Below are 57,429 nucleotides of genomic sequence, written 5' to 3' on the forward strand. Positions count from 1 at the left end.
TAGGAATGGCGGGTGTTGAAGTCCAACATCCCTGGAGGGCCTAAGTTTGCCCATGCCTGTGTTAGGGCCTAACTGTCCCCTTTGGCATTGTTTCTATGGGATAACTGAACAGATCTAGCGCTGGGCGAGGGAGGGGGGAAGAATACAGTGAGGCCATGACTGCGCACGCGCAGAGAACAGCAGCCTCTTTAGGGCGCCCTCCCTTTTCCGTGACTCGGCGCCACTGTTCGATTCCCTCCACCAATAGCGGCGCCGGGAAGTCGTCACGTGCTCCTCGGTCATGTGAGCGCGGCTTCCATTTTGTGGTGATCTTTGCAAGGCTGCGGGCCAGTCGCGACTCAGCCGTCGGTGAGGAAGGGTCGAGCTTAAAGCTCTTTCCAGTCTCACCTTGCAGTTTCGGCGAAAGTCATCAAAAACGGAAGGTCGAAAGAGCAGGTTTGTGTAACTTTTATCATTAGCCGGGCTTTGAGAGAGATAATAGCGTTGGGTGAGGAAAGTTATGTATAGAAAGCGCGAGTAGAAGGAAGAGCTACGGGCTGTTTGAATTACGACGGGTAGAGGGGTTTTTCCCCTAATAGAAGCGCCGAAAGAAATCCCGTGTAAGGCCGCGCTGTGACGGTTGGGTGCGGCCATTTTATCCGCCGCCATTTTGTCCGCGGATGGTGTCGGTAGAAATTCAGGTTGGGGCGGCTACAGAGCGCGTGCGCGCTTCGACTAGTGCGGAGTCGCAGGGTGGGGTGGATGTGGCGCATTCCGATTGGTCCAGCGAGGGGCGGGGCCTGTGGCTTGTTTGGCGCGCTGCCTCTGCTGACGTCATACTGCGGCGGGAGGGGCGGGGCCGGGACTGCGGCAGAGGAGGCAGAGCCAGTGACCTACTTTTCTGGCGGCCATCTTGCCTGGCGCATTCACTTTTTCCAGGGACAGAGATCCATTAGGCGAGAGACATCCTCTTACGTCTCCGTGCCTTTTGCAGCTGGTGGTCCATCTGGAGTGGCATCATGAGTGGCTGTCGTGTATTTATCGGAAGGCTGAATCCTGCCGCCCGGGAGAAGGACGTGGAGAGGTTTTTCAAGGGATACGGACGTATTCGTGACATTGATCTGAAAAGAGGCTTTGGCTTTGTGGTAAGTGAATATGAAGGGCGTGGTTTCGCTGGACGTCTTCATAGGAGGTGGTTGGAATTCTTTGTTTGGTTTTATTTATTTATTTATTACTTGCGAAATTTCTGTCCCGCTTTTCCCGACCCTGAAGGGACTCAAGGTGACTTTACATGTTGATGCCATAAGAACAATGCAGAATTAAAATAGACACTAAAATATGATAATGAAATGCAATTAAAACAGTTAAGAGACATTTAAAGCCAAACAATCACAATCATATAATCCATGAGCATAATCTTGGCCTTTCCTTTGATCAATACACGTTAATCCATATCAGTTTATTCCCAGAAGGCTTGGTCACAGCCATATTTTTATTCTATTATGGAAGATCAAGAGGGAGGATTATTCTCTGAAAGCTTGATCCCAAACCAAAATTTTACTCTCAGAGAAGTCAGCCATAGCAGAACACTTGATGATCCAACCTGGACACAGAAATGCTGGACCACTCTTAACAACTACCTTGTCAAATGACACAGAAAAGCCATTGAAATCCACAGGCATATGAACAATTTCAACAGAAAGGAAGAAACCATGAAAAAGGAACAAAGTCTGGCTACCAGTATTAAAAAAACAAAACAAAAATCAGGACAGTAAATAAAGAACAACACTCAGAAGATGGGAATGTCAGACAAACAATCAGGTCCAGTTAACACCTCCTAACAAAGGATTCTCCCAGGCAGGAAGCAGCTAGGCTTTGAAGCTGCCAGGCTATTCAATGCTAATTAAGCTGGCCAGTAGCAACATTCACACTTGCCTTAGGCAGACAAGAGATCTGTCTCCCACCCTGGAAATTTCACAGATATATAAACCCCACATGCCTAGTTTCCAACACCTCACAACCTCTTGAGAATGCCTGCCATAGATGTGGGCGAAACGTCAGGAGAGTGCTTCTGGAGCATGGCCACACACCCTGGAAAACCCACAACAACTCGGTGATTCCGACCATATGAAAGTCTTCGACAACACATCATTAGTCTTTCCTGCCAAAGTGCTGCTGTCTCACCAAAGTACAGTTCCTAGGATTCCATAGCATTGAACCATGGCAGCTGAAGTGGTGCCAAACTGCATTAATTCTACGGTATCAAGGTATATCTACACTAATATATAAAGCAAAATATGAAACCTTCCTGATATAGACCTTTTCCATTTTTCCTCTTTACAGGAGTTTGAAGATCCAAGGGATGCTGATGATGCAGTCTATGAACTGGATGGAAAAGAACTCTGCAGTGAAAGGTAAATATTTGGTTATTTTCCCACTATATACTGTGTTTCTGCTGGCGGGTGTAATAAGTACAGCCAATCCCTGAGTTACAAACATCTGATTTATATCCGATCCATAGTAAAGAACGGGGGTAAGACAACAGGAAGTGAGAAGGGAAATTCACTGCTGAAAGAATTATCGGGGGAAAAGTATCTTAACTGGAGCTTTCCCATCAATCCTTGTTTCTACAACAAGACATATATTGCTGGAGTTACACTTAAAATGTATGTGTTCCGACTTGCATAGAACTTACAAATCTACAGAACCTATTTTGTTCATAATTTTGTGCCTGCTTGTTGTTTGCAACTTGGGAATTGCATGCAAAGTGATGGATTCCTCTTTTTCAGGGTTACAATTGAACATGCAAGAGCTCGCTCTAGAGGCGGAAGAGGCCGAGGAGGCCGTTACTCTGATCGTTTCAGTAGTCGCCGCCCACGCAATGACAGAAGGTATGCCTGTGCTTGCAGCCTGAATGTGCACTAGAGGAGTTAACCGATACTTGAGTTGCACTCGTACTGAGCCAAGTGTCTTATTCCCCTCAGAAATGCTCCACCTGTCAGGACGGAAAATCGCCTAATTGTAGAAAATTTGTCATCCAGAGTCAGCTGGCAGGTTTGTTAAACATCATTGTCTTTGACATTTCATTTAATGGGTATAATATGTTAAATGTTTTAACTAAAACTAATTTATATGTTTTAAATTTTAAATGTTTTTCAAAGTTTTCAATTATTAAATGTTTAAATACAATTTTTCAAATTAGAATTAATAGTATTTTAAATGTAATTTTACCTTGTTTTCAAAATCCATTTTAACCACTTTAAAAATCCATTTTATTTGCCAGCATATCTGTGTCGTTGGCCTTATGACGAGGAGTGCCTGTGGGTTATCCTAATCGTTCTGTCTTGGTCACTCTTGGTTGGGCCTGGTTGACTTATCCAGTCAGCTCCTCCAGTGTTTCAGTTGGCCACCTCTAGATCTGTGTTTGCTGGTCTAGACGTAATCGAAGCACTGCCTTAAAGTGCCGGGTTGCAGCGATCCCTGAGCGTTAACGAGATCTGAGTCCTAAGTTGAGAACTACCTCCTGTAAAGCTTCGAAATAAGAGATCGTGATCGAGAGAGAGTTGAAAGATACGCATTAGGTGGTCGTTGGAATCCTATCGCAGTGAAGTGGTCCTTGGTGGAACTTCACAAGAGTAGACAATGTCTGGAACCGCCAGTAGTCTGCTAATAGGGAGGGCTGTGCCGTTAAATACTTCCATCGGCTGGGTAGTATTCTTCAAACGGTTGGCGAAGAGCCAGTCGGGCATGTACCATGACGGTATCTTCGGTCGCTTAATGCAGTTTGATGCTTGGCTAGCCTAGGGAAATGTTAATGAAGGTAAAGTAAACTATATTTTTAATGACATATGGGGCACAAAATAACTGGTGTTATATAAATGTACTCTTCTTTTATCATAAAACTTTTCAGAATGCTTTTCTACAAATAAACTTCAAATGCAAGACAGTTATGTAAAATGTATAATAAACAACATGTTAAAATCTAACATTTGCGGAAAGCTATATGCTAGCATTTTGCTTTAAAGCTCTATGCTATTTTCATTTATTTCGTGCCCTGATATAAACTATCAAATACAGAATTATCTGCAAGTGTGGCATCTGCCACTTTATAATTCTTAACATCTTTTCTTGCAGTAGTAATTTTTAATATTCACAAATGCTGTTTGCTGCCTTATCTAACATGGTTTTTCTTGTGCTAGGATCTCAAAGACTTCATGAGACAAGCTGGGGAAGTAACCTTTGCGGATGCACACAGACCTAAATTAAATGAAGGGTAAGTTTGTTGGGAATAACAAATATGTTGTATTGTGAAGCTTGTTTGGGGAAGAGAGGAATTGCTGGAAAAGCATCCTGTTAAAGTGCCCAGAGCCTGCTATTGATAGAGTTTTTTGTGTATTTTCTATTGTTAGGGTGGTTGAGTTTGCCTCTTACAGTGATCTCAAGAATGCTATTGAAAAACTTTCTGGCAAAGAGATAAATGGAAGAAAAATCAAATTGATTGAAGGCAGCAAAAGACATAGGTAAGAATTACATTTCAACAATACTTGGCTTGAGTGCGAGATATATGCCTATGTATTGAAATAAATCTAAAATGCACAATTGCCTTTTTTAGTAGGTCCAGGAGCAGGTCTCGGTCCCGCAGCAGGAGCTCATCAAGGTCTCGCAGCCGATCTCGCTCCAGAAGCCGCAAGTCTTACACGCGGTCCCGCAGCAGGAGCCGTAGCAAGTCCCGTTCAGTTAGTAGATCTCCTGCTCCTGAAAAGAGCCAGAAACGTGCATCCTCGAGTCGATCAAAATCTCCGGCTTCTGTCGATCGCCAGAGGTCACGCTCAAGATCGCGATCGGTTGATAGCGGCAACTGAATTCAAAACAGTTAGCTGTTGGGGACTTTTAAAACCATACTTGCTAATAGTTGTGGTAAGTATGTGTGACTCCTGGGAAAGAGACTGAATGGGTGCGGGGAGGGGGAGGTTTAACAGCTTTGTATATGTGGACCACCGAAAGGTTACTGAACTAATTGTATTGTCTTTTTGATAATCTTTTTCCTGCTCACTTCATTGACTCAGAAGTGCATAGCTTTATGTATATTGCTAGAGCTCTTTAAGAGAAACTTGATATTTTTTTTGTACGCCTTTTAAAACACGCTCTCAGTATATTCTCGTAATTGCTATTTCGGGGTATAAAGTGTTGAACATTGGCATAGAGCTCTACACCAGCTGTAAATAAAGCTTTAATTCAGATTTTTAGTGCTTAAGAGATGTCTGCTTTCCTGCCTTGATCTTACTGGTCAAGATGGATAATAAAAAATACTCAAAAATTGTGTACATTTCTTTGAAGTTGTTTCTTCCAGTCTAGTTGCAAGTGTTGAGTGAGAATGTGAACCAGAACTCTTTTAAAATTGCTGTTCGCACCGCAGCAGTATGTGTTAAGATATGTTGGTCACCTAATATAACAAATCCTTGCTCCTTTTTACAATTAATGTTAAATAATGCTGGCTAAGTTCCATCAGTGATGTGTCAGTGTGTTAGCTAGAATAAGTAAGATTCTATGTATATGTTTAGACTTTGGGTGTCAGAGCAGTACTTCTAACAGGAGTGTGAAACGCAAATATAGATGTGCAGTTTTAGAGTTGCCTGGCTTTGGGTAAAATTGCACACTGAATTCCCAATTGTCAGTAATGTAGGAATTCTTTTTACTCAAAGGTTTATGGCCAATGAAGTTAATAAATGACTCATAGTTAAGACAAGGGAGAGACAACAGGAAGTGAGAAATCTATCCCAAGGAAGGGAAATTCACTCCTGAAAGAATTATCATGGGGAAAAGTGAAGCTTTCCTCGCCAATTTTTTTTTTTTTTGCAACAAATGATTTTTTTTCAAAATCCAGTTATCACAGGGAAAGAAAGTGAAGTGAAATCTTCTGAATGGGAGCACAGGTGCCAAAACACACCACAGGGGGTTTTACACATTTTTGGCTGAAGTTGCATTTAAAAATCTCCCTGTTCTGACTTGCATACAACTCCAACTTAAGAAGAGACTTGCAGATCTTATCTTGTTCATAATTTGGGGGCTGCTGTACATTATTTTCAAGGCTACTTGCAGTTGGTTTTAAATTTTGTCTAAGCACGCTGCACTTAATATGCATAGGATTGAGGGCTGCATTTATTTAAGACACAAGACAGTGCAATAAAGTCCAACCCCAATGTTGAGTGCAAAATGTCAAGCAGCGTTGTGGGACTTCCGCCCAGGATCTGATTGGTAGCAAGTTTACTCCACTGCTGGAAGGGGGTTTTGAAGAACTGATTCTGAACTGCTGATCTCCACAAGCATGTAGCAAGGAGAGTGCTGCTGCTGGATCGATTGATGGTAAACTGAGTTTTGTGTTTTCCGGGCTATATGGCCATGTTCCAGAAGCATTCTCTCCTGACATTTCGCCCACATGTATGGCGGGCATCCTCAGGTTGTAAGGTATATATATACCTCAACTTCAGGATGCCTGCCATATATGGGTAAAATGTCAGGAGAGAATGCTTCTGGAACATGGCCATACAGCCTGGAAAACAACCCTGTGATTCCGGCCATGAAAGCCTTGGACAACACTTTGGACTATTACCATCCGAAGAGGATATTTAGTAAAAACCCTTGGGTACTAATACCCCCTTTCAAAATTGAGCACCTTAAAATACTTTGAATAATGAAAACAAGCTTGCAATGATACATTGTGTTGATAAAATACTTTGCTCCACCGCAGAATTCATATTTAGAAGATAACAGCTGAAGTAATAGGAAAAGTAGAAAGGGTGGGCATTTTTTTTTTCCCTAATCAAAAATTGCATTCAGGGGGCTTGCCTGCAAATACCAATTTAATTTCACTTGTTGGCCTTCCAATTTATTTCTGGCTTAATTGCAATCCAAAAAGTGACTATTAGGCTCTCTGAGGTTTGTTCAGAGGTCTTTTTAGGAAATGGAAAGTGATTGTCTCAAAAATACTCTGCAAGGGGATTTAAACCCTGGTCTCCAGTGTTCACCGTCCACTACTACACCATATTGGCTCGTACACATGCACACACATTTTTATATGTGTATACATATATATCACAATATGAAATTTTAGAGTTTATATCGGTAATTCAAGCAAATTATCTTTTATGAGAACTGTAACTGGCAGAACATACTATGTTAACATTACCTGCCAGTCTTGTGGACCTACATGGGCAAAACTGCCAGACAAGCGCACGTGCTTTAGGAACCACAAGGGTGCAATCTTGACCAGAAAACAAGCAACCAGTGGTGGCCTTCCATATGAACGCAGATCACAGCTTCCAATTTGTCCCAGGTATTGAGCTGCCTTCTTTTTAAAAAATTTCACACAAACATGAGAATGCAAATAATTTCTGTAATGTTATGCACATTTGTGGCACAGCTAACAAAAGGGAATCATTTGAGTTTAACTTAGCAAAGTGATCCCACATGCTTATTGGGAGCAAACATTTTTTCAATTATAGTAGAACATAGAAAGTTACCACAAATTCTTCTCAAAAAGGTGTTAACCTTGGGGCTAAATTGGTGCATAGAATGAACATGTACAGAGAAAGCATGGATTTGTAATTTATGAAGTATTTATTCCCTCTCACAATTATGTGTATTTTATATAAAGATGTCTGTATTCATCAGGCCTCAAATATAGCAATAGCTTGGACTTCTGATGTTGAGGTGGAACATTTTTTCAAGCATCCTTTTACTTTCCTGATATTAGTTCGTTTCTAACTCTAAACAGAGTTTCTGATTGGCTGGCTTCAACTTCAGTATTGTCCTCAGTTCTGTCAAAAGCTCCAGAGTCCACTTTTGTTGAATCTGAAATGAAAACAGATATAGCCATGATCTTATTTGAGGTGGAGAATATACTGTGGGCTTCAACCAGAACTTTAAAGGAATTATTCAAGGTGTTGAGCTCTAGCTCCAAAGGAGGTTGTTTCTTGGATAAAGACGACAAAGACGACCCAGACTGATGTATGGATAAAGTAAGAGGATATTGGATGAACGGATTTTAAGCATATGTTTTATATTTTATAGTCTATTTAACTGTTTGTAATAGATTTTATATGCTGTTTGTTTTTAATGATGTGTCGGCATCGAATTGTTGCCAATTGTATGCCGCCCTGAGTTCCTTCGGGTGAGAAGGGCGGGATAGAAATATTGGAAATAAATAAAATAAATAAATTGGATAGCCAAAAAACCCTGAATTTAGATATAGTCTGAACTCTAGGTTCAGACTATAAAACCTATTGGAATTACTACTGTCCCAAAGACAAAAACAAAATCTAGATTTTGCAATTACCAGTACTCTTTCATTTGCTAGGATTATTGGAGTCTGCAGTTTAATATCTGGAACATCATAAAGTCCCTTACCAATGAAAAGCTTAAGCAGCTGAGGGGGAAAAGGAAAGGGCGTGAGGCTGTTAGAAATTGTGGGAGTTGAAGTCCAAAACACCTGGAGGGCCGAAGTTTGCCCATGCCTGTGCTAGACCTTAACATTGCATTATTACATAAAAGTCTGGAAAGTATGGAAAGGGATCAAACAAATATAACACACAAACAGAGAAGGAACACCCACAGTTTGGAAAGTACAGGTATACTTCCATTAACAAAGCCGATATGACCCAGAGCATGATTTCTTTAACAGAAAAATTGCTATCAGAAGTAGAAAAATGTAAAGAATAGTCATAGTTCTTACACTATGAAAACATGAGTTCACAATTTTCCCTAAACTGTTTATCCAAACTTAATACCGTGAACATCTTTGATAAAGCAACTGGATTGTATTTGGGTGGTCAAACGTATAGATCTATGCTTTTTAACATGATGGGTGAGACAAGCTTATCCACTTTGTCCTATTCTCTTTGCTGTTCATACATGCTCAGTAAAAGCCATGGAAATCCAATGAGTTACTTCGGATGAGTCACACACTCCCAGCCCCAGAAAAACCTGTGATAGGATCATCATAAGTTAAACATACCTTGAAGGCACACAACAAATCCTCCAGTAGATACTATAGCTGTACCTTTATTGGTAATATTGCCTATAGACAAGCCCATAGCCACGGGGGTGTGTATGTATGTTATGAATTCAACACCCCTCCCAGAATTTTTCAAGTTAAAAAAAACCTGGGACCCTCGTGTCAGGCTGCCTGAGATCCAGTTTAGGGTAATAATAATAATAATAATAATAATAATAATAATAATAATAATAATAATAATAATAATAATAATAATAATAAAAAAAAAAAAACTTTATTTATACCCCGCCACCATCTCCCCAATGGGGACTCGGGGCGGCTTACATGGGGCCATGCCCAGACACCATACAATATAACAAAATAAAACAGCAAATCATAACACAATATAACAGTGCAAAATCATCATATATATTACAACACAAATCAGAGAAAACAATGAAAACCAGGGCAGGCCACATGAACACTTAATTAAAAACTCGGGAGAGAGAGACATAGGAATAGGGGAACAGGGATATAAAATGGTGAAGCAGTCTAAAGGATAAAATCCAAGGGGAATAACCAGAGTGATATATTACATTTACGCCCCAAAGGCACATTGGAAAAGCCATGTTTTTAGATCTTTCTTAAAGGCTAACAAGGTGGGGGCTTGCCTGATCTCAGTGGGCAATGAATTCCACAGTCGGGGGGCCACAGCAGAAAAAGCCCTCTCCCTCGTTCCCACAAGACGGGCCTGGGACAAAGGCAGTGGCGAAAGGAAGGCCTCCCCGGATGAACGAAGGGAACGAGCAGGTTTATGGTAGGAGATACGGTCACTGAGGTAGGTGGGTCCCAAACCGTTTGGGGCTTTATAGATGATGGTCTGTACCTTGAATTGGGACCGGAAAGTGAACGGCAACCAGTGGAGCTCTTTAAACAGGGGAGTAGATCGTTCCCTGTAGCTCGCCCCTGTTATTAATCTGGCCGCCGAACGCTGAACCAATTGTAGTTTCCGGGCCGTCTTCAAGGGAAGCCCCATGTAGAGCGCATTACAGTAGTCCAGTCTAGAGGTAACTAAGGCATGCACCGCCGTGGTCAAGTCAGACTTCACAAGGTATGGTCGCAGTTGGTGCACAAGTTTGAGTTGTGCGAAAGCCCTCCCGGCCACCGCCGACACCTGAGCCTCAAGCGTCAACGCTGAATCCAGGAGGACCCCCAAACTGCGGACCTGTGATTTCAGGGGTAGTGCAACCCCGTCCAGCACAGGTTGCCACCCAATACCCCGATCAAACGCGCGACTGACCAGGAGGGCCTCTGTCTTGTCAGGATTGATCCTCAGCTTGTTCCTCCTCATCCAGTCCGCCACAGCGGCCAGGCACTGGTTCAGAATCCGAGGGGCTTCCTTGGAGTTAGATGGAAATTAGTAGTGGATTTGCGTGTCATCTGCGTAGAGACGGCAACACCCTCCAAAACTCCGGATGACCTCTCCCAACGGTTTCATGTAGATGTTAAATAGCATGGGGGATAAAATAGACCCTTGCGGGACCCCACAGGTCAATGGCCAGGGGTCCGAGCAGGTATCCCCCAGCTTCACCATCTGGGAACGACCCTCCAGGAAGGACCGGAGCCACTGCAGAACCGTGCCACCAAGCCCCATCCCGGCGAGCCTCCCCAGAAGGATACCATGGTCGATGGTATCGAAAGCCGCTGAGATGTCCAAGAGAACCAGCAGGGTCACACTCCCCCTGTCCAGCTCCCTGCGGAGGTCATCCACCAAGGCGACCGGAGCTGTCTCGGTACTGTACCCAGGCCTGAAGCCAGACTGAGAGTGGTCCAGAAAATCAGTGTCATCGAGGAACTCCTGGAGCTGCGTGGCAACCACTCGCTCCAGAACCTTGCCCAAAAACGGGAGGTTGGAGATTGGTCTGTAGTTGTTACAAACAGATGGATCAAGCAAGGGCTTTTTTAGTAGTGGTTTTACTACCGCCTGCTTAAAGTAGGATGGAACTGACCCCTGAACCAAAGAAGCATTTATTATGGTCACAAACCAGTCCAACAACCCATCTTTGGCCAGCTTAACCAGCCAAGAGGGACAAGGATCCAGAGCGCAGGTGGTCGCCCTCACAGACCCAAGAATCCCAAGAAAAGGGTAGGCCCTTTTCCTCTTGTTCTCTTCTGTCCCTCTGCCCTTCCCTGTTTCCTAGTTGCAGTGAGGTTGCGTTGCTGGGGCTTCATTCAGCGCAGTAATGTGTTTGCTTGTATGTGTGTGTGTGTGTATATATATGTGCCCGGCCACTCATTGCTGTGGCGTCGTCTGGTGGTGTTGGTGAGAAATTGTTGAGGTAGTGGTGGTATTGAATGTCTGTTGTATGGTTGTCTTTATATTTAGTATGCATTTGGTTGTTTGTGTACTGTGAAAGTGGTGAGGGTAGAGGGGGTCTATGTCCCTGTGTAGTATTGTATAGTATTTATACGTTGTCCATGTGTTGTGAATGCTTGGATTGTGTCCTGCTGCATAGTAGAAAGGGTTGGGCTGGATGGCCCTTAGGGGTCTCTCCAAACTCTTGGATTCTATGCTTCTGTTATTATTATTATTATTATTATTATCATCATCATAATCATCATCATCATTATTATGTAGAGGCTGGATGGCCATCTGTCAGGAGTGCTTGGATTGTGTCCTCCTGCATGGTAGAAGGAAGTTGATCTGGATGATCCTTAGGGATCACTCCAAACCTTAGGATTGTATGATGACGTTATTATTATTATTATTATTATTATTATTATTATTATTATTATTAGTAGTAGTAGTAGTAGTAGTAGTAGTAGTAGTAGTTGAGAGGCTGGGTGGCCATCTGTTGGGAGTGCTTAGATTGTGTCCTGCATGGCAGAATTGGGTTGGACTGGATGGCCTTTAGGGGTGTCTCCTAACTGACTGATGTTATAATTCGACGTGTATTATTATTGTGCAGATATTGGATGGCCATCTGTCAGGAGTGTTTGGATTGTGTCCTCCTGCATGATATAAGGAAGTTGAACTGGATGATCCCTAGGGGTGTCTCCTAACCTTATGATTGTATGATATTATTATTATTATTATTAAACTACAACTCCCATGACTGCACTGCATTGAGCCATAGAAGTTAAAGTAGTGTCAAAACGCATTAATTCTACAGTGTAGAATTACTCTTTTTCCTTAAGATATGTTTTCCTCTTCTTTCACATTGATTAGCCTTATGACTTTGGAGCTGCCATAATACTGGGGTGTTCTGCCTCTACACCCAGCATGGGTAAACTTTGGCCCTCCAGGTGTTTTGGACATCAACTCCCACAATTCCTAACAGCTTACCGGCTGTTAGGAATTGTGGGAGTTGAATTCCAAAGCACCTGGAGGGCCAAAGTTTGCCATGCCTGATCTACACTGTAGAATTAATGCAGTTTGACACCCCTTTAACTGCCATGGCTCATGCTACCGAATTCTGGGAGATGTAGATTGAAGAGGCACCAAGCATTGCTTGGCAAAGATGGATAAAGACCCTTTTGCAACCTCATGATTCCATATTCTTGAGCTATGGCAATTAAAGCAGTGCAAACCGCATTAAATTATATAGTGTATATGCACCCTCTGTCCTTCAAATTACTGTCAGGCAATGGGTATATGAAATATAAATTAATTTCATGTTTAGACTCCAAGAGATCTGTTTGTGTTCAGCCTGAACAATCCAATGCAGGGAAAAGGCAACTTTTAGAACAATGACTAGTTAATTAAAGCAAAGAGCAAATGGTGGTGCAGCTACTCTCTATGGAAGATGCGAATACATGATGGTGTTTATTTCTTTACAGTGATACACTTCATCTACTGCAACTTTGCATTTAAGAACAGCTATGTTTTTGCCCCTTCCTTCAAGTGATTCTAATTCAGTTCTCAGCCATGTCAACTTGCAGTTGTGTTCTAATATTCATGCAGATTGACTTTCAAAAGGCAAACAGAAGTTGTCATCTATATTCTAGCTACATAAAACTGTGCAAAATTCTATCCGAGCTGTAGGTCAAGAGATGATGCCATGTAAAAGGAGGGGGGAAAGTGGTTCTTACCATTTGGTTCTTTTGTATTTCCCCGGTTCCTGAAAATCACGACCAGGAGAAGACCCTCTCCAACCTGGAAAATCAAATACAGGCCAGGAAAGAAGAAAAGAGGCCCAATGACATCAGCTGGAAAGGCTATCCTGAGGATGGCCAGGCAGAGGGTGACGTTTTGGCAGCCTGTTTCCAGGCAGATTGTCCGCTTGCATCTATCAATGAAGGAAACACACACACACACATTCCTGTATTACATGGGGTTATAGGTATGGGAACCACTGGGTGACCCTGGGCTGGCCAAATATTCTCAGCCCCAGACAATCCTATGATAGGTTATCCTTAGAATCACCATCAGTCAGAAACAACTCGAAGGCATACAGCAATAAAGGTATACCAATTCAGCATGTGTAAGTGTTCAAATTGCCTCTCCATCTATAGTGGTTCCATGAATTTCACAGGGTGTTTCTCTTTCGAGGAATACTCAATGGTGGTTTTGCAGTTCTTCTTAAATGTAGCTCTTATCACGTGATATTTGTTGGTGGCCTCCCAACCAAGTACCAACTTGGATTGATCTCGCTTAGCTTAGATCAGATGGTGCATCAAAACACCTAAGTCTGATATGATTTTAGCAACTTTCACACATATAGGTCTAGGCTAAATGCATATACATCTTGTTGGACAGAATGCAGAGGATATTTCTTTGGGTCATCATTTAAACCCTCCCATTTCAAGTCACTATAGAGCCTGGGTGGGGTGCTCATCAGTGGGATGTGAGAAGGGGGCTACAGGTAGATATTGGTGGCCTTGGCATCCACGGAAGGGAAATAAGGGTGTGCTCTGTCTACTAAGCGCTGGGTATGTTTAGTTTGGAGAAAAAGAAAGCTGAGAGCAGACATGAGAGCCATGTTTAAATATTTGAAAGAAGGGGGCAAACTTGTTTTCTGCTTCTCTGGAAACTAGGACATGGAGCAATGGATTCAAATACAGTAGAGTCTCACTTATCCAAGCCTCTGGATAATCCAAGCCATTTTTGTAGTCAATGTTTTCAATATATCATGATATTTTGGTGCTAAATTCATAAATACAGTAATTACTACTTAGCATTACTGCATATTGAACTACTTTTTCTGTCAAATTAGTTGTATAACATGATGTTTTGGTACTTAATTTGTAAAATCATAATCTAATTTGATGTTTAATAGGCTTTTCCTTAATCTCTCCTTATTATCCAAGATATTCGCTTATCCAAGCTTCTGCCAGCCCGTTTAGCTTGGATAAGTGAGACTCTACTGTAGCAGGAAAAAATATTCCACCTAAACATTGGGAAGAACTTCCTGATGGTAATAGCTGTTTGGCAATGCAATATGCTGCCTTCTCTGGAGGCTTTTCAGTGGAGGCTAGATGGCCATCTGCGAGGCATATTTTGATTCCTGAATTGCAGCGAATTTGACGTCTGCAAGGACGTTGCCCAGGGGACACCCGGATATTTGATGTTTTACCATCCTGTGGGAGGCTTCTCTCATGTCCCCGCATAGGGAGCTGGAGCTGACAGGGGGAGAGCGGGTTGAGTTCCCTCTGTCAGCTCCAGCTCCCTATGCGGGGGACATTAGAGAAGCCTCCCACAGGATGGTAAAACATCAAACATCCAGGTGTCCCCTGGGCAACGTCCTTGCAGACGGCCAATTCTCTCACAGCAGAAGCAACTTGCAGTTTCTCAAATTGTTCCTGACATGAAAAAAAAGTGGTTGGATGTATGGCCCTTGGTCTCTTCCAATTCTATGATTATAAATGTATTAATAAACCAGTTCCCATCTGATCTTAGAAGCTAACCACTGCCAGCCCTTGTTAATATTTGGATAGAAGACTGCCACTGAATACTGGTTGCTGTAGTCTATATTTCAGATGAAGGAACTGGCAAAACCACCTTGAAGTATTCCTTGTCTAAGAAAACCATATGAAATCCATAGGGACAGGCAACATGAAAGCACATAAACCCACACGTACTGTTGTACATCTTTACTTCTTTCCCCTTTGCAGCTGAGACCACTCACTCTTTCTTTGCTGAGTCCTCCCATCTTGTAAGCTAGAGCGGTGACAGGCTCTCTTCCCTGGGACTTGGCAGCTGCTTGGCAGGTGAAGTGCTATGTTTCACCTATCTGATCCAGGATCTTGGCTAAAGAGTATTGGATTTTAAAGCTAATATCTTTTACTCCTCACAAGTTTTTGGGACTGAAGTCCTCAGTAGCCCAACTGGAAAAGAGGGCTTCTCTGGAAGACTATGGAAATCTATGCCAAATAGCAAAGGTTATTCTTTAAGGTCACACAAAGCTCTTTGTTCCCTTTGCAATAGTTTTCCTCTCCAGCTGTAGACTATGATTTAGACACAAGGAAAGAAAGATATGTATGACTGGGGGCAGAAGGCAAGCAGATCAACCACTTCAAGTCAGTTGTATTTCAGGAACAGAGACAGGCTTGAAGGCTCAAGGCTGTCTTTCTTTTTTCTCAATGGAAAGTCAAATTGGTACTGGGTTGCTGCAAGTTTTCCAGGCTGTGTGGCCATGTTTTAGAAGCATTCTCTCCTGACATTTCATCCATATCTATGGCAGGCATCCTCAGAGGTTGTGAGGTCAGTTGGAAACTAGGCAAATGGAGATTATATATCTGTTGAAGGTCCAGGGTGGGAGAAAGAACTCTTGTCTGTTGGAGGCAAGTGTGAATGTTGCAATTGACCACCTTGATTAGCATTGAGTGGCCTTTCACCTTCAAAGTCTGGCTGCTTCCTGCCTGAGAGAATCCTTTGTTGAAGGATATTAGCTGGCCCTGATTGTTTCTTGTCTGGATTTCCTGTTTTTGAATGTTGTTCTTTATTTACTGTCCTGATTTTAGAGTTTTTAAAATATTGGTAGCCAGATTTTGTTCATTTTCATCATTTCCTCCTTTCTGTTGAAATTGTCCACAGCCATGAAAGCCTTTGATAACAAATTGGTATTATTTGAGTGGAGGCCACAAGGGGGAGCTAGACAGAGAAGGATAGTCCATTTTATTTGGGGGAAGGGGTTAAACAATTTCCCCCTGTTTTCGTGTTATTCCCCCCACTCATGTCGCAGTTGTCAAAACAACCATCATTTATTATATGGGGGGGGGGGATAACCTGCAAAAATGAGAAGAGTGTTTTTCCTCCTTCAACTCCCCCCCCCATGGACTATCCTGCTCTGTCTAGGCCCCCCTTTGGAGCCCATAATGGAAGAGCACCATCAAATTTTATTCTCTGGTTCCTCCCCAGCCAAGCAGAACCACAGACATTGTGTGTTGGGAATGAGCTTAATTTGATAGCCTTCTTAATCCGAAAACTGCATTCAGACCACAATGTTATCTCTCTCTCTACTTACTTTCCCCTTCATGCTTTTTAATAAAATGTCCCTGCCTGATGAAGGAAAACGTGGTTTCTCAAGCTTTTTGTTCATTTCTGCTTATTATGATATAGGTTTTACCACTATAAAGGCTTGTTATTCCTTAGGGCTATTGGGACATTTAACCTTAGCAAAACTACAAAACCAGAATCTGTATTGACTTTTTGAAAAACCACAGCAGCAACGACAATAGAAACAGAGGTTTGCTTAGGAGAACTTACAGTTCGTTGAAGTTGAAGTATGCAGAAAGGATATAGCCCAAGGAAAAACCAAAAAAAGGCAATAAAACAGATGTCCCCACCAGGCGTGGAGATAAGATGACAAGAAAGATATTATCTCCAAGACTGATCACACTCAGAACAGTGATAGGAATGGTTAGTAGGAGCATGAGAAGCACACCTACCTGAAAACAGAAGAGAGAGAGGTTAAACGGCAAGAGATCAGTGAATAGATGCCATTGGGGACTAACTATTAAGATCTTGTAGGTCCTTGAATGATATCCCCCTTGCCTTGGGTCAATTGGTTTTCTAGACCAATGTTTCTTAAAATATGGCAAATGTGGTTGCCATAGCTTATATAAATGAGGCTGCTAATCTATATGGGGTGGGGAGAGAGGACTGAACTATGTAGGCCAAGGATGGGAAACGTATGTCCCTTCATATGTTACTGGACTGTAGCTCCTATCAGTTCTAACCAGCATAGTCAGTGGGAAGGAATTATGGGAGTTACAGTACAACAACATCTGTGAGAAGTGTATGCTCTTTATTCCTGATGAAGCTTTTTGGTCTAAATCCAATGAAGCTCTTCTTATGTTCTTCTTCTTCTTCTTCTTCTTCTTCTTCTTCTTCTTCTTCTTCTTCTTCTTCTTCTTCTTCTTCTTCTTCTTCTTCTTCTTCTCTCTCTCTCTCTCTCTCTCTCTCTCTCTCTATATATATATATATATATATGTATATATATAAAAGGATAAAAAATGTTTGGCCTAGGACAAAACAACAAAACTACACATCCCAGAAACACTAAACACATTTTTTAAAAGGGAGCAATAATGAACTGCAGCACAACCCCTCATCCATGCCTCTACGTTCATACAACAAAAAGAAAAGAAAAATAAAGTCCTAATTAAAGGGAAAGGAATAATTGCTTTTTATCCAATTGCTGCCAGTTACAAGGCTAAACTCTGCCCACTTGGTCTCCTAGCAACCTACTCAGCCCAGGGGACAGGCACAGTTAGGCCTCAGGCCTCTTCCACACTGGCTATAAAATACAGATTATCTGATTTTAACTGGATTATATGGCAGTGTAGACTCAAGGCCCTTCAACACAGCTATATTACCCATTTATAATCTTTTATTATCTGCTTTGAACTGGATTATCTTGAGTCCACACTGCCAGATAATTCACTTCAGTGTGCATTTTATACAGCTGTGTAGAAGGGGCCTCATATAATCCAGTTCTAAGCAGATAATATAAGATTATAAATATACAGTAGAGTCTCACTTATCCAACATAAACAGGCCGGCAGAATGCTGGATAAGTGAATATGTTGGATAATAAGAAGGGATTCAGGAAAAGCCGATTAAACATCAAATTAGGTAATGATTATATAAATTAAGCACCAAAAATCATGTTAAACAACAAATTTGACAGAAAAAGTAGTTTAATGCTCAGTAATGCTATGTTGTAATTACTGTATTTACAAATTTAGCACCAAAATATCACAATGAATTTAAAACATTGACTACAAAAACATTGACTACTAAAAGTCAGACTGCGTTGGATAATCCAGAACACTGGATAAGCGAATGTTGGATAAGTGAGATTCTACTGTAATATGAAATAATTACTGTGGTAATCCAGTCCAACCCAATTCTGCCATGGAGGACACAATCCAAGCACGCCCAACAGATGGCCACCCAGCCTCTCAATAATAAAAATAAAAATAATAATAATAATAATAATATCATACAATCATAAGGTTAGGAGACACCCCTAAGGATCATCCAGTTCAACTTCCTTCCACCATGCAGGACGACACAAACCAAGCACTCCTGACAGATGCCATCCAAGATCTGCACAGTAATAATACAAATTGAATAATAGAATCAGACAGTTAGGAGAGACCCCTAAAGGCCATCCAGTCCAACCCAACTCTGCAATTGGACGATACAATCCAAGCACTCCCAACAGATGGCCAGCCAGCCTCTCAGTAATAATAATAATAAGAAGAATAAGAATATCATACAATCCTAAGGTTAGCAGATACCCCTAAGGATCATCCAGTTCAACTTCCTTATATCATGCAGGAGGACACAATCCAACCACTCCTGACAGATGGCCATCCAATATCTGCACAATAATAATACACATCGAATCATAGCATCAGACAGTTAGGAGACACCCCAAAAGGCCATCCAGTCCAACCCAATTCTGCCATGCAGGACACAATCCAGGCACTCCCAACAGATGGTCACCCAGCCTCTCAATACTAATACTAATATTAACAACAACAACAACAACAACATCATACAATCCTAAGGTTTGGAGTGACCCCTGAGGATCATCCAGATCAACTTCCTTCTACCATGCAGGAGGACACAATCCAAGCACTCCTGAGACATGGCCTCCAGCCTCTACATAATAATGATGATGAAGATGATGATGATAATAATAATAACAGAAGCATAGAATCCAAGAATTTGGAGAGACCCCTAAGGGCCATCCAGCCCAACCCTTTCTACTATGCAGCAGGACACAATCCAAGCATTCACAACACATGGACAACATATAAATACTATACAATACTACACAGGAACATAGACCCCCTCTACCCTCACCATTTTCACAGTACACAAACAACCAAATGCATACTAAACATAAAGACAACCATACAACAGACATTCAATACCACCACTACCTCAACAAGTTCTCACCAACACCACCAGATGACGCCACAGCAACGCGTGGCCGGGCACAGCTAGTTATATATAGAATTAAACCCACCCTTTTCAACATATATATGAATAAATAATTCTGGTGTTACACTGCAATTAACTCTATATGGAGCTGATGAAGTTAAGAAGAGATTTTGTATCATGAAATGAGCTCCAGATGGCCACTTACTTTATTCAAGAGACGAGCATATTTTGGCTTCTTTTCATTCAAGATGATCCCAAGAGCACAAGCGATAAGGGTCATGAACAAGGAGAGAACAATGTCTTTGAAAGGCACTTTCCCTTCCAGATTATTATCATAGGAGCCCTTAGTGTAAAGGTATAGAAGAAGAGGCATCATGCCAAGGGCCAAAAGCGATGAGCATCCAGTCATCACAATGCTGGGACAAAGAAAGAGAAACGTCAGTGTACATGAGTTCATTATTACCTTTTTCTTAACATTGCTTTGTTTTACTTGTTTCTGACTCTTAAAACTATAGCACTGGTTGGGAATGAAGAATGGGAAATAATCAAAGCTAGCCTATTTTCAGTCATCCACCTCATTGCCTTTTCAAAGACATGGTCAACTTGGGGTAGTATATCTACACTGTGTAGTTATAGAAGTTTGATTCCATTTTAACTGTTCTATTGTAGAGAATGTTAGGATTAGTAGTTTAGGAAAGTACTTCAATTTCTCTGCTGGAGAGCTCTAATTTGCTTCCCTGGACCACAACACTGCAGCTCTTCAGCAGAGAAACCCAAGATAGAGCCACCATGGGTAAAGTGCTATAACTAAATTTATTTATTTATTTATTATTTAAACTTATATGCCGCCACTCCCCTAGGGCTCGGGGCGGCTTACAAAAAAGGCTAAAATCTAACAATTTAAAAACATCTTTAAAATATCTTTTAAAAAAATCTTAAAAACACTCCCCCAGGGCTCGGAGTGGCTTACAAAAACAGCTAAAATCTAAGCAATTTAAAAACAGCAATAGCGGAGATCAAAAGCCTGCCGAAACAGGTGTGTCTTACATGCCCTGCGGAAGACTGATAAGTCCCGCAGGGCACAAACTTCAGGCGGCAGAGTGTTCCAGAGTGACGGCGCCACTGATGTAAAAGCTCTACGTCTAGTTGCTGTTAGACGCAAGGTCTTAAAACTGGGAACTTCCAATAGATCTTGGTCCACCGAACGGAGGGATCTCTGGGGTTGGTAGGGGGTGAGGCGGTCCCTCAGGTACATTGGCCCTAGACCATGTAAGGCCACCATCACTTTGAAAGTGATCCGGTGCTCAATTGGTAACCAGTGCAGCTGTAGTAGGATTGGTGTTATATGACATCTCATTGGGACTCCTGCAAGAAGTCGAGCAGCTGCATTTTGTACAAGTTGGAGCTTCCGGATCACCGACAAAGGAAAACCAATGTAGAGGGTGTTACAGTAGTCCAGCCTTGAGATGACTGTGGCCTGGATCACTGTAGCTAGGTCATCCCTTGACAGATAGGGGGCCAGCCGTCTAGCCTGCCGCAGGTGAAAAAAGGCGGTTCTACTAATGGCGGAGACTTCTGGTTCAAATGAATAGACCCAAACCCTGAAAGGATAAGGATCTTCATCGTCCCACCTCCTGCAAGTCCTGAAATCAGGCCTCCATAGACATAGAGGGAGAGTTGTAAGTCACCACTGCGACAAGGTGGGAGGGAAGCTGGCTGGTGGATGCTTCCTCCCTGTGGGATGGGGTGAGGGGGAAGCTGGGCAATGCAGGGCAACAGCTTCCTTCGCCCCGCCCCTTCCTCGGGCCCTGTCGGATTTGCCATGATATGTGGTGAAACCCCGGTCTTAATGTGATGAGGTCCTTTGACTCTCTCTAGCTATGGTGATGCAATCTGTAATCCAACAATTTGAGAGAGGAGCTTCAGGATGTGGATGACTACCTTACTTTGTGATGACATTGAAAGACTAGGCACTACCACTACTACCATTTCTTCTCCTCCTCCTTCTTTTGCCATTGTAACCTCTGTGGGAAGAAAATTTCAGATCCTGGGAGTGGACATAGAGAAAAGAAGGGTCTTTCCAGAAAATCTCAAAACATAGGCAGATTCATATTGGAGAATGCAGACCTTCTGACAACTTCAGCCCATGTTATATACATAGTTAAAGCCAGCACTTCGAATTATGCCGCAATACTGACCAGCAGCCAGTGAAGCTGTTGCAACAAGTGAGTTGTGTACTCCCTGGGAATCAATGTCATGGTTAAAGTATCTCTGAAGTTGACTCCATAGCTGCTGTCACAATCTCCCTTACCTGAGGTTCATGTCTCCTTTGGATGCAAGAGTTAAAATATTGGAGAGAGTTCCACCTGGACAGCAGCCACAGATGAATACAGTAAGTGCTTCCATTGGAGCCAGCCGGAAGATTTTGCTCAGAGCAAATGCTGTCAGGGGCATTGTAGCGGAACCTTTGTGCTACGGTCCTTGTTTGAGCGCAGTGGAGGAATTTGGAGACGAACAACTGAAGGAATTCCAAGAAAGCAGTTTTATTTCGCTAATGGCCACTAGGGTTCCCCCTCGCACAAAGTAAGTGCTTCTCCAGGGAGAACAACCAGTGGCGGGCTGAGTAAATATTTATACACACTACAGGGTTCGGGTTATGCCCGCCCACAAGCAAATTCATTGGCTTAGAGTTGTGACGCTGCTTGACTTGGACCCAATCAGTGCTTACCAGCGGGCCGGCTGCACCCTTTCTGTGCCGTGCTCACAAATCATTCAGAGCGCCTGCGTACGCATGCGCTGTTTGTTTATCTTTAGCTTTCATTTCTTCAGAAACACATGATTTCCCAGAAGTCACATGTTTCTGTGAGTTTATGCACCCGGGTCGCTAGCTGTCGCCATCTCTGCCCATATATGGTATTTCCTGGGGTTCTTTAACCTCCCGCCTCACTCCCCCATTTTCTTTTTGCGAAGCGCATGTACAAAAGCTGAAGCAAAGCATTATGGTTCCATCCAATCCCGCTTGGCTTGGAGTATGGCTATCTTTTCTCCAGGTAAAGATTGTGTGACACACCTAGTACACATTTGCATCATTATTGGAGTGCAGCACATAACTATGAGAACAATGAACAATCCTAAAATCCCTACCAACAATATGTTCTTCAACCATTCTATTGAGGGTAACCAGCTAGTCACCCAGGAGAAGGGAGACCAACCTTCTATCTCCTGGACATTATTGTAAATTAACTTTTGTAATGACTCGATGTCATCTTCAATAGTACTATTCAAGTTATGAAATTTCACTACACAACGCCCTCTAACCATGGCGCATAAACCCCCCCTGGCCGCCAGTAGGTAGTCAAGGGCCAACTTATGCTGTAGGGCCATCTGGCTGATTTCTTCTACTTCAGACTGGATTTCCCGGAAAATTTTACCAGTGGCATTTATGGACTTTTCAAGGCGGCAAGTCAGGCCTAGAACACTTCTACGATTTGCTTGAGCTACAATCCCTGGGTAAGCACCCAGGGTCAACAAGCCTGTGATCAGGCCTCCTCCTACACGGGAGGCTTCTGAACCTGACAGGGCCTTGTTAATAATGACCTCATCCGAGAATTCTGGTCCTAGAGGGCCTGTTTGCACAATGTCCCGTTTCAGGCGCTGATGCCTTTTGTGTAAGACCTGAACTGGGAATGTCAAATAACCCACACCGACACACTGGTAGTTGCCGGGGTGATAATTTGTGGCCCATTTATCAAAGAAAAACCATAGATTTGGATCCCTAATTTGCCATAACGGACAGAGGCTTTTACCTAGGCTCAGTTGGGTTAATTGTTGCAGTATGTTCATATAAGATTTTAGGCCCTCAATAGAATCATTCACACTAAATGTAGGATAATCTGGATACATGCTAGCCCACTCGGTTGCGGTTAGATTTAATCGTGAGACATAAGATATATTAAATCGTCCATGTAGATAGAACCGGTCTCGACAGTGGGAGTAATTGCCTAATCGGGAAAAGAACGCCTGCCTAGTTCCCCAGTGTTTCCACTCAGAATTCCATATTCCCGATCCTCCACAACAGAAGCACAAACCCCTGGTGGAGGTATGGTATCTAAACCGTCGAAACCGAGTTTTATTTATTTTTTGCGGTATGCTAGAAAACACAGTAGGTGGACCCTCCTGAGCCTTGGACAATCCCTCCAACACAATCTGTGGTTCATCAATTAAATCGGGAAGAAATGAAAAATCTCCTATGGTGAGGGGGTGTTCATATATTAATGCTACCTCTTTCCCGTGCTGCTCAAACATATAATTGGCATGTTCTTTTATCCAATTCCCATGTGCTCTTTTTCCAAAAGAGAGAATAAAACTCAGCACAAATAATATACCAAACACAGTGCGCTTTCCTCCCCTCCTCATAACTTGTCTCCCACTTTTTCCTCTCAAAACGTCTAGCCACCATCTCCCGGAGAGCGCCTTTGTTGGGCCATGCTGCGACATACTTGACCACCGACGCTCCGTTGCACCCGAAGGGATCAGCTTCATGGCCTTGTTGACCCCTTAGGGAGTTGCCGGATGATCCTGAGTCTCAGGTCCTCACCAGGAACTCGCTCCGTCCGCCACTCCTCAGGTGCTAGTTTTACACGGGTGTAATGTATCCACGGCTTAATCTCCTTCACCTTCACTGCAGTGGGGGTAGACAGGAGCACAACATAGGGTCCTCGCCACTTGGGTCCCAATGGCTCAATCTTCCAATCCTTGACCAGAACCTCGTCACCTGGTGAAAAACAATGTAGAGGTGTGGTAGGGAATGGTGGGTTCAATTCAGAAATGTATTTTTCTAACTGCTGCATTTGTCTGCCCAAAGCCTGAACCTGGGCCAATGTCTGTTTCTCTCCTATGAGGTGTTGCTCAGCTCCTGTCTCTAAGGCTCCCTTCAAGTTCAAAGGGGGTCGTCCATAGAGTCTTTCAAAAGGGGAGAGTCCTGTCCGTTTGTGTGGTGTACATCTGATTCCTAATAATGCCATGGGCAAAACCACCGTCCACGGCAATCCTGTCTCTTGGCAAAGTTTCCCAAGCTGAGCCTTTAATGTCCTATTCATTCTTTCCACTTTTCCAGAAGATTGGGGTCTATATGCACAATGTAACTTCCATTTTATGCCCAAAATTCTACATAATCCTTGCACAGCCTGTTGAATATATGCGGGGCCATTATCTGATCCAATTTCTAAGGGTATGCCAAATCTGGGAATAACATCTTTCATTAGAGCTGTTGAAACCTCTACAGCCTTCTCAGTCCTTGTAGGGTAAGCCTCCACCCATCCTGTGTATGTGTCCACGAACACCAGTAAATATTTGTATCCTTTGTATGGGGGCATTTCTGTAAAGTCAGTGACTAAAGCTTCAAAGGGTACCCCACCCACATGTTGGACTCCTGGTGGCTTGAGGGGTCCTTCTCTGGGGTTATTTTTTATACATGTCCAGCATCTTCGGGCTGCTGCTGCCGTTAGGCTATGTAATCCATCGATATACAACTGTCGTCCTAGCAGATTTGCCAATGCCATTTTTCCTAAATGTGTGTTTTGGTGCATGTGTTGGACTAAGTGCCATGCCAAGTCCTTAGGGACGTAGACACGGGCGTCTGGCATCACTATGAGTTCTCCTGACCACTGACCCTTCTCCTTTAAGGCCCATTCTTCTTCCTCTGGTGTATATGTAATGTTATGTTCAGCTAATTCTACCTGTAGGGCCATTACCTGATGTTCAATATAGGGCAGCCTAGCTGCCTCTTTGGCTGCCAGATCAGCCTGCCTATTTCCTTGCACTACGGGATCGTCTCCACGTTGGTGCCCTTTACAATGCATCACAGCCACCTGCCTTGGCTTCCAAACCGCCTCCAGGAGATCCACAATCTCTCCAGCATGTTTCACGCACTTTCCTCCAGACGTGAGGAGCCCGCGCTCCTTGTACAGTGCTCCGTGTGCGTGGAGGGTGGTGAAGGCATATTTTGAGTCTGTGTAGACGTTAACCCGCTTTCCGCTTGACAATTCCAACGCTCGGGTCAGGGCAATCAATTCGGCCTTCTGGGCAGAAGTCCCCGGGGGCAGTGACCCTGCTTCCAGCGTCTCTCCCCCCCACCGGACAACCGCATAACCTGAGTGTCTTTGATTATTTTCCATAAAGGAGCTTCCATCTGTGAACAGAGTGTCGTCCACCTTAGTTAGTGGCACATCCTTCAAATCCGGTCGACTGGAGAATACCTCATCCATCACCTGGGCACACTGATGGATCGTGGTGTCTCCTGGAGTCGGGAGCAAGGTGGCCGGATTCAGAGTGGAGCAAGTCTCCAGGGTCACCAGTGGGTTGTCACACAACAATCCCTCATATTTCATTAACCTCTCACTTGTGAGCCAGCGCGGTCCCTTAATGTCTAACAGTGCCTTAACGCTATGGGGCACCTTAACTGTCAGTGGCTGTCCTAGGGTCAATTTATTCGCTTCTTTGATTAAATCTACTGATGCTGCCACAGCCCTCAGGCAAGGTGGCAATCCACGAGCCACTGTGTCCAATTGCTTTGACAAGTAGGCAATCGGCCTTTGCCATGAACCTAGTGGTTGGGTCAATACTCCAACCGCTGTTCCTTCCCGTTCTGCAGCGAACAGAGTGAATGGTTTTTCCAAATCGGGCAGTCCTAATGCTGGAGATGACATCAATGCTTCTTTTAATGCCTTAAATGCCTGTTGACATTCTTCTGTCCACTCAAATGGATCTTCTCTTCCACCTCTCGTAGCCTGGTACAGTGGCTTAGCCAACACAGCGTAGTTGGGGATCCACTGTCTGCAATATCCTGCTGATCCCAAAAATTCCCGCACCTGTCGCCGGGTACTGGGAGTGGGGATGGCACAAACAACTTCCTTTCTTTCAGCTCCTAACATCTTCTTTCCTTCGGTCAGATGGAACCCCAAATATTTCACTGTGGGACAGCACAACTGGGCCTTTTTCTTTGACACTTTGTAACCCTTTTCTTCCAATGTCTTGAGTAATCTCAAAGTCTGCTCTCTAGTGCCCCCTAGTGTCCGGCAAGCGATAAGCAGATCATCTACGTACTGAAGCCAAATTCCTTCTTCTTTAGGTATTACAAAATCCTGTAAGTCTTTGGCCAGGGCTTGACCAAAAATGGTCGGGCTGTCCCGGAACCCCTGAGGAAGGCGTGTCCAAACATACTGGGTCCTTTGCCCTGACTGCTGAGATTCCCACTGGAAAGCAAAGATCGGTTGGGATACAGGGGCCAATCGAATCCAAAAGAATGCATCCTTTAAATCCAATACAGTAAACCATTTGGCAAATGCTGGTACTAGACTCATCATGATGTATGGATTTGGCACTACCGGGGTTAGGGGAACGGTGACTTGATTTACAGCCCGCAAATCTTGAACTGGGCGATATTCTCCTTGTCCTCCTGGTTTCTTGACTGGGAGCAGGGGCGTGTTCCATGGGGAACTGCATGGTACCAATATCCCATGCTGCAGAAGTCGCTCTAGATGCTTTCTGATCCCCTGCACTGCCTCTCGACTAACGGGATACTGTGGCTTACATATGGGTCCCATTCCTCTTTTCACTTCCACCACCACCGGTGGAACATATTTAGCTAATCCTGGAGGATTATCTTCTGCCCACACTAAAGGAGTCTCATGCCATGGCCATTGTATTTCTTCAGTAAAAATCCTAACTTGAAACAGTCTCCATTCCTCTTCCATGGGAAATGATAGTTCCATTTGTCCATTCTTCATGAACTGGAGTTGTGCTTGTAATTTTGATAAAATGTCCCTTCCCAATAAAGGGACTGGGCAGTCTGGGAGATATAACATCTTATGCTTGACCTGATGTCCGGCCAGATTGCAGGTGCGTTCCTTAAGGAAGGGGCACTTCTGGGTCTTCCCAGACACTCCTATTACTTTCGTAGTTTCCCGAGTTGGTGGACTAATTTTTGTATTTACTACTGATTTTTCGGCACCTGTGTCCACTAAAAAGTCCAATTGTTGGTCCCCGATTTCAAGTGTGACCATCGGCTCCCCGGGGTCCAACAAAACAAGAGCCTGGCTTCCTCATTCCTCTCCTCCATCCAGATCTTCCCATTCTTCTTCCATCACAGCTGCTGCAGCTATCACCTCTCTTGCAGGAAAAGGTACGTAGTTCCCACGTCCTCTTCCCCTTCCTGGGTTTCTTCCTCTCTCAGGCCTTCCTCTTTCTCTCGGTCCTTCCTGACTTCCTTCTCTTCCTTCTGGGCATTCACCTTTCCAGTGTCCAAACTTCTTACATTTAGCACATTGGTCTCGACCTAACCTCCGAGGGGGCCCTCTTCTTCCTCCTTGTCCCCCTCTGGCATATCCTCCTCTTCCTCTCTGTCCACTTGCACTTTGTTCCATCATGGTAACTAATGCTTGGTATTCCTGCTTCTTCTTCCTGTCCTTCTTCTCTTCTTCTACCTGGTCCCTCGCCATATAAACTTGATCTGCGAGTGCCAACAATTCATTCATAGTCTTTCCTAGAAATCCTGGTTGCTTTTGAATCTTTCTCCGGATGTCAGGAGCCGCTTGACTGATAAAAGACTGTTGAATCGCCCTCCTACCGTTTTCATCCTCCAAATTATACGGGCTATACTTTCTATATGCTGCCTCCAGCCTTTCCAAAAAGGCTGTTGGTGACTCAGATTTTTCCTGTACCACTCCCTGAATTTTTACAATGTTGACGGGTCGCGGCGGGCCCCTCTTTACCGCTTCTACCAATATACGCTGGAATCCTTTCAGTCTCTGCAAATGTCCTTCTTCTGCGGTGTCCCATTGGGGATCTATTTCCACAGGAAACCTCTGTGCTCCCCACTCGGCTGCATCACCATCTTGTGGGGCACCAACCTGGGCTATGGCTACCCCATTATTCAACACTGCTCTTCTCTCTTCTGATGTGAACAACATATTCAACAATTGTCTGCAATCTTGCCAGGTGGGATTATGGGTTGCCATAATCCCTTCCAATAGCCTAGCCATAGCTTGGGGTTCTTCACTATAAGGTGGAGTATTATTTTTCCAATTCAAAATGTCACTACTACTGAAAGGTACTACCTGGTATGCTTGAACTATCTCATTCCTGTTGTTTATCACAGGCACCGTTCTCAAGGGCATCTGGAGGGCCGGTCCGGTCGGTGAATCACCAGGCCACACCGGAGCTCCATGTCTCCGAGTTTGTGCCGGAGAAGCATCACTGGGCATCCGTTGTGACTTCTTCTTTTCCTTTGTTTCCTCCTGATATTTTTCTAGGCTAGGGTAGTGTTTCTTGGCTGCTTCGGTTGACTCTGGAGAGTAGGGTGGGGGTCTCGTTCCTAGTGTAGGTGCACCGGGGGCTGTTCCCTGGGGTGAGGGGGGCGGTGGCAAGGGTGGCGGCAATAATTCCTGTTGTCTAGCCTGTACACTCAACTGTAAATCTGGGTAGTCCTCCTCATTGGATTGGAAAACTTTCTTCTTTTTCCCTTCCTTCTTCACCACCATACATTTGCCATTCCTGCACTGTCGAACCCAACCTGGATCTTCTCTAACTACCCGTTCCCACGTAGCAATATAGACCCACTGGTTCGGATGATTCACAGCACAATATTCTTCCACTGTTCGGATCAGTTTCAGATCCCACGTTCCTTCTACTTGCCAACCTAACCCAAACTCTGGCCATTCTCCCTGACACAAATTCCTCAGTCTATAATCTCTCAGGTCCCTTGGATTCCCTGCTACGGCTCTGATAGCAAAAGAGCCAAAATTATCTAAGATGCATTGTAAGGGAGTGGAGCTCTTTGAATTTTTCCCTCCCATCCTGCCTAATAGAGGGGACTGTCCTGGCCTGGGCACCCGGCCACTCACGGCATACGTCAGGAAACACAAGACAGAGCCCCTTTCTACCTCCCTGGGAACTTTTTGTGTCCCTCCCAGCGCTGGTGTTCCCTTAATGTCTCATGCAAACCACTATACTTGCCAGATTTCTGTAGACGTCGGACCAACCTTCGCCCCTGGACTTTTCCCTGGATCCTTTTCCTCCCGGCTGGTTTCTATGGAACCTCGCTGGTGTTGCAGCTCCCACCGTCAGTCGGCGTTGGCATCAGAGGCAAGCACCGCAGCCGGTCTTGTAATATTCAGGGGCCCCTTCTCGTCTCACGGTAGTTGCCTCAGGCCCCCACCGCTGAGTTGAGGCCGTCCCGCCAACGGGATCCGTCTCCAATCTCCTGGCCCGTCTTATAGGGAATCACGTCGGGGTCACCAGAAAATGTAGCGGAACCTTTGTGCTACGGTCCTTGTTTGAGCGCAGTGGAGGAATTTGGAGACGAACAACTGAAGGAATTCCAAGAAAGCAGTTTTATTTCGCTAATGGCCACTAGGGTTCCCCCTCGCACAAAGTAAGTGCTTCTCCAGGGAGAACAACCAGTGGCGGGCTGAGTAAATATTTATACACACTACAGGGTTCGGGTTATGCCCGCCCACAAGCAAATTCATTGGCTTAGAGTTGTGACGCTGCTTGACTTGGACCCAATCAGTGCTTACCAGCGGGCCGGCTGCACCCTTTCTGTGCCGTGCTCACAAATCATTCAGAGCGCCTGCGTACGCATGCGCTGTTTGTTTATCTTTAGCTTTCATTTCTTCAGAAACACATGATTTCCCAGAAGTCACATGTTTCTGTGAGTTTATGCACCCGGGTCGCTAGCTGTCGCCATCTCTGCCCATATATGGTATTTCCTGGGGTTCTTTAACCTCCCGCCTCAGCATGATTCCAAACTGAGATACTGCAGCCATGGCCACCCCTTTGGGCTTCAAGATGTGAACCTTGATTTTGGATATCTCCATCTTGCAACCTCCTGAGAACATGATAATGAAGACAAATACCATTGCAAGGCCAGTCAGGGCATGATTAATGGCTGTTCCATATAAGACCAAAGGAAAAGAGGAATTGGTCAAAGAGACATTGGGCATCTGGTTGGACCTCCCAAATCCAAAGATCTCGTGGGCACTGTTGCCAGGTGAGACAGTAATCACAGCCATCGTCTTTGTTGCCACTAAAAAAAGAAGGAAGTCAGTGTAAGATCTCCAATCTACACACAATAATTGAGCCAGAACTCAGGACAACAGGTCATAGAATTTCCCAGGCAGCCTAGATGGTGGCCATGTTGGTTTAGAGATTCTGAGAAGTGCAGTTCAAAAAGTTACATTTTGCAGACTTCCAGATGTGTTAAACTATGATGAGAACTGTTGCCCAACACATCTGGAGGACACCAGGTAGCTGAAGACTCCCTCAGATCTTGTTCTTAACAACACTACCCTTGCAATTAACAACATTGCAGTAAATAAATCCATAACCTGGCTATACACAAATGACAATGGCTTACAAAAAGATATTTGGAATTCTTTAGTGTTCTTTCATCACTTCAATATGGGAAGCACCTTGTTGGGGACATGGAGGGAGAGGAGAGAGAGAGAGAGAGAGAGAGAGAGAGGGAGGATAATTTACCCGTGATTCTGAGCACTATTTATATAAACTGAATACAGATTTCCATTTTCAGGGTAATCAGTCACATAGAACAATAAAAACATGGAGTTGGAATAATAAATCCATAAAGTTTAACTCTCTGTGATGCAGGAATACACAATGAAAGCACCCTGGACAGATGGCCATCCAGCCTCTGAAAAGGCTGGATGGCCATTTGTCCAGGGTGCTTTCATTGTGCATCTCCTGAGAAGGAGATTCCACCACACTCCAGAATGCATGCTGGCTCTATCTTCAATGTGACATCCTTTTTCTTAACTTTCTCTTCATTAATCTAAACATACCCAATATGGGAAGCATATGGGAATTTCCTGATCCTCAGAGGGCTTGACTTCCAAGCCTTTGACCATTTTCTGGACACATTCCAGCCTGTCAGTATCCTTCTTGAATTGTGAATACAGTATTCCAGGTGAGGTCTGACCAAAGTAGAATAGAGTGGGACTATTAACTCCCTCAATCTAGAATTGCACTGGCTTTTAAAGGTGTCAATATGAATCAAGGGTGCATCAACAGAACAGTGTCCAATCACGGGAAGTAATCATCGATATTCAAACCATGCAAAGGAGTGGAATCATATTGCTGGAAGAGATTCCAAAGAACATCTACTCCAGGACAGGTATCAACAGCAAAAGCATCTGGGAGTTGTAGGCCAAAACACCTGGGGACTCACAGGTTGAGAACCACTGTTATAAAGGGTGGCAAATACCAAACTGAGAGAACAGGCAGGGTTATGTGCCCACAATGAACAGTATAGCTGATGTTATGATGTCCTGAAAAATCATTCTTTACTGGATGGAAGATTGGTCAATCCTAGGCATTTCCTGCTTCCATATTGTTTATCTGCGCAGGGCAGCCTTCTGCAGCTTGAGCCACTTTGAATATAATAAACGACAATTCCTTCTTCCTCCAACTTGTGATGACCCCTGGCTTGTGAAGGCTAGGGTCAAATTGTCTAATGTGTGTGGCTGGGAGTAGTTGTTTCCACAAGGAAAGGTAAATCTTTTGCAAATAATTCAGAATTAAGATCCCGAGAGCCTTAGATGTTTGTGGATGCCAAACCTTAATATTCCAGGGTGTTTCTGGAAAAAAAACTTGAGGGAAACAATAAGCTCAAAATAAAAACATCTGATGAATACCAGACTGAGGAAAACAGGGCAGAATTTTGTAGTTCAGGCACTTGCAGATTCTCCTCCTCCATTGCTCATTTTCTCAGGTACTTCTTGTGTCGGTGTTCCTGGCAAGCTTCCTATTACACATCAATACACAACTAAGTCAAACGCTTATTCTGCACATCTAAGCAATTAGATGGCCATTCTGTTGGCACAGCTTCATTTTCTTGTAAATATGAGAAACTGGACAGACAACAGAGTTGGTTCCAACTTGACCATTCACCTACCTCCCATTTGTTCTTCAGAATCATGATTTTGATAATCATCATCATTATCATCATCAGCAGCAGCAGCACCACCACCACCACAAAATACCGGTATAACCAATAAAACACAAAGTTTTAACATAATCTTGCCAAAAGCCTGTAGGTGTTGCAGAGCTGGCCCTAGGTATTTTTCAAGTGTAGGCGAACAGAATTTTGCCCCCCCTCCCAAACCAATCACTGAAAAATAAAAGCGTTGGATAAGTGAAAATGTTGGATAATAAGGAGGGATTAAGGAAAAGCCTATTAAACATCAAATTACATTATGATTTTACAAATTAAGCACCAAAACATCATGTTTTACAACAAATCAACAGAAAAAGCAGTCTTGACTGCGCCTCCGTATGTTTTGCGCCGCAAGCGACCGCTTAATTTGCCTCATTGTTGGACCGGCTCTGAGGTGTTGCTCCAAACAGAAGCAATAGAGCACTCCACTACAAAATTTCATGATTAGGTGCCCACTTCCCATGCTTAAACCGCATGCTGATTTTGATTTTTTTTCCTGGTTTTACTCACACAACATATCCTTTATAAAGGTAGGTGATTGATGATATTCTTAACAACATGCTTTGCTTAACAGATATGACTTTCCAACACAAAACCCCAGATATACAAAGGATCATTTCACTCATAATTGCTGGTCTCCCCTCTTCAAAGTGAATGCCTAAGGCCACATCTAATCTAGTTTCTGAATCCATATTATCTGCTTTGACCTGGATTATATGGCAGTGTAAATTTATATAACCCAGTTCAAAACAGATATTCCAGCTTCAGAATTAAAGGAATTGTCCTTGAGAAAGCAAAACATGGCCTTGATTAAGACTTAAAGCAAACTTTTACGCAGTAGTGCTCTCCAGATGTGCTGGGCACTGCAGTCTACCCAACACACCTGGAATGCACCAGATAGCCAAAGTTAGCCTAATAACATTTTCTTTCTATCTTATTCACATCTCCCTGAGGCTCAAGGCAGGAGACAACATAGGTTAAAAAACAATATATAACTAAAACTACATAAAACCATGGATTAAAGACATACAACTTGACTAAGTAGTTTATTTCAAAGTATTCAAATAAGTGTTGGCATTTATAGTCTCAGGTATAAAACATTGAAACTAGCTAATAAGTGCGTGCTTTTAAAATGAAAAAGCCTTGACATTTTCAGGGACAAAACATACTCTTTCAGCCTTAGAGGAAGGCAATGGCCACCACCTGCCTACGAATAAAACTGGCCAGCAAAATCGATGATAGATTGGTGGGGAGTTATGAGAGAATTTCCACAGTGGGATGAGCAATGGGGAGAACAGGGAAGGATACAGAAAAATCTGAGCACTGGTCATAACCAAAAAGTTTTCTGTGGGAAAAGCTTGTGTAATAATTAAATACATACTGCACCAGTCAACTAGTTTTACCGATCCATGATTTCTCTGTTGACTTGAACATCTTTCAAATGTGTTACTTTCAAAAGTCAAGATTGCTAAATTTTCATTCCTTTGATGAGAAACTGAATGCTTATATGACTTAAGCACACAGGTCAAAGTTGAGTATCAATTTCCACACATAGGTATAGATGTACCAAAGATGAGCCTTACAGCACACAAAGCAGATATACATGGAAAGGCTTCCTTATGCAATGTGTTGGTAAATCTGTGAAACATTAGCATTGGAAATTTGCAGGATTCTACCATATCCTTTCTTTTGGAAGCCTAAACGGTATTTCTAAATACTAGAAACTTGGGGACAGAAGGAATGTTTCATGGGGTGGGAACATTATTTGAGAGCTCCCATCTTATTTGGGAACATTAGCTTAATCTTGCTCTTATTACTACATCCCTGGTTCACCATACATTGGAGTTGACTTGAAGGGCCAAAAAACAATTGATTTTTAATGGTGTGCATGTAGCTCAATCAGGACAAAAGAAAAGCAGAGCAGGATACTCTTGTCAGAATATTACATTGATATCCCGACATTCTTTAGATGAGCTCCTAGTGGCATAACAGGTTGTCCTCCTCCGATTCCCCCAGCTTTAACCTACGTAACAACAATGCTGATAGGGAAGTTAAACAGAGAGACTATGACTGGCCTGAGACACTAACTCGGTGCTTTTAATAGCTCAGTGAGAATGTGAATCCCTGGCATAGGCTAATATTCTGTAGATTAGCTGTGGGAACCATATTTCATGATGTGGTGACTGCCCCAGTCCCCTCTGGGGATGTGGAAAAAAATAATCCACTTGTCATATTGGGAAGATTTCATTTTTATCTGTCTGTCTGTCTTTCCATCTATCTAGAAGAGAGCTTTCCAAACTGTGTGTCTTGACACGTTAGTGTGTTGGCTGTAATGTGTATGTGTGTCCCTTGAACATAACAAGAAACCTCTGAGTCTATGTGAAACAATTAATTATACATTTAAAAAATATAAATGACATATTTTCATGAGATACGTTGTGTCCCCATGTATTTTGTTATTACAATTTGTATATATGTTTGTATCTCTTATAAAGAGTTGGTTTAACTTCTGGTTTGCTAGCAAAACTGTATTACTCTGTTGCAAAATGTATAAAACGTGTGTCACCAACATGAAATGTCTGGTAAGCAATGATCTAGAAGAAGGAGCAAAGGTAAACATGTTGAGTCAAAAGGATAAGGTGGGAAGAAGAGAAAAAAAATGTGTTCTGGGTCTACGTGATTGTCTCTCAGTTTAGATGTAAAGAATAGGGATTTGGGAGCTGGAGAATAAAGTTGAAGAGGTTATGGGAGCAGGAAATAGATGTTTTTGAACAGATTTGGAGTAAAATGTTGTAGGAATATAGATCAATGGAGGCTAGATGTCACCTAACTCTGGGTGTATCTTCATTAAGGTCTTTAGCATTCTATGCCAAAGAGTACTGGTGCCTTACCAAATGACAACTCTCATGCTTTCACAGGGCCGGCCCAAAGTAATTTTCAAGTGTAGGCGAACAGAATTTTGGTGCCCCCCCCCCAAACCAATCACTGAAAAATAGAAGCATTGGATAAGCAAAAATGTTGGATAATAAGGAGGGATTAAGGAAAAGTCTAAATAAAGAACAACACTCTGAAAACAGAGGAAATCCAGACAGGAAACAATCAGGGCCAGCTAACACATCCCAACCAAGGATGCCCCAGGGAGGAAGCAGCCAGGCATTGACTCTGCAAGGCCATTAAATGCTAATCAAGCTGGCCAATTGCAACATTCACACATGACTCAGACAAACAAGAGTTCTTTCTCCCACCCTGGACTTTCCACAGATATATAAACCCCACTTACCTAGCTTCCAACAGATCTCAGAACCTCTGAGGATGCCTGCCATAGATGTGGGTGAAACGTCAGGAGAGAATGCTTCTGGAGCATGGCCAGGCCTAGCCTCGAAGGCGAAGGCCAGTACAGGCCATGGCTGCGGAGGCAGGAAGGCCTCTTACCTGCTGGGGCCTCTTACCTGTTGAGGTAGGCAGCAGGACCGAGCGGTAAACCGGCGCTGAGATGGGCGGCCACAATAGGCGGCCGCTTGTACCATGCGGCCGCTTGGCCCCGGCCCCCCCTCTGGCGAATGGGCGAGATGGGCGAGGCACCCTCTCCGACCACTGTGCATGCGCCAAGCAGCCGTATGACGCATGCGCAGTGGTCAGAGAGGGCACCCCGCCCATCTCGCCCATCCGCCAGAGGTGGGATGGAGCCAAAGACATCCGCCAGAGGTGGGGCAGGGCCAAGCAGCCGCATGGTGCAAGCGGCCACCCATTGCAGTTGCCCATCTCGGCGCTGGTTTACCGCTCGGTCCTGCCTCCCAAGCCTCCTTGGGAAGGTGTCTTTGGTGGGGAGGAGACAGCCCTCAGGCACAGGCCAGGATGGCTTCCCTGTCCTTAAAAGGGCAGCAGGGCGGCCTGGTTGGAGGCCAGGCCAGGCCATGGAGGCAGGAAGGCCACGCCTGGGCGGAGTTACCTCAACGGTGCCCCGTACAGGATGGCACCTTCGGCAACTTCCTAGCTCGCCTAACAGTTGAACTGCCCCTGTGCTTTCATAACAGTGAGCCATGGCAGCTAAAATGGCATCAAACTGCATTCATTCTACAGTGGAGATGCATCATCTGAGGAGGGCACAACACTAAAAAAATAGAAGGGGTTTAAATTCTCTCTGGCCGGCTCAATTAGAGAAAATATGTTTAAAATGTTTTATAGAACATACATAACTCCAGAGCTTCTGGCAAAAAGAGAGAAAACAGAAAGAGGGGCCTGTTGGAGATGCAAGAAAGCAAAAGGAACCTTTTCCCACATATGGTGGACCTGCAATACAGTTCAAGAATTCTGGATAAAAGTGGTGAAAGAAACAAACAATATGATTACCAAAAAGGTCAAGAAAAACCTGGAAATGTGCTTATTAGGTTTATTTAGAAGGTGTATTAGCGCAGGAGACGAAGAAATTTGCCAATATTGTTTTGTTGCAGCAAGACTAATCTTCTATATATATAAAAGAGTGATGGAATCCTGGCGACCGACAAAACAACAAAACTAAAACCTCGAAAATTGGCAGCACAACCCCTCATCCATGCCTCTAGGTTGATACAAAGAAAAGAAAAATAAAGTCCTAATTAGAGGGAGAGGAATAATTGTTTTTATCCAATTGCTGCCAGTTAGAAGGCTAAGCTCCGCCCACTTGGTCTCCTAGCAACCCACTCAGCCCAGGGGACAGGCAGAGTTAGGCCTCACTTAGGCCTCTTCCACACTGCCTATAAAATACAGACCACCAGACAACGCCACAGCAACGCGTGGCCAGGCACAGCTAGTACAGTAGAGTCTCACTAATCCAAGCCTCGCTTATCCAAGCCTCTGGATTATTCAAGCCATTTTTATAGTCCATGTTTTCCATATATCGTGATATTTTGGTGCTAAATTCGTAAATACAGTAATTACAACATAACATTACTGCGTATTGAACTACTTTTTCTGTCAAATTTGTTGCATAACATGATGTTTTGGTGCTTAATTTGTAACATCATAACCTAATTTGATGTTTAATAGGCTTTTCCTTAATCCCTCCTTATTATCCAACATATTCGCTTATCCAAGCTTCTGCTGGCCCGTTTAGCTTGGATAAGTGAGACTCTACTGTAATAGCTAAAACATGGAAGGGGGAAGAAGAGCTAGGTATTAAAGACTGGAGAGATAAACTGGGGGAATATATCCAAATGGCCAAGCTGACAAATAGTAACAGAGGAGGAAAGAATGAGGATTTTGTAAACAAATGGAGGCTGGCACTTGGGTATCTGGAAAAGAAGACAAAGGTAGATTTGATGACTGCCATAAAGGGAATTTAGCAAAAGAAGATACATGGGTAGTTGATGGTTAATTACATGATACTTACTGAGGGGTATTGGAGGTCTGGGGGTTGGGTTCATGGGTGAGGGGTTAGGGGGATAAGGATAAGTTAAGGTATAACAACGGTACAGTCACTCTGTGAATATCCATTAGTTTAACGAGCGCTGGCTGTACACTACAGTGTAAACCTTTATATCTTTCTGTATTTTTTTCTTTTTTGTATGTGTCTTTTTTTGTAAGTATATATTTTATTTTACTTCTTGTTTTTTGCGTTCATGATTGTCTGTTATATTTTCTAAAATAATAAAAAATAGGAGGAAGCACAGTTAAAAAATATTTTTAAAAATAATGTTTATTAAACTTTTTAACAGATATACATACTGTAGTTAAAGGGGAATTTTTAAATGGTTTAGGGGAAAGATGGAATGGTCCCCCATTATAAGTCTCCTTCTTTGTTGTCTTTCAGGTAATTTTCAAACTGTGTCCAGTCTGTTTTTTTTTTGTAGGTTTTCCTCTATCCTCTTTCAACCAATAAGTTAAGCTGTCCATTTGATAAATTTCTTTAATTTTATCCAGCCATTGTTCCTTAGTTGGAATCTCTTGTGTCTTCCACTGTCTTACAAATGTAATCCTCGCCGCTGTGCTCATGTATGTGAATAAAATATCTTCATTTAAAGAATCTTCAATAACCTTAATGTGGCCAATATTTACTCTAAGCCAGTGGTTCTCATCATGTGGGTCCCCAGATGTTTTGGCCTTCAACTCCCAGAAATCCTAACAGCTGGTAAATTGGCTAGGATTTCTGGGAGTTGTAGGCCAAAACACTTTGGGACCCACAGGCTGAGAACCACTATTCTAAGCTAATAACTTTGGATAAGATAACATTAGAGACAGAAGGAAATCAAAGGGAAAACCAAACAAGTCATGAGGATATCAAGAGAGCAGGGTTGTAGCCAGAAATTTTTTTTGGGAGGGGTTTTGAAAATTTCAGGGGGGGGGGGTTGAACCCCTGACCCCGGGTTCAGACCTGTCAATATCTGCTTGAGATAGTGCCTGGAGGGACTCATAATGTTTTGCGTCTCATAGACTTAGCATGGAGATTTGGTTAACCAGTTAAAATTCATGAGTAAACCAGGTTTTTTTTAACCTGAAAAATTTCGGGGGGGGGGGGGGGGTGTTGAACCCCTACGGCCCCCCCCCCCCCCCCCCCGGCTACAGGCCTGCAAGAGAGGGTTATTTTCAGCAGGTTAATGGGGAGAAAAAGAGAAATTAGTTTAAAGATGTACTGTACCTGTTTTTGCCTCTGTTTCTGGTATATGAAGGGTAAAACTTCAGCAAGTATTGAAGTGCTGGAAAACAGGTGGCTTTGATAAGATTTCTCTCAGAACAAGTCCTTAGAGTAAAGAATCATGGAAATGTCTTCATTCTTCTCTGGAGTTTAATAAAATAAAAGGTTGTCTTCAGACTTAACAGGTCACTCAGAGCATCTGACACTGAAAAAGGATGAGGGCTTCAAAGGAGATAGGTAGAAGCAGGTTTAGCAGGTAGGCTACTGGAGATTAGGGAGATAAATGACTGGGGTATTGCGACTGCTGACACGTATACAGCAACCTGCCCACTTTCAATGTTTTGAAATGGGTCATTTTGCCTTTACAGGTTAGTCAAATTGCAAGGGGGAGGGAATTAAAATAGTATTCCCCAATAAGGATTCTGCGTCCTGAAATGAGTTTTCTTTACATCTCGGAAAGAAGAAGAAGATTCCTCCTTCATTAGCTGATATAAAAAATCATGGGAGCTGCAGTCCAGTATCTGGAGATGCACATGATTCCTAGCCCTTGTCTAACCCTAGGATTTGGAAAATTCTTTTTGGCTCTGAAAAACTTCATGGTAGGATTCTTATGTGCATTTAGATTAAATACACATACTCCCTGTTTTTTTGGATCTGCTTTTCACCAAACACCTGACAACTTAATGAAAGATCTCAACCTGATGAATGGAGTTGGATTCTTCTTATTACCAGAATGAAAACAGGAGAGTCCTCATGGTTTTCTAGAAGACAGCATTCAGCATGTGTTTTTTTTTAATCTGGTTGTATAAAGAGTAGCACCTATTGAAATGTCTCCTAGATAACCATTAAAGATATAGAAGCCCACTCTAATTCTCAGTCTAGCAACCAGCCCTGCTGTCCTGAGGTGCATCTACACCTCAGGAACTACAGATCCAAAGATTCCATAGCATTTGGCCCACTGCATCCCCTTGTATGAACCTGCCTGGACCCTGAGATCTTCAGGGACGCCCTTGTCTCGGTCCCACCTCCATCTCAACCTCAGTTGGTGGGAACGAGAGAGTGGGCCTTCCTGCTGGCTGCCCCTTGACTCTGTAATTCCCTGCCCAGGGAAGCCAGAATGGCCCTCGCCCTGCTGTCCTTCTAGTGGCAGGCTAAAACCTTTGTATTCAGCCAGGCTTTTAAAGATGGTGTTTAAGATCAATTAAGGGGGTGCTTTAGTTTTTAATTTTGAATGAGTTTTATTGGTTTTTAACTGGGAATTTTTAAATACTCGTGTGTGTGTGAGAGTGTGTGTATGTGTGTGTATATATATATATATATATATATATATATATATATATATATAAATGTTTGCATATTTGTATATTTTAAATAGTTATGCTGATGCTTTTATGTTAAGCCGCTTTGAGTTCCCTTCGGGGGAGATAAAGCAGGGTATAAATAAATATCATCATCATCATCAACAACATCATCATCATCATAGCATTGAGCCATGGCAATCAAAGTGGTGCCAAACTGCATCAATTCTATAGTGTAATGGCAAAATAGTGATTAAGACATAAAAGACAAACCACATATTGGGAAAAGAAAGCAACAATGCAGAACGCCAAAGTAAAGTCTACACAACATCCAAGACTACAAAACAAAAGGGATTCACTCCAGGAGGAGATAGGGTTCAAAGAAATTTTATCTGAGATGCAAAAAATTGCTCTCAGACAAGATACACAATTCCAGGCAATACATGAAGAAATTCAAAGTTTTAAACAAGAATTAAAAGCGGAAATGAAAACAATTAAGGAAGATATTGAGAATGTCAAAAAAGAAAACCAAAAAATAATTAAAGTACAGAACAAATTAGAATATAGGGTAGAGAAATATGAAAACCTGAACCAAAAAACACAACTACAATTGGAAATGATTGAAAACAGGGAACTGGAGTACCAATTAAGAGTAAGAAACTTAGCAGAGACTGCGAGAGAAAATTTAAAACTAATAATAACGAATTTACTTACGGAACTGACAAATCGGGACGCAGATGATATAGAAAAAGATATAGACAGAGCCTATCGAATCACGACAGGTTACTCCAAAAGAAATAAGTCCACGAGAGATGTGATAGTAACCTTCGGAAGAAAATGTATCAGAGACGAAATTTTAAAAGAACAGGCGAAAAAATCAATCTACTACCAAGACAAAAGAGTGATCTTCATGAAGGAAATGTCACAACAAAGTATGATTAAACGCAGAAAATACCAGTTTCTGACTGAAGAACTAAACAAAAGGAAGATTCGGTTTCGCTGGGAAAAGACAGATGGATTTACTGTGACACTCAACGATACAAGATATTGGCTCAACACAGAAGAAAAAGCTAAAGCCTTCTTTGCAGAACATTTAAAAGGAGAACCCGAAGGACAGTCAGCCAAAGACTACAAGACCCAAAATGGAAAATCAAGGAAAACAAAAGATCAAAATTCAGGTGAAGAAGAGGATAAAGAAGGGAAGGACATGCCAGAGGAAGAAGAGGAAGAACATCCAGGCAACATTACTAAGAAAGAAAGAGAGGCAAAGAGATTGAGGGAATTTTCTCCTGAAAACTATCAGCTGGTGATCCCTCAGGAGTTAATTCAATGGGAGATGCAAGACAACACCAATGAATAAAGATATAAAAATCTTCTCTAATAATATAAATGGGATCAATTCCCCAAATAAAAGAAGGAGGATTTTTAATGATCTGAGACAAAAAAAATATGAATTGATAGCGTTACAAGAAACGCACATAGCCAAAAAACATTCTAAATATCTAGTCCAAACACGTTTAGGGAAAGAATTTTTTGCAGCCGCAGACGTCAAAAAAAGAGGAGTAGTTATCTATGTTCAAGATTGGATACCGGTGAAGCAAGCTTTTAAAGACGAGGATGGAAGATTTGTGGGTGTAATTTTGGAAATAAAGAATCAAAAGATATTATTTTGCAATATTTATTGCCCCAATGGTCCGAAAATGAAATTCATGAAAGATTTAAAAAATAATATTGAAAAACAAGAATTCGATGAATTAATAGTAGTGGGAGATTTTAATGCGGTAGTCGATATAGATAAAGAAAAAACAGAAGACGCACATAACCAAAATACAACAGGAAGGGCTAACATACACAGAAGAAAATAAAATCACCGAATGTTTTGTAAAATTCTACAAAGAGTTATATAAGAGAGAGGGAATCCCAAAAGAAGAGATACTGCGATATATATGTAATTTAAAACTACCAAAAATAACAGATTTGCAAAGAGAAACATTGAATGGTACAATAACAACTTATGAAATAGAAAACGCTATCAATAAACTGAAAAATAATAAAGCACCGGGGCCAGATGGCTTCTCTGCTATCTTCTACAAAACGTTTAAAGATGAATTGGGACCGTTACTGAAAGAAGTATTAAATAGTATTTTAGAAAAAAGCACACTTCCAAAATCTTGGGAACATGCTAATATTACATTAATACATAAAGAAAATACCGATCCGGCCGAGATTAAAAATCACCGTCCAATCTCTCTACTTAATGTCGCGACCCAGGCTACAGAGCACCAATAACCATACGCAGAGGCCAGATTCTAACTAATATCTTTATTAAGGAAATATATAAGGTTAATAAAAACAAATGTAAAAGTTAGTTCAGAAGCGGACCTTTCAGGAAAGGTCAAAATTAGTCCAAAAAAGCAATGTCCAATAAGAAATATTATGGTCCAAAGTTGTAATCCAATAACCGAAACTCTCACTTTGCCAGGCAAAGTGAGGGGAGATGACAAGGTCCTTTAGTCCATAAACTTGAGTAAGGCTAGGAAATAACTTGATACTTGAAACAAGGCTTAAAACGTGGAACAAGGTAACTAGGAACAAGAACAAGGTCCGTGGAATAACTTGGTAAAATCCGTGGAACAAGGCAAGGATTGGTCCTGGGAAACAAGGCAAAGTCCGTAGATGAACAAAGGCTGGGAAGCAAGGCGAAGGCTGGAAAGCAGGGCTAGGCTTGAGCAGGAGCGAGGCTTGAATCGGAGCGCGCTGTCCAGACACAACTCGCTCCGTAGGCTGACGAATTGACTCCGCGAAGTTACTACGCGGGTAAAACACCTATATAGAGTCTAACTTTCCCACCGAAGCAGTTCTCTGGGAATCAGAAACGAAAGCTAAACTCTGAGACCAGATGTTAAACTCCTTAAAGATTCTCACGAGAAACAGTCTTAATTGGCTACATTCTTAGCCGCAATTCTTGCACTCCTGCGCGAAGCTGATTCCAAACTTCTCTGTTGTTTACAAAACTCCCGGCGCAAGAACACGGGAGAAGTAGGCTCTGGGCTTGTTTGACATACTTCTGGGAGACAACTTTCTTGCAGGTGCAGGGTTCCCAGATCTGCCTGGGAAAGATCTGGCTGAGAGGAATCCAGTTCAGACTGGGAAGGTAAAAAACCCAAGTTTTCATCTTCATCAGGAATTACAATGTCCTGAGCAGGACTACAAGGCCCATGGGTCATCACACTATCCCCCTCCTCAAGGCCCCTCCCAAACTGGGGCCCTCTCCCCGAGGCGCGAGGACGCGGCTTGGCGGGATAGGTCTGATGAAAGCGACGGGTTAGCTCAGGAGCATGGACAGTGGAGGCGTCTTCCCAAGAGCGCTCCTCAGGGCCAAAACCCACCCAGTCAATGAGATATTGTAGGCGGCGGCGGTGAAAGCGAGAATCCAAAATGTCCTCAACCTCGAACTCCTCCTCCCCATTCATCAAAACAGGAGGGGGGGCCGGTTGGTCTGTATCAGGACGCACACCATCCGCCGGAAGGAGCAGGGAACGGTGAAACACTGGGTGGATGCGCATTGAACGCGGAAGTTGGAGTTTGAAAGTCACGGGGTTTAATTGCGCCACCACTGGATAGGGGCCAATGAAACGGGCATCTAACTTCCGGCAAGGGCGGTGGGAGGGCAGGAAGCGAGTGGACAGAAAAACCCGATCTCCTACCTTGATTTCGGGGCCCGGCTGGCGGTGTTTGTCAGCGTGGCGTTTATAGTCCTCCTTGGCTTGGTCCAGTTGCTGGAGCAAAAGTTGTTGCACCGCTGTGAGTTCCTGTAGCCAATCCTCTGCTGCGGGAACTTCTGAAGTTTCAATGACAGGGGGAAAGAAACGTGGATGGAAGCCGTAGTTTGCAAAGAACGGCGTTTCTTTTGTAGAAGCTTGAACTCCATTGTTGTAGGCAAACTCAGACAGTGGTAACAGAGAAGCCCAATTGTCCTGTTGGTAGTTTACATAACAGCGAAGATACTGCTCCAAAGTGGCATTGGTGCGCTCCGTTTGCCCATCTGTTTGGGGATGATGAGCTGAAGATAAGCGAGAGTCTATGCCCAATAGTTTTTGTAGCGCCTTCCAAAAACGAGAGGTGAATTGAGATCCACGGTCTGTGACTAAACTCTTGGGCAATCCATGTAGTCTGAAAACATGTTGAAGGAATAGATCCGCAGTCTCTTTGGCCGTGGGGAGGCCTTCGCAGGGAATGAAATGGGCTGACTTGGTGAAAAGGTCCACCACCACTAAGATCGTGGTGAATCCACAGGAAGGTGGTAGGTCAGTGATGAAATCCGCAGAAATTATTTCCCATGGGCGAGATGGGGTAGGAAGGGGGTGTAAAAGCCCTGAGGGCTTCTCCCTTCTTATCTTGGAGCGCTGGCATACTGGGCAGGTGTTGACATATTTTTCCACATCCTTGCGGATCTTGGGCCACCAAAAATCCCTTAGGATCAGATGCATGGTTTTAAATAGTCCGAAGTGTCCTGCTGGTTTGCTGTCATGACACAGACGAAGCGCTTTTTCCCTGCCCGGTCCGGGTGGGATATAAACATGATTTCTATAGCAAAGCAGCCCATCCTTAAGCGAAAAAGGAAAATGCAGACCTTGACGAAGTTGATCCTGCGCCCAGGCATCTGCTTGCTGACTAGCCCTGATTTCTTGAGCACAGATGGGCCCTGGAGTAGAGGAAGTTGAACCAATGGGAATGGATTTGGTGTTCCCCACTGTGAGCGTGGCAAAGTTCTCGGGTTGTAATAGTTGAGATTCAAAGGTCTCCTTGCGTCCTGCAGCGTATTCCGGTTTACGTGACAGGGCGTCTGCTTGCTTGGTCTGGGCTGGGGTCACATAATGAATCTGGAAGTCGAAACGTTCGAAGAATAAAGCCCAACGTTGCTGCCTCTGATTTAGTTTGCGGGCAGTTCTTAGATGTTCTAGATTACGATGATCAGTGTGGACTTCAATGGGAAATTTGGCCCCTTCTAGCCAATGTCTCCAAGTTTCAAAGGCTGCCTTTATGGCCAGTAGTTCTTTTTCCCAAATGGTGTAATTCCTCTCTGGTGTGGTTAGTTGACGAGAGTAAAAGGCACAGGGATGGAGGTGATCTCCCACCGGTTGTAAGAGTACAGCCCCAATTGCCACATCAGAGGCGTCCGCTTGCACAACAAAAGGGGTTCCAGGATTTGGGTGCTGTAGAATTGGCTGGGAGGTGAATAGTTTCTTTAGTTGCTGGAACCCTTTCTCTGCTTGATCAGTCCAGCGGAAAGGCTGCTTTCCACGGATGCAGCTAGTGATGGGGTCGGACCAGCGGGCAAAATCTGGAATGAACTTGCGGTAATAGTTCGCGAACCCCAAGAAACGCTGCACCTCTTTCTTGTTAGTTGGCGCCCGCCATTCCAATACTGCTGAAACCTTGGCTGGATCCATGGAAAGCCCTAGAGGCGAGATGCGGTAACCCAGGAAATCTACCTCTTGTAGATCAAAGGCGCATTTTTCCAGCTTGGCATAAAGTCCATGATCCCGCAATCGTTGTAACACCATTTTGACGTGGTTCTCATGTTCTGATTGTGATCTAGAAAACACCAAAAAATCGTCCAGGTAGATTATCAAGAACCTGTCTAGATAGTCCCGAAAAATGTCATTGACAAAATGCTGGAACGTTGCGGGAGCTCCGCATAAACCGAAATTCATAACTCGGGACTCGAATAATCCGAATTTGGTCTGGAAGGCGGTCTTCCACTCGTCCCCTTCCCTGATGCGAACTAAGTTGTAAGCCCCCCGAAGATCCAGCTTGGTGTAAACCTTGGCTCCTCGAAGCCGATCCAGTAGATCCGAGATTAAGGGCAGGGGATAGCTGTTCCGCTTGGTGATATTGTTCAATGCTCTGTAGTCCACCACCAAGCGTAGTTCCCCTGACTTCTTCTTCACAAACATCACTGGGGAGGCGGCTGGGGATTGAGAGGGTCTGATGAATCCCTTGCGAAGGTTTGTCTCTATGAATTCCCTGAGAGCTTCTTGCTCTGGTTCAGTCAGGGAGTACAGATGCCCTCGCGGGATCGGGGCCCCCTCCACCAAGTCAATGGCACAGTCATAAGGTCTATGTGGGGGTAATTTTTCGGCTTCTTTCTCATTGAATACATCCCAATACTCGGAGTACTTCTTTGGCAAGGTGATGATGGGCTCGGTGTCTGTGGCATGGCAGACCTTGGCTACGAGGCAATGGTTTTGGCAGTACTGTGAAGCAAACTGCAGTTCTCTGTTGGACCAGGAGATGTTAGGGTCGTGGAGAGTCAGCCATGGAATTCCCAAAATCACAGGGAAATGGGGAACCTCGGTAACAAAGAAGGAAATCTCTTCCATATGTTCCCTTATCCACATCCTGGTGGGTTCCGACCACTGACTTACGGGGCCCGTCTTGAGGGGGCGGCCGTCTATGGCTTGCACCACACGGGCATTCTTGAAATCATGATATTGTAATCCCAGAGAGTCGGCATACTCTCTATCAATGAAATTGTTGGTAGCTCCAGAGTCTATCATGGCATGGATCATGACGGGTCCCCTTTTTGCTGACCATAATGTGACCACGAGAAGGAACAGGACCCCGGTTGGCGGCTCTTGAATGGATTTTTTGACCGGGTTGGCGAGCCTCTCTACACCCGGTCGTTGGCTTCCCCCGCCGGCTGTGTGCCAGTCGGCTCAGACGTCTTCGTCTCCGTGGAGGACGCCGCCGCAAGACGGGCGGCAGGCTTCCCTTTGGCTGGGCACTCTCTGGCGAAGTGGCCCCCGTTCCCGCAGTACCAACAGAGGTTTAAGCGTTGACGACGGGCCTTCTCGGCGGCATCTAGTCTGGGACGCACATTGCCCAACTGCATCGGCACCTCCTCGCCTCCTCTGGGGTATGGGGTTGGCGGTGGGGGTCTCCACACTGGACGTGGCTGAACGCTGGCGGGAGCGGGGGGGTTTTGCCCCGGCTCTACTGCCCTGGCCTCGAACCCACTGTTTCCTGTTGGCAATCATGACTTCAGCCCGTAAACATTGATCAATGAGTGCCTCGAGGGTCTGGGGAGGATCCACCTTGGAGATTTCTTCCAGCATTTCAATGTTGAGACCCTCCCGGAATTGTCCTCTGAGGGCTACATCATTCCAGCCGGTGTTGTGGGCCAGCACTCGGAACTCGGCTATATACTGAGACATAGGTCTGTCTCCTTGGAACAGGCGACGGAGTTTGTGACCGGCTGCCTCCAAATTGTCCTCGATTCCCCAAGTCTCCTTGAGGTGGTCCAAGAAGTGTTGCGCTGATCTTAGGTGTGGAGAAGCTTGACATTGGCGACGGAAAACATGAACCTTAGAAGCTTCTCCAGTAAACTTGGTAGGCAACGCCATGGCCGGGAGGCGGATTCCGCGCTCCCGCAAGCCCTTTATTTCTCCATCCTGGGCGTTGAGTCTGTCGCGGATGCGATCCACTTCGTCCTTGCTGATGGTGTAGCTCAGTGGCTGCCCACCGGGCACGGTTCCGGTAGACATTCTGGCCGAGGTTAATTGGTGCTTAGGGAGGCGGAGTCAAACTGTCGCGACCCAGGCTACAGAGCACCAATAACCATACGCAGAGGCCAGATTCTAACTAATATCTTTATTAAGGAAATATATAAGGTTAATAAAAACAAATGTAAAAGTTAGTTCAGAAGCGGACCTTTCAGGAAAGGTCAAAATTAGTCCAAAAAAGCAATGTCCAATAAGAAATATTATGGTCCAAAGTTGTAATCCAATAACCGAAACTCTCACTTTGCCAGGCAAAGTGAGGGGAGATGACAAGGTCCTTTAGTCCATAAACTTGAGTAAGGCTAGGAAATAACTTGATACTTGAAACAAGGCTTAAAACGTGGAACAAGGTAACTAGGAACAAGAACAAGGTCCGTGGAATAACTTGGTAAAATCCGTGGAACAAGGCAAGGATTGGTCCTGGGAAACAAGGCAAAGTCCGTAGATGAACAAAGGCTGGGAAGCAAGGCGAAGGCTGGAAAGCAGGGCTAGGCTTGAGCAGGAGCGAGGCTTGAATCGGAGCGCGCTGTCCAGACACAACTCGCTCCGTAGGCTGACGAATTGACTCCGCGAAGTTACTACGCGGGTAAAACACCTATATAGAGTCTAACTTTCCCACCGAAGCAGTTCTCTGGGAATCAGAAACGAAAGCTAAACTCTGAGACCAGATGTTAAACTCCTTAAAGATTCTCACGAGAAACAGTCTTAATTGGCTACATTCTTAGCCGCAATTCTTGCACTCCTGCGCGAAGCTGATTCCAAACTTCTCTGTTGTTTACAAAACTCCCGGCGCAAGAACACGGGAGAAGTAGGCTCTGGGCTTGTTTGACATACTTCTGGGAGACAACTTTCTTGCAGGTGCAGGGTTCCCAGATCTGCCTGGGAAAGATCTGGCTGAGAGGAATCCAGTTCAGACTGGGAAGGTAAAAAACCCAAGTTTTCATCTTCATCAGGAATTACAATGTCCTGAGCAGGACTACAAGGCCCATGGGTCATCACACTTAATCACGATTATAAAATCTTTGCAATAATAATGGCAGAGAGACTGAAAACATTCATGACAAATTGGATATCTGAAGACCAAACGGGCTTTTTGCCCAACAGACAAATTAAAGATAATATTAGAATATTAATCGACACTATTGAATACTATGAATATCACAATGAAAAACAATTAGCACTGCTATTCATAGATGCCGAAAAGGCATTTGATAAAATTAATTGGAATTATCTAAAGCTACTATTAAAGGAATTGGATATAGGATTTAAATTTAAAAATTCAATAGAAGCCATATATAGGAATCAAAGGGCTACACTAATAATAAACGGCCAAGAAACTAAGAAGAACATACAAATCGAAAGAGGAACGAGACAGGGATGCCCCCTGTCCCCACTTCTTTTTATTCTGATTATGGAAACCTTAGTAAGAGCAATTAATGATGATAAATATCTTGAAGGGTTAAAAATTAGAAAACATAACTTTAAATTAAGGGTCTATGCGGACGATGTAGTATGTATAATTGAAAACCCAAAAGATAGCATAACCAATTGGATAGATAAAATAGAAAATTTTGGCAAAGTAGCTGGCTTTAAACTAAATAAACAAAAAACAAAAATATTAACTAAAAATGTGGACAGAAACACAAAAGAATCGATACAGCTAAAAACAGGAATAAGAATAGAAAATAAAGTGAAATATCTAGGGGTGACTTTAACACCGAGTAATGCAAAACTGCTAAAAAACAACTATGAGCAACTTTGGCTAAAAATAAAAAGAGATTTGGAGAAATGGAAATATAAAAACTTCTCGATACTAGGAAGAATAGCTATTATTAAAATGTCAATCCTGCCACAAATACTGTTTCTTTACCAGACAATTCCAATAATTAGAAATAACTTCCTTTTTAAAAAATGGAATAGGGAAATCACAAAATTTATATGGCAAAACAAAAAACCAAGAATTAGGCTAAAAATATTGACAGATGACAAAAAAAGGGGAGGGCTAGGCCTACCTGACTTTCAAACATATTACGAAGCCTGTACCCTGTCTTGGGTCAAGGAATGGGCCACACTAAAGAATGTAAAACTACTGGAATTAGAGGGCCATGACCTGCGCTCAGGATGGCACAATTATTTATGGTACAACAAAAGGAAAACTGAGAAAAATTTCGGTAATCATTATATTCGAGCATCTCTAATAAGGGTGTGGGAAAAATATAAAGACAGACTGTACGCAAGAACTCCATGTTGGATATCCCCAATAGAAGCCAAACACAAAAGGGAATTAGCGACAGAAAATTGGCTAACATACAAACAAATTTTGAGAAAATCAAACAACCAAAACTTTAATATAAAGACACATGATGAACTTAAAAAAGAATTTCCAAAAATAACATGGTTTCAATACTATCAAATAAAACAGTGCTATAAAGAGGATACAGAAAAGGGATTTTCACAAAATCAAGGCCCTTGGGAAACTATAATGCAAAAAGGAAAAAAAATTATTAGGATATTATACCAGATGTTATTAGAATGGTCAACAGAGGAGGAACAAATTAAACACTGTCAGGTAAAGTGGGCCCAAGATATAGGCCACAGCATAAACATAAACCAGTGGGAGGAAATCTGGAATAAAAAAAATAAAATACACCATAGCCACAGAAATCCAAGAAAATTGGTATAAGATGTTTTTTAGATGGTACCTCACCCCTGTCAAACTAGCAAATTTTAACAAACACAATACGAATAAATGCTGGAAATGTAACAAAGAAGTAGGAACCTTCTTACACCAATGGTGGAAATGTAAGAAAATCAAAGAATACTGGAAAAAAGTCCACAAGGCATCACAATCAATACTAGGACTCAAGTTCCCTCTATCACCAGAGACTTATCTATTAGGAATATCAAATGTAAAAACAAACAAGAATCAAGACAAATTACTATTTCTTATTGGAACCGCAGCAAGACTAGTTGTAGCCAGAATATGGAAGCAAAAGGAGGTACCGTCCATCAACGATTGGATTCTAAAATTGTTTGATATAATACAAATGGACATGTTAACTCAAAGACTAAGAGAAGTCAAAGAAAAAACAGACTGGCTGGGCTTCAGAGACTTCATTCAGAAAGAAGGATATAATTTAACAATAGACTTAATTGGTATGTGATATACACCAAAACTACAAGACTGTTAATACCTGAGATGAAAACAGACTACAAGATTTTGAAACCCTCAAGAGGTCAATGGGAAGTCATCCACATTTTTTTTGTTTTTGTTTTTTTTTTTGTTTTTGTGTTTTTTTTATTATTATTTTTTTTCTCTTTTTTAATTTTTTTTACACCTTTTTTTAAGTTTATTATTTATTTATCTTTCCTTTGCTGGTGTTATCTTCTTATGCTTTTTTGGTCTCTGGTCTCTACTTTCACCCCACTGTTTACACACAACTGTTTTCCTCGCTTTCACTGTAATAATAGATAAAAGCACAATAAAAACTATTATTAAAAAAAAAATTCTATAGTGTAATGGTTTCTGGTTTCCATGGCCAGCAGCTTTAGTTGTCTTCCAGTGCTTGTCAGACTGACTTCATCTGCCTGGATTAATGCTTCTTGTGGCTTGGTACCAACGGCAGGACCGCCCCTCCCACATGCCCAGTGCTGTCCTGACTGGGACCACAGTAGAAATAATGAAAGTCATGCTGCTGCTCAGTGGTTTAGTTGTCTCCGACTCTTTGTGACCTCATGGACCAGTCCATGCCAGAGCTCCCTGTCAGCCGTCACCGCCCCCAGTTCCTTCAAGGTCAAGCCAGTCACTTCCAGGATACCGTCCATCCTTCTTGCCCTTGGTCGGCCTCTCTTCCTTTTTCCTTCCATTTTCCCTAGCAACGTGATCTTTTCCAAGCTTTCCTGTCTCCTCATGATGTTGCCAAAATACTTCAGCTTTGCCGCTAATATCCTTCCCTCCAGTGAGAAGCCGGGCATTATTTCCTGGAAGATGGACTGGTTGGATCTTCTTGCGGTCCAAGGCACTCTCGGGATTTTCCTCCAGCACCAGAGTTCAAAAGCGTCCATCTTCCTTCGCTCAGCCTTCCTTATGGTCCAGCTCTCGCATCCATAGGTTACTATGGGGAATACCATTGCTTTGACTATGCGGACCTTCGTTGCCAGTGTGATGTCTCTGTTCCTCAGTATTTTGTCAAGGTTGGCCATTGCTCTCCTCCCAAGAAGTAAACGTCTTCTGATTTCCTGGCTGCAGTCTGCATCTGCAGTGATCTTCATGCCTAGAAATATAAAGTCTGTCACTGCCTCCACGTTTTCTCCTTCTATTTGAAAGAAAGTCATAGCACAACCCATAATTGCGATCTGTTTCCACACATGCCCTGCATGCTGTTTATATCTTCAATCCAGCCAATAAAAGCAGAAATCAAAAGAACATCTATAGTCACATTTAGCTCAGAAATTCTCCATTTATGACAACTGTAATAGATTTTATATGCTGCTTGATTTTAATTATGTGTTGGCATCGAATTGTTGCCAATTGTACGCCACCCTTCGGGTGAGAAGGGCAGGATAGAAATATTGGAAATAAATAAATAAATAAACTGAGTTGAATGACCTTGATAACATTGAAAGAAATGTTTTCAAGGAGCGTAATCGATTTGTACCTATGGGTTTTCTGTGGTGAATGGTGCCTTGAAGATCTGGAAGGGTGTATGGATAGGGATGGTGATGTTGAATGGGGTCTTCATCTCCAACACAAAAAGTCTGCTCCCAAATTTCCCTTCCGAAGCCACTTTTCTAGCACTGTAGTAACTTGAAACTTCTGTTGAGAAATATAGATTATTCAAACAAAGAAAAGGGACAGGCAAAGTTCCCAAGATAATGCAACTGCAGCAAATACAAGACTGGCGCTTTGGATGACTTTCAATGTCTCATACTGTGCAAAGCTAAACATTTGGTGAAGGAAAAAAAAATTCATTTGGAGGGCCAGAATTTTCTTTGTGGGCGTCAATCCCCCCATTCCTTCCTGCTAGCCTCCTGGTTGATAACATCCAAACTTCCAAAAGGCAAGCCTTAACTACTACACTTTTCTTTTAAAAAGTCCCATAAAACTCTTCTGTCTGCCCCCCCCCCCCAAGGATGGACTTTGCAGATCTCAGATCAAATGTACTGTCTTGAGTTGGAGTTTGTTTTATTTTATCCAGTTTCTTATAGTCCTGGCAATGCCTTACTGAACTCCAAATGAATGGTATTATGAGTGCCACTAGATGGCAATATAGGATTTTCTTTCCATATTAATATTTCCTTTTTGAAGCAAACCAGGCCTCAACAATTCCTCATCTGTGAATATTGGTCTTAGAATAACATGAAATCTTGCTTTGAGATAAGGATTTTCAGTGTCTCACATTGCGATACTAGAAATTTGGAATTTGAAGGAAAATTTCATGGGGGAACAGAATTCATATGGGGGGTTGTACTATTGTTTTGAATGCCAGTTCCTAGAATCCCTCAGGTTGGCTAGAGAATTTTGGAAATTGCTATATAAAAAAAGAAGTTCTCTTAATTATGGCCAACTGTTCTGCTTGGTTTCAAGATCTTACTTTAATTTTCTTCCTTTATCATTTTTGTTTTGATCCTATATGGGGCATAGGTGTTAGTATCATGCTTTTGTAATATATGTATACTTATATGAGACTCTCTGGATAGATTCTGGGTGGAGAATTGAGACACATTCAATTGACCTGAAGCTACTGGATTATATTACTATACCCATAATAATGTCACTGAAGATTTTAAGGTCAAAATGTGTTTGGCATTCCTATATTTATGTAATAACTGTGTATGTAGATTACGTTGTTAGTTTGTGGTGTTGTAAATAACAGTATGGGAGATGAACCTTTAGTTGTACATTACTGTTATTGTGTTTAATAAAATAGCCCAGACAAATAACAGAGAGCCTGCCCATTCTCTCATATTAAAAGTCTTTAGATTCCAACACTTAAGAGAGTTTAAGTGGAGAGATTATGCTAATTCTACCTTCTTCTTTTTTTTACTATACTATTTATCACAAATTGTGTGACTAGATGGTGAGGAGAGCACCTCCGAACAGTTTAGCTGACAAATGTCAAAGGACCCCAGTCAGGACATGAACTAAGAGGTGAAGTGCTATTTATTCTTTTTTTTAAAAAAAATGTTTTTATTATAAACACCAATAGAATAATATCAAAATCCATCATCATATCAAATTATATATTCTTAGTAACATTATCCTTGCTAATTCCACCTTTATCTCCTACTTATGTCAACTGGTTTTTCCATGTTCTTTTTTCCACTTCTCACACTAGAGTATTTTAAAGGTACATATTAAAAATAGTTACTGATAACATTCTAAGGTCCTTTCTCCCATTAAAAGAATCAAAACGTTGGAAGAGACCACAAGGGCCATCCAGTCCAGCCCCTTGAGATATGTTTAAAAAAATCAGCTACAGGTTGAGCATGCTTTATGTTGAATTCCAAAATCTAAAATTGTTTACATGGGTAGCTGGAATGGTGAGTCCTTTTCTTTCTGATGGCACAAGGTACACAGAATTATTTTAAAATATTGGATAAAATTACTTTCAGGCTATATGAATAAGATGTACATGAAACATAAATGAATTTCATTTTTAAATTTGGGTCCCACCTCCAAGATATCTCATTATGAACATATTTAAAAATGCAGGTATTCCAAAATCTGGAGAGAGAAAAACCAAAACATAACTAGTCACAGCATTTTTTTTACAAAGGGATATTCAACCTGTGTTCGCTTCTTAATTCTCAAATCTAAATAAATTGTGAAAAATTAAATCCAGGAAGTTTTAAAAACAAAAGCTTGAATGGTTTTCATTGAGAAGTATGAGGCACAACATGAATCAATGCTTGGACCATGTAGAATTGCTTCTCCACTGTTTAGTCAGTGCAGACACTCCTTGTAATTATTGAAGTGTCTCCGAAAGTATTTCCCATTTTCCCACCCATCACTTTCCCCAATAGCAATTCATTAGCTGCAGCTTCTTGTGATGTGCCAGAGGGGAAAGAGGTGGGTGGAAGAGTGGGAATTGCTACACCAATGGTCTAACCTCACATGCGTTTCCCGCTATACTCGCAGTGTGTGGTTATTGAGAGTGTGTTGGGAAATGTGTCAGACAATAATGTATTTCACAAGCAGAGAAATAAGGACAGGTTGAGAAATAAGGACAGGTTGATTGAAATTCTTGAGACCAAAAGTGTTTGGGAGTTTTTCAGAGTTTGGAATACTGGAATTGTAACACGGTTGCATAATGAGATATCCTGGTGATGGGACTCAGGATTAAACATGAAATTTGTTTATAATTTCAAATTCAAACCTGGCGGCTACTCAGAGAGCAATGGAAAGAAGCATGTGTGGTGTGAAAATAAGAGGTAAAATCAGTAATAATGAGTTGCATTAAAGAACCAGGGTACGTGATGTGGTCAATGACATCTATGAGGAAAAAAGAAGATGGGCAGGGCATATAGCATGAACAAAAGACAACCGATAGACATGTTGACTAACAAACTGGATGCTAAGAAACCATAAGCAGCCCTTGGGCAGACCTTGTATTCAGTGGGATTAACCGATGGTTGAGCTATTCGGCTAGAAATGGAAAAGAAAGGCACAGGATCATATATTTTGGGAAATGGTAGATTTGCATGAAGCTCAAAAGAGTGGATCGATGACAACTCGGATATGATAGGATAACCTGAAGGTAATTTTATCTTCTCTCTATATACAAATCAGAGTGTTTTTGTCCATTTGTACAACTGCTGTTGCTAGGTGAAGTGGCCCTCTGTGATGTCATTGAAAAAGTAAGGTGACATGGTGTTGAGGGCAGCCCCAAAGACAGTCTGCCCACTGTTGGCACAGCATTGCCTTGGAGACATGGTAAGGTAGGCCTTCCAACAGCTGGAGAAGACAGAAAGCAGGCAGGCAGTCGTGAACAATATTCTAAACTAATTTTTGTTTATGAAACAAAGTTTGTGTATGTTAAAACATCAAAAAGTTGAGAGGTCACTGTCTCATATAATTTAGGAGGATTTTGGAATTATGGATAAGGGATGATCAACTTGTATTTGCAACCACCAGTCTCATGCTGACATCTCACCTATAGGGACTAGTAAAGGAAAAGGTTTTCCCCTGACATTAAGTCTAGTCGTGTCCAACTCTGGGGGTTGGTGCTTATCTCCTTTTCTAAGCCGAAGAGCTGGCGTTGTCCGTAGACACCTCCAAGGTCATGTGGCTGGCATGACTGCATGGAACGGTATTACCTTCTGGCGAGAGTGGTGCCTATTGATCTACTCACATTTGCATGTTTTCGAACTGCTAGGTTGACAAAGCTGGGGCTAACAGTAGGAGCTCACCTTGCTCCCTGGATTCGAACCACCGACCTTTCAGTTAGCAAGTCAGCAGGTCAGAGGTTTAACCCGCTTCGCCATTGGGGGGCTTCTCTACAGGTCCAGCAGACAAAATAAAGTTGGATTAATCTTCTTTGCCCAATCAAAGTAGTTGGTTTATTTACAAATGCTAAAGAGTTTCTGTAATATGTGGTCTTCAAACATGAAGATATTCACTGTTTGTTGGAAGCAACAATACAGATACAGCTCTGTGGATAATTTCACCAGCACACCCCAACACCAATTGTGATGTTCCTTTTAAAATTCCTTAGCAACACTGGCATTTTCTTCCTTTCTGAAACATACTGTACCTCAAATCCAATTGCTAGACAGGACCCATTAAATCAATTGTGTATGGACAAACCAACATTTATATAAATCCTACTGATTTATTTGGTATATTCTTGCTGGCATTAGTAATTGGATTTAGGTCAAAATGGGAATCATGCGGCTTTCCAGATGTCGTTGGACTGCAACTCTCAGAATCCTCATATGTTGACTCAACCTTTATAGAGTTGCAGTCTAATAACATCTGGAGAGTTGTATGATTCCCACCTTGACCTAAATCTAATTACTTCTCCATACTAGAATAAACAGATTAAACCAATAGGATTTACAAAAGTGTTGCTTTGTCATCCACAATTGACTTTAATGTTTTTAAGAGTGTTGTGTATTTAAAAAGGAAGAAAATACAGGTGTTGCTATGGGAGTTTTCGAGAAGAGTAACAATGGGTGAACATATGTGGGGATGTTTCTGCATGTCCACAGAGCGGTTGATATTCACATTTGGAGCCAATGAACACAAGAGTCCCCCACCCCAATTACCTTCTGATGTTGGCTGTCAAGCTCTTCAACTGGCATTCAGGAGATATGACCTGCAATTTCCTGTCCAAAGTTGACCTCCAATGGAACAAGTTTCCTTACATCTGATTGAGCTTCTTTCTGCACCTTTCATGATCTAGAGCCAGGCAAAATTTTCTTGTGTTGCCCATTTGAACTCTGCACATTTTCTAGCAGAAAAGCAATTGTAAAATATTGGACAAATTTTAATTTAATTTACTTGTGATAATTGTTTGTCATTTTCCAGAGAAAGACCATTTTCTCTCTCACTCTCCTCCCAAAATTA

General features: G+C 42.8%; 2 protein-coding genes across 4 annotated transcripts; one reads left to right on the plus strand and one right to left on the minus strand.

Moving 5' to 3' along the window:
* Nucleotides 1–276: 276 nt before the first annotated feature.
* Nucleotides 277–5,299, plus strand: srsf5 (serine and arginine rich splicing factor 5). 3 transcript variants are annotated; one of them, XM_008118144.3, is made up of 8 exons: nucleotides 277–435; nucleotides 974–1,124; nucleotides 2,323–2,393; nucleotides 2,769–2,870; nucleotides 2,964–3,033; nucleotides 4,179–4,252; nucleotides 4,389–4,499; nucleotides 4,592–5,299. In XM_008118144.3, the coding sequence occupies exons 2-8, from the start codon at nucleotides 999–1,001 to the stop codon at nucleotides 4,839–4,841; spliced, it is 804 nt and encodes a 267-aa protein (XP_008116351.1). In that variant the 5' UTR covers nucleotides 277–435; nucleotides 974–998; the 3' UTR covers nucleotides 4,842–5,299. The 3 variants fall into 3 exon arrangements, with proteins under 3 accessions (XP_008116351.1, XP_062824136.1, XP_008116352.1); XM_008118145.3 differs by having other exon boundaries at nucleotides 286–435; nucleotides 919–1,124; XM_062968066.1 differs by lacking the exons at nucleotides 4,389–4,499; nucleotides 4,592–5,299 and having other exon boundaries at nucleotides 3,263–4,227.
* A 2,066-nt stretch (nucleotides 5,300–7,365) lies between these two features.
* Nucleotides 7,366–30,458, minus strand: slc10a1 (solute carrier family 10 member 1). Its single transcript, XM_062968067.1, has 6 exons — nucleotides 30,174–30,458; nucleotides 21,685–21,828; nucleotides 19,579–19,789; nucleotides 16,680–16,861; nucleotides 13,064–13,260; nucleotides 7,366–7,830 (listed from the first exon to the last, which is right to left on the minus strand). Exons 1-6 carry the CDS (start codon nucleotides 30,443–30,445, stop codon nucleotides 7,715–7,717), a joined length of 1,122 nt encoding a protein of 373 aa, XP_062824137.1. The 5' UTR covers nucleotides 30,446–30,458; the 3' UTR covers nucleotides 7,366–7,714.
* Nucleotides 30,459–57,429: the final 26,971 nt, after the last annotated feature.

Source organism: Anolis carolinensis, chromosome 1 (assembly GCF_035594765.1).
Source record: "Anolis carolinensis isolate JA03-04 chromosome 1, rAnoCar3.1.pri, whole genome shotgun sequence".
NCBI classification, from domain to species: Eukaryota; Metazoa; Chordata; class Lepidosauria; order Squamata; family Dactyloidae; genus Anolis; species Anolis carolinensis.

Bases quoted from the DNA above. Each gene is read 5' to 3' on its own strand.
- srsf5 (XM_008118144.3), top strand. From the start codon at position 999: ATGAGTGGCTGTCGTGTATTTATCGGAAGGCTGAATCCTGCCGCCCGG. The intron at 2,394-2,768 runs GTAAATATTTGG...CCTCTTTTTCAG, and splicing joins AAAGAACTCTGCAGTGAAAG to GGTTACAATTGAACATGCAA. The intron at 4,253-4,388 runs GTAAGTTTGTTG...TTCTATTGTTAG, and splicing joins AGACCTAAATTAAATGAAGG to GGTGGTTGAGTTTGCCTCTT.
- slc10a1 (XM_062968067.1), bottom strand. From the start codon at position 30,445: ATGGCTGTGATTACTGTCTCACCTGGCAACAGTGCCCACGAGATCTTT. The intron at 19,790-21,684 runs GTAAGGGAGATT...TCTTTGTCCCAG, and splicing joins AAAGGAGACATGAACCTCAG to CATTGTGATGACTGGATGCT. The intron at 16,862-19,578 runs GTAAGTGGCCAT...TTCTGTTTTCAG, and splicing joins ATGCTCGTCTCTTGAATAAA to GTAGGTGTGCTTCTCATGCT.